The sequence below is a fragment of the Melospiza melodia genome, chromosome 19 (assembly GCF_035770615.1).
Source record: "Melospiza melodia melodia isolate bMelMel2 chromosome 19, bMelMel2.pri, whole genome shotgun sequence".
Classification (NCBI taxonomy): Eukaryota; Metazoa; Chordata; class Aves; order Passeriformes; family Passerellidae; genus Melospiza; species Melospiza melodia.
The window spans coordinates 1,792,849-1,862,108 of record NC_086212.1 but is presented as its reverse complement, the minus strand read 5'-3'; the positions used below and the strand labels follow the sequence as shown (position 1 = coordinate 1,862,108).

The 69,260-nt window shown below is 52.7% G+C and overlaps 1 protein-coding gene and 3 long non-coding RNA genes across 4 annotated transcripts in view; 3 read left to right on the top strand and 1 right to left on the bottom strand.

Moving 5' to 3' along the window:
• LOC134426829 (uncharacterized) overlaps window positions 1-5,204 on the top strand; it is a 6,931-nt gene extending 1,727 nt beyond the window's left edge. The window contains exon 2 of the long non-coding RNA XR_010030054.1: window positions 3,971-5,204. This is a non-coding gene — a long non-coding RNA (uncharacterized LOC134426829). The remainder of the gene's footprint in view (window positions 1-3,970) is intronic.
• A 20,668-nt stretch (window positions 5,205-25,872) lies between these two features.
• LOC134427132 (myosin-11-like) lies at window positions 25,873-55,726 on the bottom strand. The gene is made up of 17 exons (XM_063172716.1): window positions 55,712-55,726; window positions 54,741-54,788; window positions 54,361-54,593; window positions 53,674-53,827; window positions 52,931-53,121; window positions 51,325-51,627; window positions 49,980-50,139; window positions 49,101-49,404; window positions 48,532-48,686; window positions 47,239-47,580; window positions 46,387-46,577; window positions 44,866-45,085; window positions 44,121-44,401; window positions 42,772-42,931; window positions 41,952-42,195; window positions 41,373-41,527; window positions 25,873-26,181 (listed from the first exon to the last, which is right to left on the bottom strand). The coding sequence occupies exons 1-17, from the start codon at window positions 55,724-55,726 to the stop codon at window positions 25,873-25,875; spliced, it is 3,465 nt and encodes a 1,154-aa protein (XP_063028786.1).
• Window positions 55,727-62,999: 7,273 nt separating this feature from the next.
• On the top strand, window positions 63,000-66,068 carry LOC134426775 (uncharacterized). The gene is made up of 3 exons (XR_010030040.1): window positions 63,000-63,094; window positions 63,893-64,101; window positions 65,988-66,068. It is a non-coding gene; the product is annotated as an uncharacterized LOC134426775 (long non-coding RNA).
• Window positions 66,069-66,973: 905 nt separating this feature from the next.
• Window positions 66,974-69,260, top strand: part of LOC134426828 (uncharacterized) — a 7,578-nt gene continuing 5,291 nt past the window's right edge. Inside the window, exon 1 of the long non-coding RNA XR_010030053.1 lies at window positions 66,974-67,138. This is a non-coding gene — a long non-coding RNA (uncharacterized LOC134426828). The remainder of the gene's footprint in view (window positions 67,139-69,260) is intronic.

Genomic DNA, 69,260 nt, shown 5'->3' with positions numbered 1-69,260 from the left:
TGGCAATTTTAAACTTGGTCAGTGCAGCACTCAGAGTGCTCCCTCTTTCATTCAACGCAGCAGCACTGTGCTCCAAATCTTCCTGCATGGTTTCCTTTTCACTATCCAAGTGTTGAAATCTTTCCTGCTGACTTTGCATGTTGAGTGAATGCATTTCATTCTTCTTTTCCAGATCTCTCATCTGCTGCTGGTACAATTCCCGTTCATGCTGCCAAAACGGGGAGAAAAAGGGTCACTCATTCCCTCTCTCCCTTTGCTTTTCATACCAGATCTGGACTCCTGCTGCAGGGGCAGGCACAGGCTGCCCCTCTCTCTCTGCCCCTCGGGATGCTGCAGAGCTTTGCTGGGCCCCCCTTGATGCTGCATCTTTCCCAGCTCACTCAGCCCATCCCAGCTTCCCTTCTGCCCTTCCCTGACCTCCTGCAGCTCCACTCCAGTGCTCCTTTGGGCAGGAGCTGCCAGAACTGCAGCCAGGATTGCAAGTGCACGCTAAGCAGGATTCAGGCAGTGCCACGAGGGTGTGCTCTCCATCAGGGACAAAGGGAAGAGCAAACAGCCCCAGCCTTTCATTCCCTGCGCTTGGGCTGACAGCAGTGGCTTTCCACCTCTCCTGTGTAGAGTTCCCATGGCTCCATCTCCCAGAGCCCCACTGCCCTCTCTGGCAGCAGCAATGGCCACATCAGTCTGTCATTCTCTGCTGCCACTCAGGACGAGTTCTCCCCTTGCAGGCACACGTCCTGCTGGGGATCAGCACTTGCCTTTCCTCTTCTCTCTCCCCACTGGCTGCTCTCCAATGGCCAAGGACAAACACCTTTCTATTAACAGCAAACCTGGGACTCTCCCCCTCCTTCCAGATCCAGGTATTTAGAAATCTGAACATGGGATTGGACACCAGGAGTTCCCCAAACCATGCAATGTCAATGGGGACACTGAGGACATTGAGAACTAAAGGTCCTAGGGCAGAGAAGCCCAGCATGGAGGAAAACCAGCAGCAGCCTCAGCATTAACTGGCTTTGCCATGACTACAACATCTTCTCCTCCTTATTCAGAAGAATGCAATTACAAAAGTTAAACTGAGAAAAGGTGCTCTTTAGAACTATGAACACAAGGCCCAACCATAGGTAGGAAAAGGCACTTTGTGGCATCTGCCAATCTCACCAGCACATTCTTCCTTTCCTTCTCCAGCTTTTCCAGTTTCATCCTCAGAGATGCCACCTCCTGACGGAGAGCCACAGCCTCTTGCTGCCTTTCAGTGGCCTCTTTCTCCAGAGCAGTTTCTCGAGAGTTGTGCTTGGTTTCCTCCTTCCACCAATCTGCAGAAGGAAAGGGGAAAGGAGAAGGAGAAAGACACAAGCAAAGGAAAGGCAAACTGATGTGCACCCTGCAGAGACAACAGCACTGTCTTCTCTACCTGACTGTGTTTGCCAGGCCCTAAGCCCACAAAGACTCCAAAGCTGACAGAAATGAAGAAAATTTCCAAGCAGAGAAAAAGGCAGGAATGAAAGGGACAAGTTTCTGAGGGATAGGAAAATGTGTTTGCCCTTGGCCTTGTACACGGTGAGCAAGCCAAGAGAGACAAAGGAGAGGGCATGCCTGTGCAGCCCTGCTCCAGAGAGGCCAATAGCCTGGAGACTCTGGCAGGGCCTGGAGTTTGGGGGGAATGGGGCCTCCAGCTACAGCTCCTCAGCTGGTGAGACAGCATGGGGCAGTGAGTGGGAAAGGAGAAGCTGTACCTCGCTCAATTTCCTCCAACTCCTTCTGCAGCTCCAGGTTGCGGGCTCTGAGGTTTTCGCTCTGAACTTTTGTCTTCCTCAGCTCCAACTCCACAGCCTTAGACTGTATGGCCAAGGCAAGAGCTTTGTCATCAGATCTCTGGAGCTTCACACGCAGCTCAGACACCTCAGCCTCCAGCACGTGCACAGAGTCCCTCAAAGAGCGTTCTCCTGCCTGGGATTCCTCCAGCTCCTTCAGCAGCTGTTTCTGCCGAGCTGCCTGGGAAGCCTCCATCTGCAGCACTGCATCCTGCAGGGCCTGGATCTGGAAGATGGATGCACAGGGCCTCAGGGACAGGGCTGCTCCTGAGGCAGCAGAGTGGGCCGCAGGTAGAGCAACGGAGGAGAAGTGACTTCAAGACAAACCCAGAAGGCACAGAAGCAAGGATTGCAATGGAGACAAATGGAGAGAAAACAGGGAAAGGGAGGCAAGGGGCATCCTTGGGCTGCAGCTTTGAACAGCGGCTGAACTGGCTGTGCTGGAAGTGCCCTGCCCAGCCTGCCACAGCCACCTCTGTGTCCCCACATTGCTCAGAGCCTGGCACAGGCACCAACTCTGTCTGGGACAACACTGCTAACAGAGGGACAGAGAAGCTCCAGAGGAGTCTGCTGCTGCTTCTCCTCCCACATTTCCTGCTGGGACCCGGGAGAGGATGGGGAAAACTTCTGCAGCTGACACCAGATCCAGCCTCAGGCTCAGGGTGCAGCAGCAGCCCCGGGCAGAACACGGCAGCTGTGGATGCTGCTGGGAGGGGAAAGAGGTTGGGGCCTCCAAGGCAAAGGTGCTGTTGTGTGTCCCTGGGGAAGAGGATGCCACTGCACAGCTTACCTGTTTGTTGAGCTCCCGCAGTTGTCCAGCACGGTTTGAAGAGAGCTGTTCAGCATGCTGTAGAGCAGATTGACACTGAGATACCTGATTGTTCAGTGTCAGGTTCTGTTCTTCCAGTGTCCTGAGGCACACATTCTTTTCCTCCAGAGACAGAATCAGCCTGGAAGGGAAGCAAGCCACTCATTACTAAATGATATCACATTTTATCAACTCTTAGGACTTGCACCTCCACACCTCAGGGAAAAACTGCTCTGCCTGATGAGGTTTGTCTCAACAACTTGGCTCTTTGTTCCCCCTGCGGTCACAGCCCAGAATGTGCCTGCTCTGCTTTTGTCCCTGAAAGAACAGTGAGTTCCTGCCTCCATGCCCTACCTTCTTTTTGAGATGGGAATGTGAATACAAACCCAACAAAGTCTTGCAATGAAGACATTAGGGGAGAGGAACAATTTCCTTCTGACTAAACAGGCTCCAAAGCAGGGAGGTTTGGTCAGCATGGAAGAGACATTTCCTCCTCCATCTTACATATCCAGGTAGGAAGAGCAGCACCCTAGAGCCAGGGCATCTCTGGCAAGTTCCCTAACATTCACCAGCACCCATCCTACTTTCAGCTGGAGAAACAAAGGCCAAAGTGGCAACAGAGACTTGGAGCACAACCTCATGGAAGATGCAGAAGGCTCCAGGCAAGCAGGAGTGCCCTGCCTTTCCTTTGTCTTCTTCTTGGAAGAAGAATCCTGTGGCACTGAAGCCTGGCAGGACTTGATCGGCTGCAGGAGCCCCCCATACCTTGGTCCTGTTTCTTGCATTCTTTGCACAGTCAGAAATGCCTGTGACTGTGCAGGGTGGCAGGGACCCTGCTTGACCCCCTGCAGGCCCCGGGGGACATTTGATGAGGAACGATGCAACAGAGACATTCTTGTATCTGGGCTGCCTCTGAGGCCAGCCTGGCCCAGAGCAGCAATCAGGGCACTAAGATGGTTCTGCCCAGAAAAAGCATCAGATGCCAGGCTGATCCAGACCCCAAAGGCTTCAAGTTACAGGCCCCAAGGTGGAGCTGATGGATGGATCCAGCTCCTTACAGTGCAGCTGGGGCAGTGTCAACACCCCTACCTAACAACACAATATCCCCTAGAGGGAAAGGTCTACCCCAAAGCTTTTTTCTTCAGAAAAACTCTATCTGAAGGCTTAAAAGTAAAGAAAATGAAACTCAACATCCAGACAATTACATGTGTCTACATGCAGATTTCAGAATCCGCCACTTAGGAAATGCTGAGAGAGTCCCTGGCAGGTGCAAAGATGGCAAAGAGGGAATCCATTCACCACAATGCAGAGTCCCCCAGAATTTCATTTACCTGTTTTTTTCCCTCTCTAGGGCATTGACAGAAGCCTGCAATTCTGAATTTTGCTGAGCCACTTCTTCCCATTGAATCCATTCCCTCTCCAGGTACTCCAGATGCACTTGCAGCTCCTTGTTCTGATGTTCTGCCTCCTCCAGTATCTTCTGCATCTGCTCAGCCTCCAGCAGCTTCTGCCTGGACTCATCCTGGGTCTCCCTCCCATCTTGCTGGGCTCTCTGCACAGTCCTTTCCTGGCACTCTCGGGAGGCTGCCAGCTGAGATGTCAACTCTGCCACCTCCAATCAAACAGAACAAAGCAGTCAGAGGCTACAGCCACAGCTACAGCCACTGTCAGCCACAGCACAGGCTGTGAGCAAAGGTAAAGGACAGCTTTCCTCTCCTCCCTGTCCTGAGAGCACCAGATTCAGAAAGGATATGGACAACTTGTTTCAGGCTCTAAGTGGCCCAGCACCAAGGGCACCTGAGAAAGCACCTGCCAAAGCAAGGCTAGCAAGAAGAGGCCAGCAGGAATCCATGCTGCTGCTTGCTGGCCAACAGCACAGAGGACTAGCCCAGCTGTGCAGAGCAGCAGCTGACATTCAGCAGAGCACTGAGTGTCCTTCAGAGCAGCTGCCATGGAGCCCCCAGAGCACGAGACAGCCCCAGGGCTCAGCCCAGCAGCTGCTGCTCTGCCGTGGAAAAGCAAGAAGGCCACAGACCCCTCGCTGCATGACTGCAGTGCCACTGCTCTCTCACTCACCTGTTAGACTGTGTCTCGGACGGGCTGTTTGGGGTCTACTCTGGCTAACTATTGACCCCAGCCCACACGGTCTTACACAGACAAAAGCAAAAGATTGAGAAGCATTCTTCTGCATGTGGTAACATTCTCTCTTTATTCCAAGAGACACTTCAGATGGACAGATGGCAGAAGAGGGCGTTCCCTGGTTACAGGGGACGTTTATGCCCGGGGGAGTGAGTGGGGGCAGAGGAAGAGGTCCACAGCCCATGGGATACCAGTGAGGAGTGGGGAGGGGAGGGGTACCCCAGGAAGAGACCACCGGGGGGGTACTGGGGCGGTTGAAGGAGAGACCATTTGATGGGGGGAAAACAAACCATGTGATATAACATCAACTATTCAGTGCAATATGACAACCACTCAGTGCAAATACTCTAATCCCCCGGTGCAAAAACAGCAACTAAATGAACTATTTAGTGCAATACAACACCTCCCCCTTTTTCTGTTAAAATTAAAGGAAAAGCGTCAACCTATTTCTGACACAGATTATGAAGTGCAATACAACACTCACCTGCTTTTGTAGAGCCTCCCTCTGCTCAAGGAGGAGATTCATTTCCTCTTTGAGGCCTTGTAGCTCTTCCTTGTGCCTCCTCTGCGCTGCCTGGGCTTCACTGTGAGCTTCCTCCAGCTCAGCTTGCAGATTTGCCTTCATGGTCTGGCAACAAAATGCAGAGCCACTTCCTGGCACCTGCCCTCAGGCTCAGCTTTTTCCACTTGCTGCCTCAAAATCCCATTCCCTCGGCTGCTTCTTTTGGCTTCTGTACCCAGCTCTGCTTCCACTGCAAGCCTTCCTTCCTGGGGCTGAGCTCTGGAGCTTACCAGGCTCTGTGCTCCCCGGGCCTGAAGCAGCCCTTGCTTCCTCAGTCCCAGGAGCTGCCTTTTGTGCCCTTGTCACTGCCCTGCCCTCTGTTGCCTGCCTACTCACACTTACCTGCCCCTTCTCTTGCTGCTCTGTCACCTCCTGCCTGAGCTGCTGGACCTGCTGGCGGGCTCGGCTGAGCTCTCCCTGAGTTTGGAGCAGTGCCTCTGATAAAGCACTCTTCTCCTTCTGCTCTTCCAGCAGGACCTGCACAGGAGGAAAGAGCAGACGGCTTCACACTCTTCCTGACACATCCCCGTGGCAAGGGGCAAAGACTGATGGGCTCCTGTGCTCTCAGAGCCCTTGGCTGCTGCTGCCCTGGGCCACTGCCTGCCCTGGGGGAGACACAGCTACCCAGGAAGTGACTTAAAACACAGCCCAGAAGACATCTCTGCATTGCTGTTCAGAAATACTCCAGGCAAGCCTTTAAAGAGATTGTTCTCTGGTCAGCATTCTTGCTGCACCCTCTGCATGCCCACAAAAGAAAAGTCCTACAAACTCACCTTGGCCATGAACATCTACCAGTACACACCAAAAGGGCAGCAGAAGGAGAGCAGAGAAGATACCCTGAGGTACATCTTAGAACAACAGAGCACAAGAGCAGCACAAAACTCTCAGCTGACAGCTGATGTTTCTGCCTGGCTTCCTATGAGAGGGCTCATTCCTGGTGCCAAAGACAGCCCCGTTCAGCTTTCACCTCCCCTAATTCAGTGCAGATGACACGGAGGGCATGCTCCACACAGCCCCATATCCTGCCATCTTCCACAGCTCCAGCCTTGCAAAAACTCACACCAGTTCTCTCTCCTTTCACAATCATTACCTCTTGCTTGGCATTTTCAAATCTAGTTTGTTCCTCTTCTTGTTGTGCCAGCAGGGTGGCAACTTTCTGCCTCATCTCAGACAGCTCCTTCTTGTGCTCCTGCTCTCTCCCTGCCTTCTCTTTTTCCCATTGCTCCAGCGTCTCCTGCATCTCTGCACGGTGCCTTTCACGCTCACTTGCCTGAGGAGGGGAGGAAAAATTTGCAAGATGAAGTCCCAGGCAAGCTCGTGGCTGAAAGATGTGAAGCTCCATCCCTCCCACAACCCCCAACTGGAAAAGACAACAGCACTGGCTTTCTGCACATCAGAAACTGTGTCCTGTCAGGGAATTCAAAAGGAGGCTCAGCAGGTGCAGGAATCACAGACTTGTGGAATCCCTTCTGCTGGCAAAGACCTTCCCAAGCACCGAGTCCAAGCACTCAGAAGAGGAGGTGTCACCTTCCCCTCTCTGCTGCCCCAGTCACACGGACTGAAGGACCAGGGACAAGGGGCCTGTTCCATTTGCTTCCAGCCCAAAGCTAATCCCTCTGTCCACCATGGAAGCACAGCAAGAAAAGAAACAAGTTCCCAAGCCTGCAGCCAGCAGCACTGTTGGCATCTGCTCCACGTTGGCATCTGCTCTGTGGCAGGTGGGACTCAGGGATGATCCTGCCCTGGGCTGCCACGCTTTGGGTGGGCACAGCCCAACCTGTTCTGGATCTCCTCTTACACCCTCCCTGAAGCCATGGCTGCATTTACTGTCCCAGCACCATCCTGGGGGCCTTCATGCTCCTCCGAGTCTCAGCTGCTGGCTCTGCTGCCCAGCCCAGCAGCGGGAGGCCTCTGGCAGAGAATTGCTGCCATTTCACACCCTCAGCCTCTGCTTGTGCTACACCAGCCCACAGGGCTGGCTTGGACAATTCAGAAGCATATTGTCCCCTACCAGGTCTTGCAGGAGCTTCTTTATTTCCAGTTGCTGAGCAGTTCCCTGAAGCCTGAGGCTTTCCTGATGCTGCTGCTCTGCCTGCAGGAGCTGTTGAGCTGTGTCTTCCTGTTCCTGCCTCCTGAGAGCTCTCTCTGCTTCCATCTCACGTTGCAGGCCCTTCACTTCTCCTGCAAACATGGCCAAGAGCAAGAGTCACGCTCTTTACTGACTTTACTGACCTCAGGCCCTTTCAGTGTCTCTAGCCCCACCACTCCTCAGAAGCTCTCTGGACAGAGTCAGCTTTGCAGGGTGCTGAGCTTCTCTAGGCAGGGGCAGCACCACAAACAAAGCACACGAGGTTCTCACCTTCAATCACCTCCTTGGCCTGTGTGACTGTGAGCACTTGAGCCTCCAGATGGTTCCTGGTGATCTCCAGCTGTGATATCTGCTGCTGAGCAGCACACAGCCTGGATTGCAGCCTCTCCTTTGCTAACCTACAAGTTGCAAATATGGACAGACATGAGTTGCTTGCTCCAGACACCCACAGCCGCTTATTCCAGGACGACGTGGCTCAAGATCCCCACGCCTGAGGATGGAAAATGGGTCACCTGGAAACTTGTCCAGAGAAGGCACATCTGGGCCATTTCCAGAGCAGAGCAGGGCCTCTGAGGGACTGCCCAGGCCTTCCTTATGGCCTGGCCTAGCACAGACTGCCCAGCCCAACTTGGCCACAACAGCCAAACCTTCACTTGCTGTTCCTGACCTATGACTCTGGGTAGCTGTGCCCAAACAGGCTGGAGCAACAAGCAAAAGCCCAGGCCCTGCTCACAGCCCTTCTCTCATCAGCACTTCCAAGCTGCTCTGCAGGGGGACAGAACAGACTCTTGTCCTGGCTGACTCCTGACATTTAATGCTCTTGATAATGGACAGAAAGGTACATCATCTTCCAAACACCCCGTGTTTAATGAGGCTTCAGAAGTATTTTGCATATCCAGTAAAATCTCATGGTCATGGCAGCACTTGTGAAAAATCAGAACAGTTTTTTGTCCAAATTACAACTACCTGAATGCAGAGACTGGCAGATTAAACCCCTGCAAGGTCAAGCAGTAGACTTGCTGCCTTTATTTGAGTGTTGCTGAACAAGCAGGCAGGAGCTCAAGGGACTTGTCCTTCCTTACACAGTGAGAGGGACCATGCAAAAGGACCTTGGCAGGTTTGGCAGCTGGGTGCCCATCAACAATCAGCAAGAATGCCCAGAGGCTGTTGAGAATTCCAAAGAGCTTTCCCTGCTGCTCTCTAACCAGCACTACATCCTGTCCCTCACGGCTCAAGAGTGTGCTTGGAAGCAGAAATGCCTCAAGATTTTCAGCAGAAGCCTCTGGCTCCACCCTGAATGGCAGCGTGCTACTCCCAGTGTGCCAAGGTAAGAGCCTGGAATGCTGAAGATGAAGCTTCCTGGTCTGAAGATCAGGATCATATCAAGCTACTTGGAAAGGAACGAGGGATGTTCAGTGCCCAGAACAAGGAACCAAACCCAAGAGAAACTTGAGTATCACTCTGCATCTGCATGGTTGAAGTACTCCTCAGTTCATGTCTGGCTGGATTGCGTTTGACATCCCACAAGAGTGTGCTTGGCGGCACAACCAGGAGCCCAAGGCTCACAAGAACTTTGCTGCCTTTACATGCCGGAAAGATTACCTTCACATTGTGGCCTAATTTTTTTTTTTGAGACTCTTCCATATTTGGTCCATGCAATGTAAAAACATCTGAAACGGTTCAATTCCCTGCCTTTACCTGGTCTTTGCCAGCCGCCTGGCAAGGTTTTGTCTAAGTCCCTTGCTGGCTGCCAGTCGCCCCTCAAGATCAGCCTTCTGGGCCACCAGCTCCTCCTCTCTGCCCACCTGGGCCACTTCATGCCCTTGGCCAGAGGATTCCTGGCTCAGCTGCTCCACACACCGGCTCGATGACTCTTGCTCCTGGGAAACCTGCAAGTGGGACAAGGTACAGCTGGAGCCCTTCCTGGGGAGCCCTGTGCAGAGCCAGCCAGAGCCACCTGACAGGCAGCCAGAGGACAAGGAGCACCTGTGCTCTGGGCTCAAAGTTTCACAGCACCTGCCCCATGCAGCTCTGATAGCCTGGCCTGCCAGAAGCCTCTGGCACTGTTACCTTGGAAGTGCTGTGTCAGGCCCTGCTGCCTTGCCCGGGACCAGACAGCTCCTTCCCTACAACATCCCTACTCCAAACTCTGGGTTGTCCCCCAAAAACACTGCATCTTCCACAAGTGCCAATACAATTTCCTCTAAGCACCAGCTTTGCTGAACATTTTCAGCCATTGATCCAAAACTCAGCCGGCTTAAGTCCATCATTCTGCTCACCTGCTCCCTTCTTTCTCACACCAAATCCAGATCCCCATGTTTCCCCTTTTACAGGCACAGGAGAAGCAGCTCCCCATGCCCAGCTTTTGGCCTTGAGCTGGTTTGAGCAGCAAGCTCCAGAGCTGGATCAGTCATTCCAGGTGTGCCAGGAAACAATCTGGCAGTCAATGGCCTCTGGCTGGAGTCAGGCACACAGAGAAGGCTGCCTGCTGCTGCCCAGGCTGCTTTACCCAATGGGACTGACAGGGATAGAGACCCACCTCTTCATGGGAAACATCTCTGGAATAAGTCAGGGACACTGGAGTGGACTGAAGGTCAATGCCAGTGCCTGCCTGGATAGAAGTCTTTCCCTTCAGGATGTCTAAGTCTTTCTTCAGAGCCCCTTTGGCAAGTTCACACTTGTTGAGTGCAGAACTCAGTACTTGAGTTGTGTCCCTCAATTTCTTCAAAGCAGCAGCACCATGCTCCAAATCTTCCTGCAGGTCTTCCCACTCCACCTCCAATTCCTGAGTATTTCTCTTATGATTTCTCATCTCAGGTGCATGCGTTTCATTCTTCTTTTCCAGATCTCTCGTCTGCTGCTGGTACAATTCCCGTTCATACTGCCAAAACGGGGAGAAAAAGGGTCACTCATTCCCTCTCTCCCTTTGCTTTTCATACCAGATCTGGACTCCTGCTGCAGGGGCAGGCACAGGCTGCCCCTCTCTCTCTGCCCCTCGGGATGCTGCAGAGCTTTGCTGGGCCCCCCTTGATGCTGCATCTTTCCCAGCTCACTCAGCCCGTCCCAGCTTCCCTTCTGCCCTTCCCTGACCTCCTGCAGCTCCACTCCAGTGCTCCTTTGGGCAGGAGCTGCCAGAACTGCAGCCAGGATTGCAAGTGCACGCTAAGCAGGATTCAGGCAGTGCCACGAGGGTGTGCTCTCCATCAGGGAGGAAGGGAAGAGCAAACAGCCCCAGCCTTTCATTCCCTGCCCTTGGGCTGACAGCAGTGGTTTCCCACCTCTCCTGTGTAGAGTTTCCATGGCTCCATCCCCCAGAGCCCCACTGCCCTCTCTGGCAGCAGCAATGGCCACATCAGTCTGTCATTCTCTGCTGCCACTCAGGACGAGTTCTCCCCTTGCAGGCACACGTCCTGCTGGGGATCAGCACTTGCCTTTCCTCTTCTCTCTCCCCACTGGCTGCTCTCCAATGGCCAAGGACAAACACCTTTCTATTAACAGCAAACTTGGGATTCTCCCCCTCCTTCCAGATCCAGGTATTTAGAAATCTGAACATGGAATTGGATACCAGGAGTTCCCCAAGCCATGCAATGTCAGTGGGGACACTGAGGACATTGAGAACTAAAGGTCCTAGGGCAGAGAAGCCCAGCATGGAGGAAAATCAGCATTCTCAGCATTAACTGGCTTTGCCATGACTACAACATCTTCTCCTCCTTATTCAGAAAAATTCAATTACAAAAGGTAAATTGAGAAAAGGTGCTCTTTAGAACTATGAACACAAGGTCCAAACATAGCTAGGAAATGGCACTTTGTGGCATCTGCCAATCTCACCAGCATATCTTTCCTTTCCTTCTCCAGCTTTTCAGATTTCCTCTGCAGAGAGTGACCATGAGTCACATCCTCTTCATTCAGGGCAATGACGTCTTTCTTCTGGGTGCTTTCTAGAGAGATTTTCTGGTGTTCTGCCTTCAACATTGCTGCAGGAGGGAAGGGGAAGGAGGAGGGGAAAAGAAAAGTCGAGTTAAACTGATGTGCATCCTGCAGATTCAACAGCACTGTCTTCTCTACCTGCCTGAGTTTGCCAGGCTCTAAGCCCACAAAGGCTCCAAAGCTGACAGAAATGAAGGAAAATTCCAGGCACAGAAAAAGGCAGGAATGAAAGGGACAAGTTTCTGAGGGATAGGAAAGTGTGTTTGCTCTTGGCCTTGTGCAGAGTGAGCAAGCCAAGACAAAGGAGAGGGGATGCCTGTGCAGCACTGCTCCAGAGAGGCCGATAGCCTGGAGACTCTGGCAGGGCCTGGAGTTTGGGGCAATGGAGCTGAGGCATCCAGCTACAGCTCCTTAGCACAGACACGGCACCTGAGAGGCACCAGCTGTGCACGGGATCAGCCCTAGCACAGCCAGATGGCACTGCCAGCCACAGCATGTTTCTCAGGAGAATGCTTTCACTGGCACTTGGATGGAGAAATCTCCTGCTGGCTGTTTTTGCCCTCTGCCATCTCTGGGCACTTTTCCTCTGCGAGGCATCAGTGAGATCTCCGCTGATGAGAGAGAGCATGGGGCAGTGGATTGTAGAGGAGAAGCTGTACCTTGCACACTTTGCTCCAGCTGTTTCAGCAGCTCCCTATTGCGAGCCGTGAGATTGTCTCTCTGAGCCTGTCTTTTCCTCAGCTCCAGCTCCAAGGCGTTACACTGTGTGACAATGGCCTGTGCTCTTTGGTCAGAGCGCTGGAGCCTCATGCACAGCTCAGACACGTCAGTTTCCAGCTGCTTCTGTCGAGGTTCAAGGCAAGCTCCCTTCTCCTTCACTGCCTCCAGCAGGGCCCAGGCCTGGAAGATGGATGCACAGGGCCTCAGGGACAGGGCTGCTCCTGAGGCCACAGAGTGGGCCCCAGGGAGAGCAATGGAGGAGAAATGACTTCAAGCCAAAACCAGAATGCACAGAAGCAAGGATTGCAATGGAGACAAATGGAGAGAAAACAGGGAAAGGGAGGCAATGGGCATCCTTGGGCTGCAGCTCTGAACAGCGGCTGAACTGGCTGTGCTGGAAGTGCCCTGCCCAGCCTGCCACAGCCACCTCTGTGTCCCCACATTGCTCAGAGCCTGGCACAGGCACCAACTCTGTCTGGGACAACACTGCTAACAGAGGGACAGAGAAGCTCCAGAGGAGTCTGCTGCTGCTTCTCCTCCCACATTTCCTGCTGGGACCCGGGAGAGGATGGGGGAAAACTTCTGCAGCTGACACCAGATCCAGCCTCAGGCTCAGGGTGCAGCAGCAGCCCCGGGCAGAACACGGCAGCTGTGGATGCTGCTGGGAGGGGAAAGAGGTTGGGGCCTCCAAGGCAAAGGTGCTGCTGTGTGTCCCTGGGGAAGAGGATGCCACTGCACAGCATACCTGTGTGTTGAGCCCCAGCAGTTCTCTTCTATGCTCAGAATAGAGCTGCTCTGTCTCCTGAAGAGCAGATTGACACTGAGACACCTGATTTTTCAGCACCAAGTTCTGTACTTCCAGTGTTGTAAGGCACACATTCTTTTCCTCCAGAGACAGAATCAGCCTGGAAGGGAAGCAAGTGACTCATTACTAAATGATATCACATTTTATCAACTCTTAGGATTTGCACCTCCACACCTCAGGGAAAAACTGCTCTGCCTGATGAGGTTTGTCTCAACAACTTGGCTCTTTGTTCGCCCTGCAGTCCCAGTCCAGAATGTGCCTGCTCTGCTTTTGTCCCTGAAAGAACAGTGAGTTCCTGCCTCCATGCCCTACCTTCTTTTTGAGATGGGAATGTGAATACAAACCCAACAAAGTCTTGCAATGAAGACATTAGGGGAGAGGAACAATTTCCTTCTCACTAACCAGGCTCCAAAGCAGGGAGGTTTGGTCAGCATGAAAGAGAAATTTCCTCCCCCATCTTACATATCCAGGTAGGGAGAGCAGCACCCTAGAGCCAGGGCATCTCTGGCAAGTTCCCTAACATTCACCAGCACCCATCCTACTTTCAGCTGGAAAAACAAAGGCCAAAGTGGCAACAGAGACTTGGAGCACAACCTCATGGAAGATGCAGAAGGCTCCAGGCAAGCAGGAGTGCCCTGCGTTTCCTTTGTCTTCTTCTTGGAAGAAGAATCCTGTGGCACTGAAGCCTGGCAGGACTTGATTGGCTGCAGGAGCCCCCCATACCTTGGTCCTGTTTCTTGCATTCTTTGCACAGTCAGAAATGCCTGTGACTGTGCAGGGTGGCAGGGACCCTGCTTGACCCCCTGCAGGCACCGGGGGACATTTGATGAGGAACGATGCAACAGAGACATTCTTGTTTCTGGGCTGCCTCCGAGGCCAATCTGGCCCAGAGCAGCAATCAGGGCCCTAAGATGGTTCTGCCCAGAAAAAGCATCAGATGCCAGGCTGATCCAGACTCCAAAGGCTTCAAGTTACAGGCCCCAAGGTGGAGCTGATGGATGGATCCAGCTCCTTACAGTGCAGCTGGGGCAGTGTCAACACCCCCACCTAACAACACAATATCCCCTAGAGGGAAAGGTCTACCCCAAAGCTCTTTTCTTCAGAAAAACTCTATCTGAAGGCTTAAAAGTAAAGAAAATGAAACTCAACATCCAGACAATTACATGTGTCTACATGCAGATTTCAGAATCCGCCACTTAGGAAATGCTGAGAGAGGCCCTGGCAGGTGCAAAGATGGCAAAGAGGGAATCCATTCACCACAATGCAGAGTCCCCCAGAATTTCATTTACCTGTTTTTTTCCCTCTCTAGGGCATTGACAGAAGCCTGCAATTCTGAATTTTGCTGAGCCACTTCTTCCCATTGAATCCATTCCCTCTCCAGGTACTCCAGATGCACTTGCAGCTCCTTGTTCTGATGTTCTGCCTCCTCCAGCATCTTCTGCATCTGCTCAGCCTCCAGCAGCTTCTGCCTGGACTCTTCCTGGGCCTCCCTCACATCTTGCTGGGCTCTCTGCACAGTCCTTTTCTGGCACTCTCGGGAGGCTGCCAGCTGAGATGTCAACTCTGCCACCTCCAATCAAACAGAACAAAGCAGTCAGAGGCTACAGCCACAGCTACAGTCACTGTCAGCCACAGCACAGGCTGTGAGCAAAGGTAAAGGACAACTTTCCTCTCCTCCCTGTCCTGAGAGCACCAGATTCAGAAAGGATATGGACAACTTGTTTCAGGCTCTAAGTGGCCCAGCACCAAGGGCACCTGAGAAAGCACCTGCCAAAGCAAGGCGAGCAAGAAGAGGCCAGCAGGAATCCATGCTGCTGCTTGCTGGCCAACAGCACAGAGGACTAGCCCAGCTGTGCAGAGCAGCAGCTGACATTCAGCAGAGCACTGAGTGTCCTTCAGAGCAGCTGCCATGGAGCCCCCAGAGCACGAGACAGCCCCAGGGCTCAGCCCAGCAGCTGCTGCTCTGCCGTGGAAAAGCAAGAAGGCCACAGACCCCTCGCTGCATGACTGCAGTGCCACTGCTCTCTCACTCACCTGTTAGACTGTGTCTCGGACGGGCTGTTTGGGGTCTACTCTGGCTAACTATTGACCCCAGCCCACACGGTCTTACACAGACAAAAGCAAAAGATTGAGAAGCATTCTTCTGCATGTGGTAACATTCTCTCTTTATTCCAAGAGACACTTCAGATGGACAGATGGCAGAAGAGGGCGTTCCCTGGTTACAGGGGACGTTTATGCCCGGGGGAGTGAGTGGGGGCAGAGGAAGAGGTCCACAGCCCATGGGATACCAGTGAGGAGTGGGGAGGGGAGGGGTACCCCAGGAAGAGACCACCGGGGGGGTACTGGGGCGGTTGAAGGAGAGACCATTTGATGGGGGGAAAACAAACCATGTGATATAACATCAACTATTCAGTGCAATATGACAACCACTCAGTGCAAATACTCTAATCCCCCGGTGCAAAAACAGCAACTAAATGAACTATTTAGTGCAATACAACACCTCCCCCTTTTTCTGTTAAAATTAAAGGAAAAGCGTCAACCTATTTCTGACACAGATTATGAAGTGCAATACAACACTCACCTGCTTTTGTAGAGCCTCCCTCTGCTCAAGGAGGAGATTCATTTCCTCTTTGAGGCCTTGTAGCTCTTCCTTGTGCCTCCTCTGCGCTGCCTGGGCTTCACTGTGAGCTTCCTCCAGCTCAGCTTGCAGATTTGCCTTCATGGTCTGGCAACAAAATGCAGAGCCACTTCCTGGCACCTGCCCTCATGCTCAGCTTTTTCCACTTGCTGCCTCAAAATCCCATTCCCTCGGCTGCTTCTTTTGGCTTCTGTACCCAGCTCTGCTTCCACTGCAAGCCTTCCTTCCTGGGGCTGAGCTCTGGAGCTTACCAGGCTCTGTGCTCCCCGGGCCTGAAGCAGCCCTTGCTTCCTCAGTCCCAGGAGCTGCCTTTTGTGCCCTTGTCACTGCCCTGCCCTCTGTTGCCTGCCTACTCACACTTACCTGCCCCTTCTCTTGCTGCTCTGTCACCTCCTGCCTGAGCTGCTGGGCCTGCTGGCGGGCTCGGCTGAGCTCTCCCTGAGTTTGGAGCAGTGCCTCTGATAAAGCACTCTTCTCCTTCTGCTCTTCCAGCAGGACCTGCACAGGAGGAAAGAGCAGACGGCTTCACACTCCTCCTGCAACATCCCCGTGGCAAGGGGCAAAGACTGATGGGCTCCCGTGCTCTCAGAGCCCTTGGCTGCTGCTGCCCTGGGCCACTGCCTGCCCTGGGGGAGACACAGCTACCCAGGAAGTGACTTAAAACACAGCCCAGAAGACATCTCTGCATTGCTGTTCAGAAATACTCCAGGCAAGCCTTTAAAGAGATTGTTCTCTGGTCAGCATTCTTGCTGCACCCTCTGCATGCCCACAAAAGAAAAGTCCTACAAACTCACCTTGGCCATGAACATCTACCAGTACACACCAAAAGGGCAGCAGAAGGAGAGCAGAGAAGGTACCCTGAGGTACATCTTAGAACAACAGAGCACAAGAGCAGCACAAAACTCTCAGCTGACAGCTGATGTTTCTGCCTGGCTTCCTATGAGAGGGCTCATTCCTGGTGCCAAAGACAGCCCCGTTCAGCTTTCACCTCCCCTAATTCAGTGCAGATGACACGGAGGGCATGCTCCCCACAGCCCCATATCCTGCCATCTTCCACAGCTCCAGCCTTGCAAAAACTCACACCAGTTCTCTCTCCTTTCACAATCATTACCTCTTGCTTGGCATTTTCAAATCTAGTTTGTTCCTCTTCTTGTTGTGCCAGCAGGGTGGCAACTTTCTGCCTCATCTCAGACAGCTCCTTCTTGTGCTCCTGCTCTCTCCCTGCCTTCTCTTTTTCCCATTGCTCCAGCGTCTCCTGCATCTCTGCACGGTGCCTTTCACGCTCACTTGCCTGAGGAGGGGAGGAAAAATTTGCAAGATGAAGTCCCAGGCAAGCTCGTGGCTGAAAGATGTGAAGCTCCATCCCTCCCACAACCCCCAACTGGAAAAGACAACAGCACTGGCTTTCTGCACACCAGAAACTGTGTCCTGTCAGGGAATTCAAAAGGAGGCTCAGCAGGTGCAGGAATCACAGACTTGTGGAATCCCTTCTGCTGGCAAAGACCTTCCCAAGCACCGAGTCCAAGCACTCAGAAGAGAAGGTGTCACCTTCCCCTCTCTGCTGCCCCAGTCACAAGGACTGAAGGACCAGGGACAAAGGGGCCTGTTCCATTTGCTTCCAGCCCAAAGCTAATCCCTCTGTCCACCATGGAAGCAAGAAAAGAAACAAGTTCCCAAGGCTGCAGCCTGCAGCACTGTTGGCATCTGCTCCACGTTGGCATCTGCTCTGTGGCAGGTGGGACTCAGGGATGATCCTGCCCTGGGCTGCCACGCTTTGGGTGGGCACAGCCCAACCTGTTCTGGATCTCCTCTTACACCCTCCCTGAAGCCATGGCTGCATTTACTGTCCCAGCACCATCCTGGGGGCCTTCATGCTCCTCCGAGTCTCAGCTGCTGGCTCTGCTGCCCAGCCCAGCAGCGGGAGGCCTCTGGCAGAGAATTGCTGCCATTTCACACCCTCAGCCTCTGCTTGTGCTACACCAGCCCACAGGGCTGGCTTGGACAATTCAGAAGCATATTGTCCCCTACCAGGTCTTGCAGGAGCTTCTTTATTTCCAGTTGCTGAGCAGTTCCCTGAAGCCTGAGGCTTTCCTGATGCTGCTGCTCTGCCTGCAGGAGCTGTTGAGCTGTGTCTTCCTGTTCCTGCCTCCTGAGAGCTCTCTCTGCTTCCATCTCACGTTGCAGGCCCTTCACTTCTCCTGCAAACATGGCCAAGAGCAAGAGTCACGCTCTTTACTGACTTTACTGACCTCAGGCCCTTTCAGTGTCTCCAGCCCCACCACTCCTCAGAAGCTCTCTGGACAGAGTCAGCTTTGCAGGGTGCTCAGCTTCTCTAGGCAGGGGCAGCACCACAAACAAAGCACACGAGGTTCTCACCTTCAATCACCTCCTTGGCCTGTGTGACTGTGAGCACTTGAGTTTCCAGATGGTTCCTGGTGATCTCCAGCTGTGATATCTGCTGCTGAGCAGCAAACAGCCTGGATTGCAGGCTCTCCTTTGCTGACCTACAAGTTGCAAATATGGACAGACATGAGTTGCTTGCTCCAGACACCCACAGCCGCTTATTCCAGGACGACGTGGCTCAAGATCCCCACGCCTGAGGATGGAAAATGGGTCACCTGGAAACTTGTCCAGAGAAGGCACATCTGGGCCATTTCCAGAGCAGAGCAGGGCCTCTGAGGGACTGCCCAGGCCTTCCTTATGGCCTGGCCTAGCACAGCCTGCCCAGCCCAACTTGGCCTCAACAGCCAAACCTTCACTTGCTGTTCCTGACCTATGACTCTGGGTAGCTGTGCCCAAACAGGCTGGAGCAACAAGCAAAAGCCCAGGCCCTGCTCACAGCCCTTCTCTCATCAGCACTTCCAAGCTGCTCTGCAGGGGGACAGAACAGACTCTTGTCCTGGCTGACTCCTGACTTTTTAATGCTCTTGATAATGGACAGAAAGGTACATCATCTTCCAGACACCCTGTATTTAACAAGCCTTCAGAACTACTTTGCAGATCCAGTAAAATTTCATGGTCATGGCAGCACTTGCAAATAAACAGAACAGTTTTTTGTCCAAATTACAACTACCTGAATGCAGAGACTGGCAGATTAAACCCCTGCAAGGTCAAGCAGTAGACTTGCTGCCTTTATTTGAGTGTTGCTGAACAAGCAGGCAGGAGCCCAAGGGACTTGTCCTTCCTTACACAGTGAGAGGGACCATGCAAAGGGACCTTGGCAGGTTTGGCAGCTGGGTGCCCATCAACAATCAGCAAGAATGCCCAGAGGCTGTTGAGAATTCCAAAGAGCTTTCCCTGCTGCTCTCTAACCAGCACTACATCCTGTCCCTCACGGCTCAAGAGTGTGCTTGGAAGCAGAAATGCCTCAAGATTTTCAGCAGGAGCCTCTGGCTCCACCCTGAATGGCAGCGTGCTACTCCCAGCGTGGCAAGGTAAGAGCCTGGAATGCTGAAGATGAAGCTTCCTGGTCTGAAGATCAGGATCATGGCAAGCTACATGGAAAGGAACGAGGGATGTTCAATGCCCAGAACGAGGAACCAAACCCAAGAGAAACTTGAGGTTTCACTCAGCATCTGCATGGTTGAAGTACTCCTCAGTTCAGGGCTGGCTGGATTGCGTTTGACATCCCACAGGAGTGTGCTCGGTGGCACAAACAGGAGCCCAAGGCTCATGAAAGCTTTTCTGGCTCTACGTGCCAGAAAAATAAACTTCATATCATGTTTTTATTATGTTTTTTTGGGGGTTTTTTGGTTTTTTTTTTGTTTGTTTATTTTCATGTTTTGTTTTGTTTTGTTTGTTTTGTTTGTTTTGTTTGTTTTGTTTTGTTTTTGAGACTCTTCTGTATTCTGTCCATGCAATGTAAAAACATCTGAAAAGGCTCAGCTCCCTTCCTTTACCTGGTCTCTGCCAGCTGCCTGGAAAGGTCTTCTCGGAGCCCCTCACTGGCTGCCAGTCGGCCCTCAAGGTCAGCCCTCTGGGCCAGCAGCTCCTCCTCTCTGCCCACCTGGGCCACTTCATGGCCTTGGCCAGAGGATTCCTGGCTCAGCTGCTCCAGACACTGGCTCGATGACTCTTGCTCCTGGGAAACCTGCAAGTGGGACAAGGTACAGCTGGAGCCCTTCCTGGAGAGCCCTGTGCAGAGCCAGCCAGAGCCACCTGACAGGCAGCCAGAGGACAAGGAGCACCTGTGCTCTGGGCTCAAAGTTTCCCCAGCTCCCTTCCCTCTTTTAGAGGCTCTGTGGCTGCCCAAAGCAACACATTTTGCAGAAGCATGCAACACTTTGCTGATGAACATGCATATCCCTGGCTAAGAAATGCGTGTGCCATCTTGAGCCAGAGTGTGCACAGCAGTGTGCCTGTCTTCCAGTGCCAGAAAGAGCATCTGAGCTGATCTGGCTGCCACAACTCCCACTCCCACAGGTGCTGCCTAGCAATAAGGTGTTCAGAGCCCTGCTAACATCATCCCTCTCTTGCTCCAGCACATCCCTCTCAAGCTTCAAATCCTCCAGTGTCTGCCTCTTGACTTCCAGCTGCCTCTGCAAGGATGGCTCTTGTCCCTAGAGTGCAGCCAAGTCCTCCACTGTACAAGAAGGAGCAAGACAAGTTTTCAAGAGAAAACCAGTCTCATTTCCAAAACCAACCTCCATCCTGTCCTGCTGCTCTGCCTCTTCTGCCTGGGCTGATGCTTCCTTCTGCTGCATGGTGTTCTTCTGCTGCAGACAAAAGGCTCCTGTCTCCGGGATTCCAGTGCATTGCAGCAGCATTTCCTTGGACTTCTCAAAGTTTGCACAGTCACTGCAGAGACAAGGCTCAGTCAGAAGAAGCAAGAGGCCTGAAGAGTCAGCAATGCCATTTTCAGCACTCCAGGATGGATCTGGGGGCAGTGGGCTAAGGAAGACCTTGCTCTTTCCCTCCCAAGGAAATCCTCCAGAGGCAAAGGGAAAGGAAGGCAGGATTTTGCCTTCCTTCAGCCAGAAGCAGTGGCTGGGCAGGGGCACGCAAAGAACAGAATTCAGGGAAGCAGCAGCGACAAAAGGAAGGAGTCTTCTATTCCAACATGGCTCTGCATTTCCCAGACAGCCTTGGGAGTCACAGTAGAGCATGAAAAACCCAGACAGGACAATGCTCGAGAGCCACACTGAGGCCTACAGATGGTGGGAAGGTGATTTCTTCACCCAGGACACCTCTGACCTCCCAGACCTGGAAGCAGTTTGCCTCTGGAATGCAGAAGGAGGAGGAGGAGGAAATGCTCACCTTCTGATTTCTTCTAGCAGCGAGTCTATGATCTGGTATTGGCTTCTGATCCTCTGGGTTCTCGCTTCTACTTGATCAAACTGTTGCCACATGCGCTCACAATTCTCTGTAGCTTCCCGAGCCAATTCAAAGGGATGCTGCTCGTCAGTGGATGTCAGAGTTGAGAGGATGTTTCCAGGATTGTCGGTGCGGATGATGGAATTGTCCATGCTGTCACCGTTGTCTACCAGCACCTGAAAGCCCACATCCAGCTGTTAGTCAGATATTCTGTTCCTGTTCCAAAGTAGCACTGAGATGCCTCTTCTGATCCCACAAGAACCAGTGTCCATTCATGGAGAACCAGTTTCAAAAGGCCAGTGAGCTCAGCACAGTTTACTCACCTCAGGGGCTCTGGAGGAACGTCCCTGGTGAGAAAGCCCTCGAGCTCCCTGCAAGTGCACAGGGAAGAGCACACTCAGACTGCATGGCTGCCCCTGAGGCAGTTGCCTCTAAGTGCTTCCCAGCCTGTCCCAGAGCACAGCACTTCCAGCTGAGCTCTTCCTCCCCTCCTTGGCAATATTTTCAGCCCAGGACTTTGACAGCACCACAAACCAACATGCTGCAAGGTGTCTCATCACTTCTAAGAACACCAGAAGGGGAACTGCCCAGAGCCCAATTCAACCTGGCCATGAACACCCCCAGGGATCCAGGAACAGCCACAGCTTCTCTGGGCAAGCTGTGCCAGGGCCTCAGCACCCTCAGAGGGCAGAATTCCCTCCCATCCATCCTTGCCATGTCTCAGTGGGAAGCTTTGTCCTGTCCCTGCAGGCCCCTGGCTTAAGTCCCTCTCCAGCTCTCTTGAAGCCCTCTTATGCATTGGAAGGGACTCTAAGGTCACCCTGAAACCTTCTCGAGCCTGGAGAAGCCCAACTCTTGAATCCTTTCCCCTTGGCACAGGTGCTCCAGCCCTTGCAGCATCTTCCTATCATCCTTGTGACCTTCTCTAAGCCACTGGGGATCATTTTGGAGATGTCAGGGAGAAACTCATTCTTGACTCTGGGAAGCACTGAGGCTGTGCTGTAATTTGGGTGAGGGGAAGGCAATGTAAAGCTGCTCCCTTCTTTGTGCCCATGGCCTCCAGTGGGACAAGGACAGTGGAGGAGATGTGGCTGTGCTTGGGGATAGCCAGGAGCCCCCCATTCCCTGCCAGGCCTGTCCCCAGGGCAAGCACCACAGCTGCTGCCAGCTCTGCAACAGCCAACTGTCAATCCCTTGCTAATCCCAAAGGGAACTGTTCCCCGAGGCGCAGCCCAGGCCCTGCCAGGTCCCGGCTGGGCTTGGTGCAAGGAGAGCAGTGGCTTTGTCACTCACCCTCCGGGTCTCCATCCGCCCCTCGCACGAAGAGTGAGAAACTATCAGTGACCAAAGGCCCTTGGTCTATGCAGGTTCTAAACCCCAGTGCCCAAAGGCCCCTGGCCTTTGCAGGGTATGAACACCAATATCCAAAGGCCCTCGGCCTTTGCAAGGTGTAAACACCAATTTCTAAAGGTTCTTGGCCTTTGCAGGGTCAATAGCACAAAGTGCCCTTGGCCTTTGCAAGGTCCAAGCCCCAAAGTTCACGAGCTGTTGACAGCTCCAGGGTACAAACCCCAATAGCCAGGAGCTGTTGATTGTTGCCAGGATCCAACCCCCAGCATTCCATGGCCTTTGTGACAGTTGCCAGGGTCATACCCCCAACATTCCATGGCCTTTGTGATGGCTGCCAGGGCCCAAAGCCCAGCATTCCAGGGGCTGTTGGAGAGGCCCTACCTGGCTCTCCCCCCATCCCAGCTCCCTGCTGGTCCTGGCACGGGCCCTGCCTCCCTTGGGTCCCCAGAGGCCTCCTGGGCAGCTGGGCAGGGACCTGGCTCAGAAGTCAGTTTGAAGGCTCAGCATCCTCAAGACCTGCAGGCTCTTTAGGGATGCGCTTAATTCCTGAGTCACAGGAATTCTTCTGTCTTCCCTGACAAGGGGTACATGAAAGAAAAAGCCTAAAAAATTCTTGGTGCCTACAAATATTCATGGAAAGTAAAGCTTTGCCTTTAGAACAGCAATATGAGGAGGAAGCATGGTGTTTCTGTGGCTTTTCAAATTTCTACAGAGAAAACCCAAGAGGTGCAGTGTTTAAGGCTCACAAAATAGATTAAGAATTCTGAGACAGCCACGAGTGCATTTTTTCCCTGCTCTCTGTTTGGCAATAAATCACTAGGTCTTGTAGGTAGAAGAAAAGTCTTGCTGCTTCCATCAAAGATTCCTCACTAAAACAGACCTTCAAGAACCAAATGGGTTTCTTTGCAGAAGCTTTGGCAGGTATTTTTTGCCCTCATCTTTGACAGTGTTCATCTGTGTCCTAGGGAGGATTTTTGTGCCCCTGTTTACAGAAATTGGCTTCTGAGCAAGGCACACCTCCTGCATGGAATAGAAGAGCTGCACCTGCCTTCTGTAAGGCCTGTCTCTCCAGAGACACACGGCCCAAGGATGTCAGTGCCAAGTTAAGGTTCAGAGAGCGATGCAGCTTCAAGTCTCAGCTTCCACAAGAGCAGCTTTGGGCTCCTTGCACAGTTGCAAAGGAGCATCACAGCTCCTGGTGAAGGTCTGACAGCTCCTGCCTGGTCCTTGCACAGCTCTCAGTGCAGTTCTGCCGCTGCTGTCACTCTTGGGCCAGCTGTGACTGCAGCAGGGACACCTGAAAGAGGCACAAGGCCCCGCTCAGACAAGCCCACGCTGGCAGGAGCACCTGCAGCCCCACGGTACCGGCTCTCGGGGCACACACAGCCTCCAACTCCAGCCCTCACCAACACTCTGCCCTTGGGCAAGGGGAAAGGAACAGGCTCCCACACACAACAGAGCTCAGAGCATCAACAAGTCCAGCTCAAGGCTGCCAAACCCTTCCCACCTACATCCCTCAGCCACCACAGGTCTATTATAGAGACTTCCAATGGGATTTAGGAACCCAGCTCTGATTTCCGGAGCACACATTTGGGCCACTGACCCCTTTCTCCACAGGCTGTGCCTCAGCATGAGGGCTGCTGCTCCCCTGAGCTCCTGGAGGACTCTTCTGCTTGAGCTGCTGGACCACCAGCCCAGGCATGAGCGGAATGTGGTGCTTGGGTTTTTTGGTGCATTCTTGAGGCATTTGAGTACCTCAAGTCCCATTTTACACATCCCATTGTGAAAAATGAGATTCACTCTCCTGTAAAATTTAAAAGTTGAATAAAGGACAATAAGAGTCAAATAAAGCAAATTTTTTTTGTGGCCAGGTGCTTGGCATTCAGCCAAGAGCACACCTGCTCTTTCAGAGATGTCCTTTACATACCCTTTCTACTGCATTAGCCTACTGCACAGTCATAACCAGTTAAGCATATTTAAACTTTTCCCCAAAGTAGTTTACATGTTCCAAGAATTGTTTATCATGGCTCCTCCTCAGGTCCACCTTTTCAGAGCATGTGCATTTCATGGCTATGGTTTGAGCACACCCTTGTTATCACCTCCAGTTTGGGCTTTGGTCCATTCTTTCTACAGATGGTCAGTGCTGATAACTGGCATGTCAGCAAGAGGGGTCTCCATCATATGTTCATTGAATGTTATCCCAACCAAGCAGGCAGTTTAACACAGGCATATTATATCACCCATTTGACTACTATGTCAAGGTTTAGTGTAGAACTGAAAAAACTCTATATTTTTATAGAAAAGTTATTCTAATACACATATAGAATCCATTTAAATATTTGCAAAAAGTCCATATTATACTATGTATTTATAACAATGCTTTTCCTGAGAGCACCCATATCTGCACCCTTCATAGCTGAACAAAGGGGTGGGGGTTTGGTTCCACAGGGGTCTGGCAGAAATTTTGGACACAATGTATTACCAATCAGTGCCCGACATGCCAATGCAAAGTGACTCTGAAAGGCAAAGACATCGTCTGAACAGGACTCAGTGACACTGGTGCAAAGTGTGGCCGTGTGACAGAGGCAAGGAACGTGTGAGCCAGGGCACAAATGCTGCTCTGAGCCCTGGGGCTCAGGGAGCACTGACATCAGCAGGTGTGGCAGAGTCCCCGCCAAAGCAGAGTCCCCCCGAGCCCTGGCAGCGCTGCTGCCCATCTCCTGCCCCAGAGACCTGTGCCTCGAGAGGGCTTCTCTGCCAGAGGGCAGCCAAAGCCGACGTGCACTGGGGGCTGTGCTCCATCCTACAGGGGCTCTTGGGAGGAGCACCTGGAGCAACTGGTGGCAACACTTGGCACGTGTCAGCTGGTGTTGCTCCTTCCTGGAATGATTTTTTCAAGGAAGGGATTAGGAGTAGCACAGAAAGACCAGCAGCTTCTGAATTTCACAGGACAAAAAGACACCAGGAAAACACTGTCATGTTTCCTTGTGCTTTTCTGTCTGTCTTGCACTCGGAAGGAAAAATAATTGGACCAGCCTCTGCTATTCAACTGTCCACTTATTGCGTTTCTTCCTGTGGCAGCTTCCATGCAAACACAACTGGCTGCCTGCTGAGCACGGCAATGGACGGCCACAAACAGGGAGGTCCCCGGTGAACAACAAGACAGACACCTGGGGAAGTGCAGAGGATAGGGATAACTCTGGGAGGAGAAGCCGTTCTGTGTCTCTGATGGTGGTGCAAGCACCATGAAGGAGCAGCCAAGACAAGTGCTGGAAGCAGCCATGTCCTGCTCTTTTCTACTGTCAGATGCACACAGGACAGACTTGTTGCCCACAGGTCCAGCAGACTTGATTCAGGAACGATGGAAGCCCATGCATTGGTGGTAGGGAATGGGCTCCAGCAAGAGCAAAGCTGGATCTTCCAGCAGCCAAGCCTGAGCTCGTTAAGCGAGCCATGTCCTCAGCAGACAGCAAAGTGCTTCCCTCCAGCCCTGAATGGTGGCCACAAGTGCCTGCCTTTCTTCAGCGCCTCCTGCTGCTTCCTTTGTTCCAAGCCAGTCCAGGATTTAGGTTGGAAGTTCAGGCACATGTTTTTAAGGTGCCTGCATGGAGGAGAGGGATGGCAACTGCAGCTCAGGGCTCGTGCTGCCTCTCACAATCGCATCAATGTCGCTGCCTTGGGACACCCGCCAGTGGAAGGCGAGTCTGCCCTCAAGCACAGCCATTGTAGTCAGTCAGGGGCACAGGCTGCAGCAGCAGCTGCCAAGCATTGCTGTGAGGCTGGCAAGCCAAGAGAAAGCCATTGTGGCCGAGCGTGCTGAAGCCTTTTGCTAAACCACGTGCAATAGTGCCCACAGCATGGCCCCTTTGGAATGGCGGCTGGTGCAGACGCCTCCTGGAGCAGGTGCCAGCGTTCGGGGTGCTGCTGTTCCTGTGCACGCTCTGGTGCTGTTTCTGTGGCGTCCAGAGGCGCTTTGGCAGCAGCGACTCAGCAGCCCTGCTCGAGGAGACATCGCCGCCCTGGCCACGGAGACAGAAGCTCTTTGGGCCCAGAGCTCTGTGTCAGGAGGGCCTCATCCTCAGCACCATGGCCTGGGCAGCCGCGGGGGCCCGGGCTGGCCGCCAGCCCTGCTCTGCCCACTGCCCTGGCAGCACCCAGTGACCGTGCCCCGGCAGGGCCCCCTTGCCCTCCGTGTTCCCAGCCAGCCCAGTTTGGGCACCTTGGGGTGTCCCCACCCTCCTGCTGAGGCCCAGCCTCCAGGGCTTCTGCCCCAGGCGTGGGAGCCTCTCTGGGGAAGCGCCAGAGCAGCCGGCTGTCAGGAACAAGGATGACACCCAATTCCTCAGGGCTTCCCAGCAGCGCAGCCCCTCAGGGGCCTCCTGTCCCCTTGGAGCCTCCTGCCACCCACTCCCTCTCACAGGGCGCTCGTGCCTTCCCAGCGCCTTGTCCCGTCAGCGCCTCGGCAGCACCTCATGCCTTCACGGCCTCCCACTGTCCCGTCGTCCCCTCAGGGTCTCCCCCAGCCCGGCCCAGGTGCCTGGCAGTGGCGCAGCCCCAAGGGAGCTCCAAGGGAGCCGCATTGAGAGGCACCTCAGAGGCCTCAGCAATGCAGCCAGCAACACACGGGCAGGAGGACACAGATGGCCCTTCCTGGCTGGGCAGGAGGGCTTGTGGCCATCTCCAGGCACCATGCCGGCAGCGATCCCTGCAGCTCCGGCCCCTGCCCAGCCGCTCTGTGGCCAGCACAAAGGCTTCAGCAGAACCACCAAAGGCCAAGGGCCTTCTGGCCATTTTCCCTTCCCCACTGCACACCTGGGCAGCTCACTTGGCACAAGGAGCCGTTTTTCCCTCATTCCCCGTGCCCTGCGGATGCTGGGCACCAAGGAGAGCTCCTGGGAGTCTGAGTATTAGAACATATTCTATATTTATAGCCTAAAAAAGAATGAAAAAGAAGGAATAAAACCAATCCTCAAGAAAAATCCCCTCTGGCTCAGGGGGCCCCAGCAGACAGAGAGCCTCTCAAATCAGCTCTCCTCAGAGCGCCAGCAGCACAGCCAGCTGTGGCCCCAGAGACAAGGCCGTTTCTTGCGGGCCCTGCGAAACTGATCTTGCACCTTCTGCAAGATGGAGCCCGGAGCTCTCTCCACAGCCCGGAGGACAAAGGCTGTTTCGAGAGCCAGGCTGCTGGTGGCAGGGCTGATGTCCTCTGCCTTGTCTTCAAGGGCTGCAAGAGAGAGGAACAGAGGCACGGTCAGATCCCGGATCTTTGGGGAGCCGAGGAGACGCCGGAGGCAGGGCCATGCCAGCCGGCTCTGGCCATGGCCAGGAGGGAGCCGGGAGCAAGGGGATCAGCCCGAAGCTGCCGGACACTGTTGCCCCACATAGGCCTGAAATGGGAGTGTGTGTTCTGGCCAAGGCAGCCCTGCTGCGCACAGGGAGCAGAGCCCAGGGACTCCTGTGGCCTGTCCAGGTATGGAAGGGCTTGGTGCAAGTGCTCGTCCCTTTGGCTCCTCTCCTCTGCCAGCTGGAGAGAGCTCCAGGAGGGTGCATGTTGCATTGTGGGCAGATGGTTGGTTGTTGCAATCTACCTAAAGTGTCCCCACAAGGAGAGTGCACCACCAAGCACGCAGCAAACACCACACTCATGCGCAGCAGCTGATTATCGATGACGACAGTGGCAGGGAGTTTCATTGTATTGGTTTCCAGTGGTAGTTTATTTCACCGACCCTCTGGAGGGGTCAAGGAACAAAGACAGTGAGATATAGATATCTACTGCTATAAAGGGGCAGAGACAAGAGCAACAACCAATTAAACAATGATTTTAAAGCACTAAGATTTCAGCTCAGATTTAGAGGCAATTCACATTGAAGTTAGATACACCAGCGATAGGTTAATGAATTATAAGATGCTTAAGCTAAAGCTAACTGTTATATTATGAACTCATTTGTGGAAGAAAGTAGAGCAAGTGAACCATTGTAGGAACCATTATTGAAACCAGGACAATGCTCATCACCTGGACTCTATGTCAATCCATCATGAAGCAGAGGGGCTTGGATTGTGTCAGAGGGTCCCAGAGACCTGACGAAGACTTTCCTGACTTCATCCTTAGGATCACTGATCCAGTTTGAGATCACCCACCCAATTCAAGAGAAAAATTGCGCAGGCATGAGGGAATAATAAACTCATTTTAATACAAAGCGGGGATGGGAGGTGCTGGGGTTATGGTTATGCATATGTATTATTTTGGGAAATAAATAGAGGCCAAAAATCCTTGTGTGGCACAGTCACGCATTTTGGGGGATGACCCCTACAGTGCCGCCTGCTGCATAATAAGCATAACACTTTCTAAATTCGATGAGTTTAGAGAGTCTTTGTCCGTGATTTTCGGTTCTAACGATTCAGTTGGCGAGCCAAGTCAGGAGGAAACTCTGCTCGGCTGTGAGAGTAGCTCAGGACATGGATGTCCTCGGGATGACCCCAGGGATATTCCTGGAAAAGCCGCCTCTGCTGCCCAGACTGTTCATCCAGCAGCAGACAAGGACCCCTGACTCCTAAAACTCTGGACAAAATGGTATGTTTAAAAATTTAACAGTTGTACGCAGTGGTCTGTAAGGCATGCGCCTGGTCAGGAAAGGCCATTTGGTAAGTCGTGGGAGACGTTCCATGCACAACTTGTGCCTCTGTAGTGTGCTTGCAGACTGAAGTTGCAGTTGAAATCTGGTTGTCAGCAGAAAGATTTGTTGAACTGTTGTGCAGAGCTTGGGCTTCTGTTGCTGACAGAAGAGGATTTTGCCATTTGTTTCATTGTATAGGGCTCAGTCTGGTAGCAATTGGGGCTACCAGTCATAAGGGCAAATCTAAAGTGGTTGTGCTGTTGTGAATGTGTCCTGACAGTGAAAACAATTGTGAGAGCATTTGTTGAGACGTGCTGTTAGCATGATGCAAGTGGGAGCTTGGGCCCACGGTTCCCCTTTTGGGTGACTGAAACAAAGTGAGTGAGGTGCATGATCCTTAATAAAATCCCCTCCCCAGTGTGACTGTGTGTGTGTCTGTGTTTTAGTTATGGGGGATGGAATTTATGGTAACAGATGGTGTTCACAGTAAAAGGGTGTTTATGTTTGCGGAATTTGAAAAATAGAAGTTGAGTGCTTTAGTGTAATGTATTTGGATTGTTAGATTGTGTGAAATGTTTCCCTCGGGAATAAGAAGATTGTGTTGTTGTAGTCATGTTTGGAGCTGTGGTGTATTTTTGAGGCAACACTGTTATCTTGTGCCAAAAGTTGTAAGTGTAGCACACATTGAGTGTGAAGTCGTTGAACTGGTTTGTTTGGAGACTTTGCTAAGGGCTCACTTGTGGTTTTAAATACGGGGTTTGTGTTTGTAAACATAATAGGGGTAGTTTTGATCTGAAAATCCAATCTGGACAGACAGATAGGAGGAACTCCTTTGCTTCAGTGATTTGGGCTCGACTCGTGAGAGTTTGTGAATTCAGTAAACTAGTGGATAGACAGGGGAAATGAGAGAATATATTAAGAAGGTTTATATCAGATGTCTGCTGGGAGACTAGTGGCTTTGGACTGGGGGCACCCAGCTGTGGAGAATTTAGACAGTCGAGAAGGGGAGGATGGAATAGCTTGCATATGGAGGACCTTGACAGCTGACCTCCAGGCAAAGCTGAGTTAATAGAAGAAATAACAATAGATGATTTTTGAGTGCATCCACAGCAAGGAAGAAGACAATGCCGCCAGCATGGAAACCGATTAGAAAAGAAACATGAAACTTTTTGTAGCTAGACCACATGCCTAAGTAGATGTGTATACGTGCCTTATTAAATTTCTGTAAAACTTTTGCCAATGATATTGACGCTAATTGCTTTGCACCAATGAATATAATAGGTTATTGTGATGTAGTTAATGACTTAAGAGCACGTTTTGTTAAGAGTATATAAACTGGAGAACATGCAGAATAAAAAAACCTTTTTCCTTTTGGACCCTGATCACGTATGTATGTCACATCCAGCTTAACAGTGACATTTGGTGCCTACCTGGCATGATGGAACTGCCAGGCGAGGGGCAGTGAGGTCAGAGCCCAGTCAAGCTGAGAGCAGTGGGCTGCAGCTGTCAGTCCAGATCTGATTCTGACACCTGGAAAAGAGGTGAGCTGCTTGAAACAATGGGAAATCATTTAACAAGTGAAGAACAGATTGTTTTATCTACATGGAAAACTTTCTTCAAAAGAAAAGGAGTTAAAACAACAGACTATGCTCTGTGTAATATTTTAATATGGGCAAAGTCTCAAAAGTTTAAGACTGATGTAACTACTACTTTTAGTGTTAGATCTTGGAAAGAAGTTGGAGAAACACTCTGGGAAGTAATTCAGAATGGGGAAAAAGCAGCTGCAGATTTATCTTCTACTGGGAGGTTGCTTTATAACACCTTAAAGGAGTGGAAAGTGGAGCAGAATAAAAAAGACTTGGAGGAGGTAGAAAGGGAATCGGAGGAGGAACTTGAAGTTGCTGGGGAGCAGCAAAGGGGAGAAGCTCAGCCTGAGAGTTCTGCTGGGATTTTTTCTGCAGAGACTGTTGCTGGGTCTGTTGCTACGGGAAATGGACAACAAGTTGATAAGGCTTCTTCGTGTTTGTCTGCAAAAGGCTTTAAATCCATGTACCCCTCACTCACAGAGTAACTAGCTGAACTCAATGTTAAATCTAACTCTGAGTCCTTGGCACAGCGGCTGGCTAAGATGACCTTAAAAAAGAAACAAATTGAGCCATCTGCTCCTTTGCTTCTGCTTCTGATTCTGAACTGCACAAACATAAGGAAATATTAACTCTTTTTCCTCCTTTGACTTCTGATTCTGATAGTGACAATGAGGAAATTACAGGGATTAAAAGGTCTGAATTAATGCATACTTCTGATTGCTGTAAAACTGGTAATAGAGAGAAGCTTAGTAAAACTGGTAGTAGAAATAAGCTTGGTAAAACTGGTAATAGAAATAAGCTTGGTGTTTCAAAAACTCTGCCTTCTGATAGTGTTATTGTAACTGTTTGTCATTCTTTTCAGTGTTGGGAATATGTTAAAAGGAAAGCAGATGAGATAGGAGACTGGGATTTAGTGGAGAAAATAGGCCCACCAAAGGGCTCAGATGCTGTTGATATGGATGTTGCTAATGGTAAAATGGCTATTCCTGTGTTTAAAACAGTTCCTAATTCTGGACAAAATGATAGTTATGAGGTTTTTGCATGGAAGGTTGTGCACGATCTTCAGTCTAAAGTAGCTAAATTTGGTATTAATTCTGCTGAAGTAATGCAATTAATCAGTATTATTAATACAGATTTGCTGTCTCCCTATGATATTGTGCATTTGGCTGCAGTTTTGTTTCAACCAGTGCAGTATGGAATATTTCAAGACAATTGGAGGCAATTAGCCGAGCGAACAGCTTTAAATAATATGCAACTACCTCAGCAGGACCCTCGCCATGCTGTAGGAGTTGATGTTTTGCTTGGTCAAGGGCCTTTTTCTAATCCAGATTTACAGGCATGATGGGATCCCCTGGTTTTAACACAGGCTCAACAATTAGGTATGAGTCCTATCAGTAAAACAATGGAAATGGCAGCTCCAAAACCAAGAAATGTCACTATAAGACAAGGTCTTAAAGAGCCTTTTCTGCAATTTGGGGAAAAAATTGCTGCAGCAATTGAAAAACAGGTAAAGGATGAAAATTTAAGGCCCCTTTCTCTCTGGGAGCAGCTTATAACAAATGAAGGAGAGATTTTTGTTTACAGGGACAGCCTGTAGAAACAGCATCATAAAAAGCCCTTGAAGACCAGGAAGGAAAGGATCCAGTGTCTGAGTGTCTTGGTTTGAAAGACAGGGGTCTGCCAAGGAAGGCAGGAAGCTCCCTTAGAATGGAAAATATGACCCCTTTCCCTCTAAATTAGTATAACTTTGAAATGATGGGGCTTACAGGCAAAGACAGGAGAAGAGGAATAGCAGTTCCTTACTAGCGTGTGTGTGTATAACGTGGCAAACCAACCCCAAGCCCGGCAGCACCGACGAGCAGACGCAGAGCCCCAGGGCCGGCCTTGTCCCGGCTGCAGGCCCCTTCCCCTGCGCTGCAGTTCCGGGCACAGCCAGCAGGGGCGCTGGTGGCTCCTGGCCGGGCAGGGCGGGGCGATGATTCCCCCGGGGCTGCAGGGGGCGCTGTGGCGCGAGCTCGGCCGCCTCTCTGCGCACGGCAATGGCGGCCGGGCTGGCGGAAGGGATGCGCAAGGGGCTGCCTTGGGAACCCTCAGGGACGGCCGGGCCCGCTGCACCTCCGGCTGGAGAAATGGACTGCAGCAGGAACCTTGGCAGCAGCGAGCCATGGTAGGAGAAGCAGTGGCAGGACAAAAGCTCTATAGTGGCAGAGAATCCTCTGAAATAAACAGGGCAGGAGATCTTTTCTTCTTTTTAATGCCTTTATTAAAAGTGATCAGTTCAAGGTTGGGAGGCTTGACCGGTCGGTGGTTTCGCTGTCATCGCTCCCAGGAGTGCCTTGGAGGAGGAGGAATGCTCAGCTTAGTCCCCTAGGGGGCAGGGCTGTGGGGGTTCTATCCTCACCTGAGCAGTGTGGGTAAACCCCATGTTACAACGTTTGGGTTTGCCTCCCAGGGCCCTGCCTCTCGCCGGGGTCCTTCCTTAGCTAGGGCGAGGGGCAACAAAGGGTCTCAGCGTCTCTGCAGGCTCTTGTACTTTGTTCCTCACGTCCAGACATCACTTTGACCTCTTAATTCTGTGTTGGCTCATTGGTTTTGGGGTCTTTTGGTAAGTTTGGTGGGAGTCCTCTCTTGTTGAATTCTGGGTCTGAGGTTATCTGCATGTACTCTGATGTCTCTTCCTTGCACTTTCCGAGAAGGGCCATCAACCTGGCTTTAGGCAGGGCAGTACTGATACAAAAAGGGGAATTCTCAACAAAAGAGGGTTTATAACGACTGACACTTAACAGGTGGTTACAACATGCAGCTAACAAAGAACTCTCCTCGGCCAGCAATCAGCTCCCAACTCAACTTGTAACTCAGCAACATTTCTTCTAAAAAAAATGAGTAAGTCTTTTTTTACTCATAACATCCTCCAGGCAGCCCCTCCTCTGACCTCGAGAGAGTGATAGGGGCAGAGCCTAGCCCCTCACCCCCTGGCCACAATCTTGTTGTATCCCTGCCCTTCCCAAGAGAAAACCCCTACAGTAAGACACTCCCCTTCTGCCTCCTCCTCCTCTTAGCCACATCTTTCATTCTCTTAAGTATCAATCTCTTAGCAACAAACAGGAGAAAATATCCTAAGAGAAAGAAATAAAAGGAAAAATCCTAACCTCCAACTCTGAGACAAATGTCAGTAATGGAGAAACATTTTGCAAGGGATGGACAGCATAATGACCCTGACAAGGTCAGTTGCACAGTGCAAATGGGCTGGAGCCTTACACTGCCTGGGCCATCGGAATACTCCAGCTTCATGGGAACAATGCATTTAGTGGACAACCAAGAGACAGTGAGTTCTGTAGCAAGCAACCTCAGGAATGATGAGACCTTCGTCCATGGCCTGATACACACTCATGTCTCTGCTGTGGTTGAGTCTCAAGGATGAACAGGAAAAATTCAGAGAGAAATGAGAAAGGAGATAAGCAAGGGTAGTTCCCATATGACATCGGTGCAAACCTCTGAGAAACAACTGCTCGCTTTGAAAATTTAAAAAAGGTTTATGAAACCATGAAAAAATATAAAAAATGGACTATATATAGAAAAATTCGCAGCGCTGGGGACTGTTCTCGTGCATACCATGTGGCAGGTTCATCTTCAAGGTGGATGCTCAGTCTTTTATACCCCTGGGGGCTACATCAGCCAGCCCTGGCCCCTCCCAAGGTCTGTCAGTCAGCTCTTCTTTGCCATTTATCAGTGGAGATTGCTTTCTTGTAACTGGATTGGAGATCAGGTGTTGCCATGCCTCACCCCCTAAGCACCAAGCTTTTCTATTCCCAACTGCCCCATGCAAGGGGCACATGTGCAGCCTTCTTTGTACCTGTCCTAGACAACCCCAGCTGTCTGATGGTAACACTACAGGAGGGAGAAGGGAACTGTAGGCAGAACAGAGGACATCTAAACTACAATAACATAACGATACATCATTAAAGCTTTTCTTAATATTTACGCAATAGTTATCCCTGAATTGCCAGAGACAATCATGCCATTATCCATCTATAACAAAACCAGAGGCCTCAGTGTCAGTGCCCAACATCCCCAGCTGGGGAGAGGGAGTACACCTCATGAGTTGACCTGTGGTTCTTCCTGTATGAACATGGGGAAGACATGAGAGGGTGGAATGGAAAACCCGTGTCTGTCCTAGCAGCATGGGTATGCAAGCTAAAGGAGGAAACTACTAACAGAGGGATTTCCACCCAAATGAATGCAGCCCCAGCTTCCTGTGACCAAGCTGCCAGCTATAACAGAAGGGAGGATGATATGTCAGATCCCCTTGGAGGAACATCCAGAATATATGCCCAGGGAGGGAACGGTAGCCCGGACTAGAGAGGTCCTGTCTCTAGCCAGATAGAGGCCAGGTAAAATTGTGTCTTTTGGGCTGTGTGGATCCCTGGCACAGCAGAGCCATAGGTATACAAGGCTTTTGTTGACATTGGTGCACAGTGTACTCCAATCCCATCAGGACATGTGGGGGCAGAACCCATTTCTATTGCTGGTGTGACAGGGGATCGCAGCAGTTGTCCCTGCTGGAAGCTGAGGTGAGTTAGACTGGGAAAGAGTGGAAGAAACATCCTATGTGACTGACCCAGAGGCCCCGTCTATTCTGGGCATAGATTTCCTCTGGAGTGGTTATTTCAAAGACACAAAAGGACTCAGGTGGGCTGTTGGAACAGTTGCTGTGGAGGCAGAGGGTGTTAGGCAAATGAAAGTTCTTGCTTGGGATGTCTGAAAATCCTTCTGCTGTTGAACTCTTGAAGGCAGGAGAGTAACAAGGACCAATTGCCACCTCAGAGGTGCGTCACCCACAATATCAGACAAATTGAGATGCCATGATCCACATCCACAAAATGATCCGAGAGCTGGAGAGCCAAGGGGGGTCAGGAAGGCCCACTCCCCCTTCAACAGCCCCACTTGGCCTGTGAATGAGTCTGATGGAGAATGGAGATTGACTGTGGACAATTGTGCCTTGAATGAAGTGACTCCACCGCTGAGCGCTGCTGGGCCAGACATGCTGGAGCCCCAGTGCGAGCTGGAGTCCAAGGCAGCAAAGTGGTGTGCCTCTGTAGACATTGCCAATGCATTTTTCTCCATTCCTCTGGCACCTGAATGCAGGCCTCAGTTTGCCTTCTCCTGGAGGGTTGTGCAGTACACCTGGAACCAACTGCCCCAAGGGTGGAAACACAGCCCCACCATCTGCCATGGACTGATCCAGGCTGCACTGGAAAAGGGTGAAGCTCCAGAAAATCTGCAGTGCATTGGTGACATCATTGTATTTGAGAAAGGAGAAGGAATCATCCAGATTCTGCTGGAAGCCATCAAAAAGAGCAAAGTCAAGAGACCTGTCCAAGAGGTCCAGGTCCTGGGAGTGAAGTGGCAGGACAGACATTCCTTACTGTGCACCAGTGGCCAGGAAAGGTCAGCAGTGCAATGAACTCTTCAAAAACACATTGAAGGCAATGGGGGGATGGGACCCTCAAGCAGTGGGAGCTGCATTTAGCAAAGGCTACATGGTTAGCTAATAGCAGAGATTCCACCAACCAAGCTGGTGATGCCCAATGCAAACCCCTGTGCACAGCTGGTGGAGACAAAGTTCTGGTGGTGCACATGAGAGGGGTGCTAGGAAAGACTGTTGGGATTAATTCTGCCTTGAGCAAAGACAAATGCACGTGTGGGGTTGTCTTTGCTCAGGGACTGGACTGGGCTTGGTGGGTGATGCAGAAAGATGGATAAACACAATGCATATCTCCAGGGGGCCTTGTTTTTGGGGTGAATTACCCAAAACATTGTGCCTGTATCCATATCTGCATGTTACGTATGTACGTATATAATTAGGATAATACATCGATGTATATAGTTAAAAAGTCAGAGTTTAAAGTAACATGTTGGTATGGGAAAAAATTCAGGGTGGAAAATGGTGTGTGTTTGGGGTGGTTTTTTTGTGAATTTTCTCTCATGTGTTACTTGAAAAGGGGGATGTGGCGAGGAGAGAGCAGTTGATGCCTGTGGGGAATGAATTGCCTGTGGGGCAACTGTGATGCAAAAGAACTGGCCAATGATTCTCCCATTCCACTGGAAACCTCCAGGGAGGGAGGGCAGGGTTGGGCACTGGCTTGCTGAGGGAAGAACCAGCTGGCCATGCTAGGAGCAGGGCACTCTGGGCAGTTTTTGGTGCTTGATCCGGCACTGCTTCAGAATTCTTCTTGCCATCCATAGGTGAGCCCGTTGCTTGCTGCAGCTGCTGGTTGACGGGGACTTTTCAACACTCGCCATCACCAAGGAAGATCCTCACCATCTGTGTGGGTGCTTCATGGGAAATGGGACCACCCCAGCTATTCTCTCTCTCTCTGGAGAGAGGGAGCCCCAGGGGCTGCTTGACTGGAACCAGAGCAGAGCTGCCATCGCCAGGATCCTGCAAAAGGCAGGTGAGAAGCTGGGAAAAGCAGAGCCCCAGCTTGCCTGTGTCCCCGAGGCTGCCGTTAACCCCGGGGCTGGCTCAGGGCTCGCAGCCGTGGCCCCTGAGGCCGCCGGGGCCGACAGCGCCCCCTGGAGCCAGGGCAGAGTCACTGCCGCCCCTCTGCCCCGCCTCAGCTCACAGCGCCCTCTGCCGGGTGTGCTCAGAACTACAGCAAAGGCAGAACTGCCCAACGGGTGGGAAGAGTCTGGCTTTGCTTTGGGGGCGCTGCTGCTTGTTCTCTCCTCTTCACCTACATATACATATCTTTATATTCTAGTGAAGAACTGATATTTCTCTTCCCATATCTTTGCCTGGAGGCCCAGTATTTTCAAGCTATAATGATTTGGAGGGAGGGGCCTATCTCTCCATTCCAGGAAGATTCCCAGCTTCCTTGGAAGACATCTGTCTTTTCAACCAGGACAATCTGCTATCATTAATGGAGAAATTGACCTAGGAGGTAAAGGAACTCACAGATGTATGCAGCTTCAGCCCTTGCCTAGGAATTGTTCCTGATCTTCACAAAACTGGGACTTCTACGGCTTGAAGAAGAGTCTTGGAATGATCTCTACAGCCCAGCTTTTACCTCCCTCAGAGTGCTCCTTCCCACAGTATGTCACACCAGTCTGGCACAGTTCCTGTGCAGGTGACATCCACTGCCACCAACAATAGGACCACTTTACCCACCACCAGTGAGAGGGAGCGTGGATCATTCCATTTTTCCCACATAAGATATAAGGAGCCAAAATTCCTGTTGTAAATCCGGCCTATTCTTTCTGAATTTATACGTACAAGCAAAGATGCCTTGTACAGACTCTACCTTCTTGGAACCCTGGTGATCAGTGGCACAGAGTCTAGCGGAGGATGCTGGAAGGACAATGCTGAGCCCAGTCCTTCCTGACACCTTTGTTACTGAACTGGGTGAGGGGGACAGGCTGTGCCCTCCCACACACCAGGAGCAGTGGCTGATCTGCCAGAGAGAAGTGCTGCCATGCAGAGGGACAGTTCAACAAGGGGGACAGTTCAATGACAAGTGCTGAGTCCTGTCCTTGGCAAGGAACAACCACAGGCAGCGGTGACTGCTGGGGGCCACCCAGTTGGAAACCTGAAGATTGGCAGGGTTCTGCTGGACACCAGGATGCCCATGGGGCAGCAATGTGCTCCTGCAGCAATGCAGAACAGCGTCCTGGGCTGCACTGGGAGCTGTGTCAGAGCTGGCAGAGGGAGGGGATCCTTTCCCTCTGCTCCACTGCAGTGAGGCAGCCCTGGAGTGCTGGGCCCAGAGCTGGGCTGCCCAGGACGGGACACAGGGACAGACTGGACAGAGTCCAGCACAGGGCCATGAAGCTGATGGAGGGACTGCAGCGTCTCTGCCATGAGGAGAGGCTGAGAGAGCTGGCACTGCCCAGCCCGGAGCAGAGCAGGCTCAGGGCATCTCATGCCTGGGCATGAAAAGCCAGGGGGAGGCTGCAGAGGGGACAGGGCCAGGGACAGCCCCGGGGGCCTCGGGCACAGAGTGACCCACAGGAGGGGCCCTCCGAGCTCAGGAGACGCTGCTGCACTGGCAGGGTGGCCGAGCACTGCCACAGGTGCCCGGGGAGCTGGGGGAGTCTCCATCCCTGCAGAGACTCAAAAGCCACCTGGACACACCCTGGGCAGCCGGCTCTGGCTGGCCCTGATGGAGCAGGGGCTGGGCAAGGTGACCTCCAGAGGTGCCTCCAGCCTCCCCCAGCCTGAGATTCTGTCACTCTGAGAACAAACGGGCTGCAGCTTCCTAAGGACAAATGAAAAAGCTCCACACATGGCAGCTTTCTCCTGCCCCCACCAAAGTGCTTCATGGCACACGTCTCCCTTCTGCAGATTCCTCCCTGGAGTGAGGATGCTCCTCAAGGTCACGCCTTGAGGCTGAGAGGAATGTTTGCCCATGGTCATTGGTTTTGGGTGAGTAGCATCAATCTTTAATTAAGACTTGGTTTTGCTGGCTGGACTGGAATTGCTTCAATGTTGCTTCAGATATAATGCACTATAATGGAATTTATCGTTCTGCACTGGGTAGTAAATAGTCCTGATAAAGATCGTTTAGTTTATTCAAGATCATAATCAACTCTTTATTTTCCTATAAATATATATTCATCCTATGGAACACATTTGTATAAAGGTTCAAATACACCTATACTATCCTTTAAACATAAACTACTGACTAAGTCTAAATCTAAGACAGCATGACGGCATCCAGCTGCAGCCTGGCTCCTCTCTGAGACGTTCAGGAAGCAAGGAGGTCCCTTCTGCACCTTGTGTCTCCCGCCTGCTCCCTGCACAGCTCTCCAGGTGGTGCTGTCGCTCTTGGGCCAGCTGTGACTGCAGCAGGGACACCTGAAAGAGGCACAAGGCCCCGCTCAGTCAAGCCCACGCTGGCAGGAGCACCTGCAGCCCCACGGTACCGGCTCTCGGGGCACACACAGCCTCCAACTCCAGCCCTCACCAACACTCTGCCCTTGGGCAAGGGGAAAGGAACAGGCTCCCACACACAACAGAGCTCAGAGCATCAACAAGTCCAGCTCAAGGCTGCCAAACCCTTCCCATGTACATCCCTCAGCCACCACAGGTCTATTACAGAGACTTCCAAGGGGATTTAGGAATCCAGCTCTGATTTCCAGAGCACACATTTGGGCCACTGACCCCTTTCTCCACAGGCTGTGCCTCAGCACGAGGGCTACTGATCCCCTGAGCTACTGGAGGACTCTTCTATTTCAAAAGTTTACAGATTTTGATGGGCAGACTAGGGTACTCAGTCAAGGGAAAGTAATCTGGGGGGAACATTCTCCTAAAAGTTCTGATTCTTCTCCTTTCAGGGTCCACCTGCACATTGGATGGGAGAGAGGGTCACAGAAACCTGTCAGCAAACATGGAGCAAAAGCACCTCTGGACATCAAGGAAGGAGATCCCTGCTCTGAGACCCTGAACTGCACCAGACCACACTGGGGGCAGAAAGCTCTCGCTGGAGGCTGTGCAAGAGAGGCCAGTGTGTGTGTGCAGGGACACGGGGCCAGGGAGGGAGGCAGCGCAGTGAAAGCCCTTGTGAAAGCCATGGGCTGCCACAAGAGAGAGAGCAAACAAAGGGCTGGGCCACAGCAGGGACAGGGAGAGGCAAGGGAACAAGCAGAGGTCTCCAAGGCACTGCCTGGCCTAAGGTGCCAAGTTCCAGAGCAGCCTGAGGTTCTGCAGAGGCAGCAAAAGCCCAATTTACCTGCTCACCACTTCTCCTGGGCATAGTGGATAATTCAGGCCTCTCTCTCTTCTCCTCATGAAGATCAGTGCCAGTGCCTGCCTGGATACAAGTCTATCCCTTCAGGAAGCCCAAGCGTTTCTGCAGAGCCTCTTTGGAAATTTTACCCTTGGTCAGTGCAGCCAGGAGAGTTCTCTCTCTTCCATCCTTCAAAGCAGCAGCCCCAGGCTTCAGCTCTCCTGCATGGTTTCCTCTTTACTGGAATCATTGCTGCTGACTATGCATGTTGAGTGCATGCATTTCATTCTTCTTTTCCAGATCTCTCATCTGCTGCTGGTACAATTCCCGTTCATGCTGCCAAAACAAGAAGAAAAAGGCTCCCTGATTCCCTCTCTCCCTTTGCTTTTCATACCAGATCTGGACTCCTGCTGCAGGGGCAGGCACAGGCTGCCCCTCTCTCTCTGCCCCTCGGGATGCTGCAGAGCTTTGCTGGGCCCCCCTTGATGCTGCATCTTTCCCAGCTCACTCAGCCCGTCCCAGCTTCCCTTCTGCCCTTCCCTGACCTCCTGCAGCTCCACTCCAGTGCTCCTTTGGGCAGGAGCTGCCAGAACTGCAGCCAGGATTGCAAGTGCACGCTAAGCAGGATTCAGGCAGTGCCACGAGGGTGTGCTCTCCATCAGGGACAAAGGGAAGAGCAAACAGCCCCAGCCTTTCATTCCCTGCCCTTGGGCTGACAGCAGTGGCTTTCCACCTCTCCTGTGTAGAGTTTCCATGGCTCCATCCCCCAGAGCCCCACTGCCCTCTCTGCAGCAGCAATGGCCACATCAGTCTGTCATTCTCTGCTGCCACTCAGGACGAGTTCTCCCCTTGCAGGCACACGTCCTGCTGGGGATCAGCACTTGCCTTTCCTCTCCTCACTCCCCACTGGCTGCTCTCCGATGGCCAAGGACAAACACCTTTCTATTAACAGCAAACTTGGGACTCTCCCCATCCTTCCAGATCCAGATATTTAGAAATCTGAACATGGGATTCGACACCAGGAATTCCCCAAACCATGCAATGTCAGTGGGGACACTGAGGACATTGAGAACTAAAGGTTCTAGGGCACAGAAGCGCATCATGGAGGAAAATCATCAGCCTCAGCATTAACTGGCTTTGCCATGACTACAACATCTTCTCCTCCTTATTCAGAAGAATGCAATTACAAAAGTTCAACTGGGAAAAGGTGCTCTCTAGAACTATGAACACAAGGCCCAACCATAGCTAGGAAATGGCGCTTTGTGGCATCTGCCAATCTCACCAGCATATTCTTCCTTTCCTTCTCCAGGTTTTCCAATTTCGTCCTCAGAAATGCCACCTCCTGATGGAGAGCCACAGCCTCTTCCTGCCTTTCAGTGGCCTCTTTCTCCAGGGCAATTTGGTGAGAGATGTGCTCGGCTTCTACCTGCACCAACTCTGTAGAAGGAAAGGGGAAGGAGAAGTAGAAGGAGAAAAGTAAAGCAAAGGCAAACTGATGTGCATCCTGCAGAGACAACAGCACTGTCTTCTCTACCTGACTGTTTGCCAGGCCCTAAACCTGGCAAAGGCTCCAAAGCTGAGAGAAATGAAGGAAACTTCCAGGCACAGAAAAAGGCAGGAATGAAAGGGGTAAGGTTTCAGAGGGATAGGAAAGTTTGCTTGCTCTTGTGCTTGTGCAGAGTGAGCAAGCCAAGAGAGACAAAGGAGAGGAGATGCCTGTGCAGCCCTGCTCCAGAGAGGCCAATCGCCTGGACACTCTGGCAGGGCCTGGAGTTTGGGGGAATGGAGCTGAGGCCTCCAGCTACAGCTCCTCAGCTGGTGAGACAGCATGGGGCAGTGAGTGGGAAAGGAGAAGCTGTACCTTGCTCAATTTCCTCCAACTCCGTCCGCAGCTCCAGGTTGCAGGCTCTGAGGTTGTCTCTCTGAGCTTGTATTTTCCTCAGCTCCACCTCCACAGCCTCATACTTTATGGCCAAGGCAAGAGCTTTGTCATCAGAGCTCTGGAGCCTCACATGCAGCTCAGACACCTCAGCCTTCAGCAGCTGCTTCTCTTGATTTGTCTGGTGCTCTCTCTTCTCTAGCTCTGCCAGCAGCGTGGCCTGCATCTGGAAGATGGATGCACAGAGCCTCAGGGACAGGGCTGCTCCTGAGGCAGCAGAGTGGGCCGCAGGGAGAGCAACAAAGGAGAAATTATTTCAGGCCAAAAACATGCCAAACCCAGAAGGCACAGAAGCAAGGATTGCAATGGAGACAAATGGAGAGAAAACAGGGAAAGGGAGGCAAGGGGCATCCTTGGGCTGCAGCTCTGAACAGCGGCTGAACTGGCTGTGCTGGAAGTGCCCTGCCCAGCCTGCCACAGCCACCTCTGTGTCCCCACATTGCTCAGAGCCTGGCACAGGCACCAACTCTGTCTGGGACAACACTGCTAACAGAGGGACAGAGAAGCTCCAGACGAGTCTGCTGCTGCTTCTCCTCCCACATTTCCTGCTGGGACCTGGGAGAGGATGGGGGAAAACTTCTGCAGCTGACACCAGATCCAGCCTCAGGCTCAGGGTGCAGCAGCAGCCCCGGGCAGAACACGGCAGCTGTGGATGCTGCTGGGAGGGGAAAGAGGTTGGGGCCTCCAAGGCAAAGGTGCTGTTGTGTGTCCCTGAAGAAGAGGATGCCACTGCACAGCTTACCTGTTTGTTGAGCTCCAGCAGTTGTCCAGCGCGGTTTGAAAAGAGCTGTTCAGCATGCTGTAGAGCAGATTGACACTGAGACACCTGATTTTTCAGCACCAAGTTCTGTTCTTCCAGTGTCCTGAGGCACACATTCTTTTCCTCCAGAGACAGAATCAGCCTGGAAGGGAAGCAAGCCACTCATTACTAAATGATATCACATTTTATCAACTCATAGGTCTAGCACCACCTCAGGGGGAAACTGCTCTGTCTGATGAGGTTTCTCTAAACAACTTGGCTGTTTGTTCCCCCTGCAGTCCCAGCCCAGAATGTGCCTGCTCTGCCTTTGTTCCTGAAAGAACAGTGAGTTCCTGCCTCCATGCCCTGCCTTCTTTTTGAGATGGGAATGTGAATACAAACCTAACAAAGTCTTGCAATGAAGACATTAGGGGAGAGGAATAATTTCCTTCTGACTAATCAGGCTCCAAAGCAGGGAGGTTTGGTCAGCACAGAAGAGACATTTCCTCCTCCATCTTACATATCCAGGTAGGGAGAGCAGCACCCTAGAGCCAGGGCATCTCTGGCAAGTTCCCTAACATTCACCAGCACCCATCCTACTTTCAGCTGGAGAAACAAAGGCCAAAGTGGCAACTGAGGCTTGGAGCACAACCTCATGGAAGATGCAGAAGGCTCCAGGCAAGCAGGAGTGCCCTGCGTTTCCTTTGTCTTCTTCTTGGAGGAAGAATCCTGTGGCACTGAAGCCTGGCAGGACTTGATCGGCTGCAGGAGCCCCCCATACCTTGGTCCTGTTTCTTGCATTCTTTGCACAGTCAGAAATGCCTGTGACTGTGCAGGGTGGCAGGGACCCTGCTTGACCCCCTGCAGGCACCGGGGGACATTTGATGAGGAACGATGCAACAGAGACATTCTTGTATCTGGGCTGCCTCCGAGGCCAATCTGGCCTAGAGCAGCAATCAGGGCCCTAAGATGGTTCTGCCCAGAAAAAGCATCAGATGCCAGGCTGATCCAGACCCCAAAGGCTTCAAGTTACAGGCCCCAAGGTGGAGCTGATGGATGGATCCAGCTCCTTACAGTGCAGCTGGGGCAGCATCAACCCCCCCACCTAACAACACAATATCACCTAGAGGGAAAGGGCTACCCCAATAGACTTTGTGTACAGAAAAACTCTATCTGAAGGGTTAAAAAAAAAAAAAGAAAATGAAACTCAACATCCCAACAATGAGTCGTGTCTGCACGGAGAGTGCAGAATCTGCCAATTAGGGAATGCTGCCAGAGCCCCTGGCAGGTGCAAAGATGGCAAAGAGGGAATCCATTCACCACAATGCAGAGTCCCCCAGAATTTCATTTACCTGGCTTTTTCCCTCTCTAGGGCATTGACAGAGGCCTGCAATTCTGAATTTTGCTGAGCCACTTCTTCCCATTGACTCCATTCCCTCTCCAAATACTCCAGATGCACCTGAAGATCCTTTTTCTGATGTTCTGCCTCCTCCAGTATCTTCTGCATCTGCTCAACCTCCAGCAGCTTCTGCCTGGACTCTTCCTGGGCCTCCCTCACATCTTGCTGGGCTCTCTGCACAGTCCTTTCCTGGCACTCTCGGGAGGCTGCCAGCTGAGATGTCAACTCTGCCACCTCCAATCAAACAGAACAAAGCAGTCAGAGGCTACAGCCACAGCTACAGCCACTGTCAGCCACAGCACAGGCTGTGAGCAAAGGTAAAGGACAACTTTCCTCTCCTCCCTGTCCTGAGAGCACCAGATTCAGAAAGGATATGGACAACTTGTTTCAGGCTCTAAGTGGCCCACCAAGAAGTGCACATGAGAAAGCACCTGCCAAAGCAAGGCGAGCAAGAAGAGGCCAGCAGGAATCCATGCTGCTGCTTGCTGGCCAACAGCACAGAGGACTAGCCCAGCTGTGCAGAGCAGCAGCTGACATTCAGCAGAGCACTGAGTGTCCTTCAGAGCAGCTGCCATGGAGCCCCCAGAGCACGAGACAGCCCCAGGGCTCAGCCCAGCAGCTGCTGCTCTGCCATGGAAAAGCAAGAAGGCCACAGACCCCTCGCTGCATGACTGCAGTGCCACTGCCCTTTCACTCACCTGCTTTTGTAGAGCCTCCCTCTGCTCAAGGAGGAGATTCATTTCCTCTTTGAGGTCTTGTAGATCTTCATTGTGCCTCCTCTGAGCTGCCTGGACTTCTCTGCGAGCTGCCTGATGGTCCCCTTGCAGCTCTGCCTCCACACGCTTCCTGCTCATCTCCAGCGGTGGTATCTGCTGCTGAGCAGCACACAGCCTGGATTGCATGCTCTCCTTTGCTGACCTACAAGTTGCAAATATGGACAGACATGAGTTGCTTGCTCCAGACACCCACAGCCACTTATTCCAGGACGACGTGGCTCAAGATCCCCATGCCTGAAGATGGAAAATGGGTCACCTGGAAACTTGTCCAGAGAAGGCACATCTGGGCCATTTCCAGAGCAGAGCAGGGCCTCTGAGGGACTGCCCAGGCCTTCCTTATGGCCTGGCCTCGCACAGACTGCCCAGCCCAACTTGGCCTCAACAGCCAAACCTTCACTTGCTGTTCCTGACCTATGACTCTGGGTAGCTGTGCCCAAACAGGCTGGAGCAACAAGCAAAAGCCCAACCCTGCTCACAGCCCTTCTCTCATCAGCACTTCCAAGCTGCTCTGCAGGGGGACAGAACAGACTCTTGTCCTGGCTGACTCCTGACTTTTTAATGCTCTTGATAATGGACAGAAAGGTACATCATCTTCCAGACACCCAGTGTTTAATGAGGCTTCAGAAGTATTTTGCATATCCAGTAAAATCTCATGGTCATGGCAGCACTTGTAAAAAATCAGAACAGTTTTTTGTCCAAATTACAACTACCTGAATGCAGAGACTGGCAGATTAAACCCCTGCAAGGTCAAGCAATAGACTTGCTGCCTTTATTTGAGTGTTGCTGAACAAGCAGGCAGGAGCCCAAGGGACTTGTCCTTCCTTACACAGTGAGAGGGACCATGCAAAGGGACCTTGGCAGGTTTGGCAGCTGGGTGCCCATCAACAATCAGCAAGAATGCCCAGAGGCTGTTGAGAATTCCAAAGAGCTTTCCCTGCTGCTCTCTAACCAGACTACATCCTGTCCCACACTTCTAAAGAGTGTGCTTGGAAGCAGAAATGCCTCAAGATTTTCAGCAGGAGCCTCTGGCTTCACCCTGAATGGCAGCGTGCTACTCCCAGTGTGCCAAGGTAAGAGCCTGGAATGCTGAAGATGAAGCTTCCTGGTCTGAAGATCAGGATCATGTCAAGCTACTCAGAAAGGAACGAGGGATGTTCAATGCCCAGAAGGAGGAACAAAACCCAAGAGAAACTTAAGGTTTCACTCAGCATCTGCATGGTTTAATTAATGTTCAGTTCAGGGCTGGCTGGATTGCATTTGACATCCCACAGGAGTGTGCTTGGCAGCACAAACAGGAGCCCAAGGCTCACAAGAGCTTTGCTGGCTTTTCGTGCCAGAAAAATAACCTTCACATTGTGGCATTTATTTTTTTTCTCGATACTCTTCCATATTGTGTCCATGTAATGTAAAACCATCTGAAGAGGCTCAGCTCCCTGCCTTTACCTGGTCTCTGCCAGCTGCCTGGAAAGGTCTTCTCGGAGCCCCTCACTGGCTGCCAGTCGCCCCTCAAGATCAGCCTTCTGGGCCACCAGCTCCTCCTCTCTGCCCACCTGGGCCACTTCATGCCCTTGGCCAGAGGATTCCTGGCTCAGCTGCTCCAGACACCGGCTCGATGACTCTTGCTCCTGGGAAACCTGCAAGTGGGACAAGGTACAGCTGGAGCCCTTCCTGGAGAGCCCTGTGCAGAGCCAGCCAGTGCCACCTCGCAAGCAGCCAGAGGACAAGGAGCACCTGTGCTCTGGGCTCAAAGTTTCACAGCACCTGCCCCATGCAGCTCTGATAGCCTGGCCTGCCAGAAGCCTCTGGCACTGTTACCTTGGAAGTGCTGTGTAAGGCCCTGCTGCCTTGCCCGGGACCAGACAGCTCCTTCCCTACAACATCCCTACTCCAAACTCTGGGTTGTCCCCCAAAAACACTGCATCTTCCACAAGTGCCAATACAATTTACTCTAAACACCAGCACTGCTGGATGTTTTCAACCATTAAACCAAAACTCAGCTGGCTTTAGTCCATCACTCTGTTCACCTGCTCCATTCCTTCCCACACCAAATCTAGTATGCCATGCCTTGCCTCCTCTTTTGTGAGCACAAGAGAAGCAGCTCCCCATGCCCAGCTTTTGGCCAGGAGCTGGTTTGAACAGCAAGCTCCAGAGCTGGATCAGTCATTCTGGGTGTGCCAGGAAACAATCTGGCAGTCAATGGCCTCTGGCTGGAGTCAGGCACACAGAGAAGGCTGCCTGCTGCTGCCCAGGCTGCTTTACCCAAGCAGGCCTGCACTGACAGGGATAGAGACCCACCTCCTCATGGGAAATATCACAGGAATAATTCAGGGACACTGGAACAGAATGAAAGTCAATGCCAGTGCCTGCCTGGATACAAGTCTTTCGCTTCACGATGTTCAAGTGTTTCTTCAGAGCCCCTTTGGCAAGTTCACTGTTGCTCAGTGCAGCACTCAGAACCTGAGTGCTGTCCCTCAATTTCTTCAAAGTAGCAGCCCCATGCTCCAAATATTCCTGCATGCCGTCCCTCTCCAATTCCAATTCTTGAGTATTTTCCCTGTGATTTCTCATCTCAGGTGCATGCATTTCATTCTCCTTTTCCAGATTTCTCATCTGCTGCTGGTACAATTCCCGTTCATACTGCCAAAACGGGGAGAAAAAGGGTCACTCATTCCCTCTCTCCCTTTGCTTTTCATACCAGATCTGGACTCCTGCTGCAGGGGCAGGCACAGGCTGCCCCTCTCTCTCTGCCCCTCGGGATGCTGCAGAGCTTTGCTGGGCCCCCCTTGATGCTGCATCTTTCCCAGCTCACTCAGCCCATCCCAGCTTCCCTTCTGCCCTTCCCTGACCTCCTGCAGCTCCACTCCAGTGCTCCTTTGGGCAGGAGCTGCCAGAACTGCAGCCAGGATTGCAAGTGCACGCTAAGCAGGATTCAGGCAGTGCCACGAGGGTGTGCTCTCCATCAGGGAGGAAGGGAAGAGCAAACAGCCCCAGCCTTTCATTCCCTGCCCTTGGGCTGACAGCAGTGGCTTTCCACCTCTCCTGTGTAGAGTTTCCATGGCTCCATCTCCCAGAGCCCCACTGCCCTCTCTGCAGCAGCAATGGCCACATCAGTCTGTCATTCTCTGCTGCCACTCAGGACGAGTTCTCCCCTTGCAGGCACACGTCCTGCTGGGGATCAGCACTTGCCTTTCCTCTCCTCTCTCCCCACTGGCTGCTCTCCGATGGCCAAGGACAAACACCTTTCTCTTAACAGCAAACTTGGGACTCTCCCCCTCCTTCCAGATCCAGATATTTAGAAATCTGAACCTGAGATTGGACACCAGGAATTCCCCAAACCATGCAATGTCAGTAGGGACAGTGAGGACTTTGAGAACTAAAGGTTTAAGTTCGCAGAAGCCCAGAATGGAGGAAAATCATCAGTAGCCTCAGCATTAACTGGCTTTGCCATGACTACAACATCTTCTCCTCCTTATTCAGAAGAATGCAATTACAAAAGTTCAACTGGGAAAAGGTGCACCTTAGAACAGTTAACACAAGGTCAAAAAACATAGCTAGAAAATGGTTCTTTGTGGCATCTGCCAATCTCACCAGCACATCTTTCCTTTCCTTCTCCAGCTTTTCCAATTTCTTCTGCAGTGATGCCACCTCCTGATGGAGAGCCACAGCCTCTTCCTGCCTTTCAGTGGCCTCTTTCTCCAGGGCAATTTGGTGAGAGATGTGCTTGGCTTCTGCCTGCACCAACTCTGTAGAAGGAAAGGAGAAGGAGAAGTAGAAGGAGAAAAGCAAAGCAAAGGCAAACTGATGTGCATCCTGCAGAGACAACAGCACTGTCTTCTCTACCTGACTGTTTGCCAGGCCCTAAACCCACAAAGGCTCCAAAGCTGAGAGAAATGAAGGAAACTTCCAGGCAGAGAAAAAGACAGGAATGAAAGGTTCAGAGGGATAGGAAAGTGTGTTTGGTCCTGGCCTTGTACACGGTGAGCAAGCCAAGAGAGACAAAGGAGAGGAGATGCCTGTGCAGCCCTGCTCCAGAGAGGCCAATCGCCTGGACACTCTGGCAGGGCCTGGAGTTTGGGGGAATGGAGCTGAGGCCTCCAGCTACAGCTCCTCAGCTGGTGAGACAGCATGGGGCAGTGAGTGGAAAGGAGAAGCTGCACCTTGCTCAATTTCCTCCAACTCCTTCTGCAGCTCCAGGTTGAAGGCTCTGAGGTTGTCTCTCTGAGCTTGTGTTTTCCTCAGCTCCACCTCCACAGCCTCACACTGTATGGCCAAGGCAAGAGCTTTGTCATCAGATCTCTGGAGCTTCACACGCAGCTCAGACACCTCAGCCTCCAGCACGTGCACAGAGTCCCTCAAAGAGCGTTCTCCTGCATGGGATTCCTCCAGCTCCTTCAGCAGCTGCTTCTGCCGAGTTGCCTGGGAAGCCTCCATCTGCAGCACTGCATCCTGCAGGGCCTGGATCTGCAAGATGGATGCACAGAGCCTCAGGGACAGGGCTGCTCCTGAGGCAGCAGAGTGGGCCGCAGGGAGAGCAACAAAGGAGAAATTATTTCAGGCCAAAAACATGCCAAACCCAGAAGGCACAGAAGCAAGGATTGCAATGGAGACAAATGGAGAGAAAACAGGGAAAGGGAGGCAAGGGGCATCCTTGGGCTGCAGCTCTGAACAGCGGCTGAACTGGCTGTGCTGGAAGTGCCCTGCCCAGCCTGCCACAGCCACCTCTGTGTCCCCACATTGCTCAGAGCCTGGCACAGGCACCAACTCTGTCTGGGACAACACTGCTAACAGAGGGACAGAGAAGCTCCAGCGGAGTCTGCTGCTGCTTCTCCTCCCACATTTCCTGCTGGGACCCGGGAGAGGATGGGGAAAACTTCTGCAGCTGACACCAGATCCAGCCTCAGGCTCAGGGTGCAGCAGCAGCCCCGGGCAGAACACGGCAGCTGTGGATGCTGCTGGGAGGGGAAAGAGGTTGGGGCCTCCAAGGCAAAGGTGCTGTTGTGTGTCCCTGGGGAAGAGGATGCCACTGCACAGCTTACCTGTTTGTTGAGCTCCCGCAGTTGTCCAGCACGGTTTGAAGAGAGCTGTTCAGCATGCTGTAGAGCAGATTGACACTGAGATACCTGATTGTTCAGTGTCAGGTTCTGTTCTTCCAGTGTCCTGAGGCACACATTCTTTTCCTCCAGAGACAGAATCAGCCTGGAAGGGAAGCAAGTGACTCATTACTAAATTATATGACATTTTAGCAACTCTTAGGACTTGCACCACCTCAGGGAAAAACTGCTCTGCCTGATGAGGTTTCTCTAAACAACTTGGCTGTTTGTTCCCCCTGCAGTCCCAGCCCAGAATGTGCCTGCTCTGCCTTTGTCCCTGAAAGAACAGTGAGTTCCTGCCTCCCTGCCCTACCTTCTTTTTGAGATGGGAATGTGAATACAAACCTAAAAAAGTCTTGCAATGAAGACATTAGGGGAGAGGAACAATTTCCTTCTCACTAACCAGGCTCCAAAGCAGGGAGGCTTGGTCAGCACAGAAGAGACATTTCCTCCTCCATCTTACATATCCAGGTAGGGAGAGCAGCACCCTAGAGCCAGGGCATCTCTGGCAAGTTCCCTAACATTCACCAGCACCCATCCTACTTTCAGCTGGAGAAACAAAGGCCAAAGTGGCAACCGAGGCTTGGAGCACAACCTCATGGAAGATGCAGAAGGCTCCAGGCAAGCAGGAGTGCCCTGCGTTTCCTTTGTCTTCTTCTTGGAGGAAGAATCCTGTGGCACTGAAGCCTGGCAGGACTTGATCGGCTGCAGGAGCCCCCCATACCTTGGTCCTGTTTCTTGCATTCTTTGCACAGTCAGAAATGCCTGTGACTGTGCAGGGTGGCAGGGACCCTGCTTGACCCCCTGCAGGCCCCGGGGGACATTTGATGAGGAACGATGCAACAGAGACATTCTTGTTTCTGGGCTGCCTCCGAGGCCAGCCTGGCCTAGAGCAGCAATCAGGGCCCTAAGATGGTTCTGCCCAGAAAAAGCATCAGATGCCAGGCTGATCCAGACCCCAAAGGCTTCAAGTTACAGGCCCCAAGGTGGAGCTGATGGATGGATCCAGCTCCTTACAGTGCAGCTGGGGCAGTGTCAACACCCCCACCTAACAACACAATATCCCCTAGAGGGAAAGGGCTACCCTAAAAACCTTTGTCTACAGAAAAACTCTATCTGAAGGCTTAAAAGAAAAGAAAATGAAACTCAACATCCAAACAACAAATCGTGTCTGCACGGAGAGTTCAGAATTTGCCACTTAGGAAATGCTTCCAGAGCCCCTGGCAGGTGCAAAGATGGCAAAGAGGGAATCCATTCAGCATAATGCAGAATCCTCAAGGCTTTCATTTACCTGGCTTTTTCCCTCTCTAGGGCATTCACTGAAGCCTGCAATTTTGAATTTTGCTGAGCCACTTCTTCCCATTGAGTCCATTCCCTCTTTTGTAGAGCCTCCCTCTGCTCAAGGATGCGATTCATTTCCTCTTTGAGGCCTCGTAGTTCTTCCTCATGCCTCCTCTGAGCTGCCTGGGCTTCTCTGCGAGCTGCCTGCAGCTCCCCTTGCAGCTCTGCCTCCACACACTTCCTGCTTATCTCCAGCTGTGATATCTGCTGCTGAGCAGCAGCCAGCCTGGATTGCAGGCTCTCCTTTGCTGACCTACAAGTTGCAAATATGGACAGACATGAGTTGCTTGCTCCAGACACCCACAGCCGCTTATTCCAGGACGACGTGGCTCAAGATCCCCATGCCTGAAGATGGAAAATGGGTCACCTGGAAACTCATCCAGAGAAGGCACATCTGGGCCATTTCCAGAGCAGAGCAGGGCCTCTGAGGGACTGCCCAGGCCTTCCTTATGGCCTGGCCTAGCACAGCCTGCCCAGCCCAACTTGGCCTCAACAGCCAAACCTTCACTTGCTGTTCCTGACCTATGACTCTGGGTAGCTGTGCCCAAACAGGCTGGAGCAACAAGCAAAAGCCCAACCCTGCTCACAGCCCTTCTCTCATCAGCACTTCCAAGCTGCTCTGCAGGGGGACAGAACAGACTCTTGTCCTGGCTGACTCCTGACTTTTTAATGCTCTTGATAATGGACAGAAAGGTACATCATCTTCCAGACACCCTGTATTTAACAAGCCTTCAGAACTACTTTGCAGATCCAGTAAAATCTCATGGTCATGGCAGCACTTGTAGAAAATTGGAACACCCTTTTGTCTGAATACCAACTACCTGAATGCAGAGACTGGCAGATTAAACCCCTGCAAGGTCAAGCAGTAGACTTGCTGCCTTTATTTGAGTGTTGCTGAACAAGCAGGCAGGAGCTCAAGGGACTTGTCCTTCCTTACACAGTGAGAGGGACCATGCAAAGGGACCTTGGCAGGTTTGGCAGCTGGGTGCCCATCAACAATCAGCAAGAATGCCCAGAGGCTGTTGAGAATTCCAAAGAGCTTTCCCTGCTGCTCTCTAACCAGCACTACATCCTGTCCCTCACGGCTCAAGAGTGTGCTTGGAAGCAGAAATGCCTCAAGATTTTCAGCAGAAGCCTCTGGCTCCACCCTGAATGGCAGCGTGCTACTCCCAGCGTGGCAAGGTAAGAGCCTGGAATGCTGAAGATGAAGCTTCCTGGTCTGAAGATCAGGATCATGGCAAGCTACTTGGAAATGAATGAGAGATATTCAAAGCCCAGAATGAGGAACCAAACCCAAGAGAAACTTGAGGTTTCACTCAGCATCTGCATTGTTGAACTACTCCTCAGTTCAGGGCTGGCTGGATTGCGTTTGACATCCCACAGGAGTGTGCTTGGCGGCACAAACAGGAGCCCAAGGTTCACAAGAGCTTTGCTGGCTTCACGTGCCAGAACAATAACCCTCACATTGTGGCTTTTGTTTTCTTTTTTTGAGACTCTTCCATATTCTGCCCAGGGAATATAAAAACATCTGATAAATTTCAACTCCTTGCCTTTACCTTGTCTCTGCCAGCTGCCTGGAAAGGTCTTCTCGGAGCCCCTCACTGGCTGCCAGTCGCCCCTCAAGATCAGCCCTCTGGGCCAGCAGCTCCTCCTCTCTGCCCACCTGGGCCACTTCATGCCCTTGGCCAGAGGATTCCTGGCTCAGCTGCTCCACACACCGGCTCGATGACTCTTGCTCCTGGGAAACCTGCAAGTGGGACAAGGTACAGCTGGAGCCCTTCCTGGGGAGCCCCGTGCAGAGCCAGCCAGTGCCACCTCGCAAGCAGCCAGAGGACAAGGAGCACCTGTGCTCTGGGCTCAAAGTTTCCCCAGCTCCCTTCCCTCTTTTAGAGACTCTGTGGCTGCCCAAAGCAACACATTTTGCAGAAGCATGCAACACTTTGCTGATGAACATGCATATCCCTGGCAAAGAAATGCGTGTGCCATCTTGAGCCAGATGTGCACAGCAGTGTGCCTGTCTTCCAGTGCCAGAAAGAGCATCTGAGCTGATCTGGCTGCCACAACTCCCACTCCCACAGGTGCTGCCTAGCAATAAGGTGTTCAGAGCCCTGCTGACATCATCCCTCTCTTGCTCCAGCACATCCCTCTCAAGCTTCAAATCCTCCAATGTCTTCCTCTTGAATTCCAGTTGGATCTGCAAGGATGGCTCTTCTCCCTCGAGTGCAGCCAAGTTCTTCACTGTACAAGAAGGAGCAAGACAAGTTTTCAAGGGACACCGAGTCTCATTTCCAAAACCAACCTCCATCCTGTCCTGCTGCTCTGCCTCTCCCTCCTGGGATGATGCTTCCTTCTGCTGCATGGTGTTCTTCTGCTGCAGACAAAAGGCTCCTGTCTCCGGGATTCCAGTGCATTGCAGCAGCATTTCCTTGGACTTCTCAAAGTTTGCACAGTCACTGCAGAGACAAGGCTCAGTCAGAAGAAGCAAGAGGCCTGAAGAGTCAGCAATGCCATTTTCAGCACTCCAGGATGGATCTGGGGGCAGTGGGCTAAGGAAGACCTTGCTCTTTCCCTCCCAAGGAAATCCTCCAGAGGCAAAGGGAAAGGAAGGCAGGATTTTACCTTCCTTCAGCCAGAAGCAGTGGCTGGGCAAGGGCACACAAAGAACAGAATTCAGGGAAGCAGCACGACAAAAGGAAGGAGTCTTCTATTCCAACATGGCTCTGCATCTCCCAGACAGCCTTGGGAGTCACAGTAGAGCATGAAAAACCCAGACAGGACAATGCTCGAGAGCCACACTGAGGCCTACAGATGGTGGGAAGGTGATTTCTTCACCCAGGACACCTCTGACCTCCCAGACCTGGAAGCTGATTGCCTCTAGAATGCAGGAGCAGGTAGAGGAGGAGAAGGAGGAGGAGGAGGAGGAGGAGGAGGAGGAGGAGGAGGAGGAGGAGGAGGAGGAGGAGGTGGTGGAGGAGGAAATGCTCACCTACTAATTTCTTCTAGCAATGAGTCTATGATCTGGTATTGGCTTCTGATCCTCTGGGTTCTCTCCTCTACTTGGTCAAACTGTTGCCACATGCACTCACAGTTCTCTGTAGCTTCCCGAGCCAATTCAAAGGGATGCTGCTCGTCAGTGGGTGTCAGAGTTGAGAGGATGTTTCCAGGAATGTTGGTGCAGATGATGGAATTGTCCATGCTGTCACCGTTGTCTACCAGCACCTGAAAGCCCACATCCAGCTGTTAGTCAGATATTCTGTTCCTGTTCCAAAGTAGCACTGAGATGCCTCTTCTGATCCCACAAGAACCAGTGTCCATTCATGGAGAACCAGTTTCAAAAGGCCAGTGAGCTCAGCACAGTTTACTCACCTCAGGGGCTCTGGAGGAACGTCCCTGGTGAGAAAGCCCTCGAGCTCCCTGCAAGTGCACAGGGAAGAGCACACTCAGACTGCATGGCTGCCCCTGAGGCAGTTGCCTCTAAGCGCTTCCCAGCCTGTCCCAGAGCACAGCACTTCCAGCTGAGCTCTTCCTCCTCTTCTTGGCAATATTTTCAGCCCAGGACTTTGACAGCAGGGAAAACAAACATGCTGGAAGGTGTCTCATCACTTCTAAGAACACCAGAAGGGGAGCTGCCCAGAGCCCAATCCAACCTGGCCATGAACACCACCAGGGATCCAGGAGCAGCCACAGCTTCTCTAGGCAAGCTGTGCCAGGGCCTCAGCACCCTCAGAGGGCAGAATTCCCTCCCATCCATCCTTGCCATGTCTCGCTGGGAAGCCTTGTCCTGTCCCTGCAGGCCCCTGGCTTAAGTCCCTCTCCAGCTCTCTTGAAGCCCTTTCATGCATTGGAAGGGACTCTAAGGTCACCCTGGAACCTTCTCCAGCCTGGACAACCCCAACTCTTGAATCCTTTCCCCTTGGCACAGGTGCTCCAGCCCTTGCAGGATGCTTCCTATCATCCTTGTGACCTTCTCTAAGCCACTGGGGATCATTTTGGAGATGTCAGGGAGAAACTCATTCTTGACTCTGGGAAGCACTGAGGCTGTGCTGTAATTTGGGTGAGGGGAAGGCAATGTAAAGCTGCTCCCTTCTTTGTGCCCACGGCCTCCAGTGGGACAAGGACAGTGGAGGAGATGTGGCTGTGCTTGGGGATAGCCAGGAGCCCCCCATTCCCTGCCAGGCCTGTCCCCAGGGCAAGCACCACAGCTGCTGCCAGCTCTGCAACAGCCAACTGTCAATCCCTTGCTAATCCCAAAGGGAACTGTTCCCCGAGGCGCAGCCCAGGCCCTGCCAGGTCCCGGCTGGGCTTGGTGCAAGGAGAGCAGCGGCTTTGTCACTCACCCTCCGGGTCTCCATCCGCCCCTCGCACGAAGAGTGAGAAACTATCAGTGACCAAAGGCCCTTGGTCTATGCAGGGTCTAAACTCCGATTTCCAAAGGCTCTTGGTCTTTGCAAGGTGTAAACAACAATATCCAAAGGCCCTTGGACTTTGCCAGGTGTAAACACGAATTTCCAAAGGTTCTTGGCCTTTGCAGGGTCAATAGCACAAAGTGCCCTTGGCTTTTGCAAGGTCCAAGCCCCAAAGTTCACGAGCTGTTGACAGCTCCAGGGTACAAACCCCAATAGCCAGGAGCTGTTGATTGTTGCCAGGATCCAACCCCCAGCATTCCATGGCCTTTGTGACAGTTGCCAGGGTCATATCCCCAACATTCCATGGCCTTTGTGATGGCTGCCAGGGCCCAAAGCCCAGCATTCCAGGGGCTGTTGGAGAGGCCCTGCCTGGCTCTCCCCCCATCCCAGCTCCCTGCCGGTCCTGGCACGGGCCCTGCCTCCCTTGGGTCCCCAGAGCCCTCCTGGGCAGCTGGGCAGGGACCTGGCTCAGAAGTCAGTTTGAAGGCTCAGCATCCTCAAGACCTGCAGGCTCTTTAGGGATGCGCTTCATTCCTGAGTCACAGGAATTCTTCTGTCTACCCTGACAAAGGGCATATGTATGGAAAAGCCTAAAAAATTCTTGGTGCCTACAAATATTCATGGACAGCTTTGCTTTTAGAACAGCTACATGAGGAGGAAAAATGGTGTGTCATGGGCGTTTCAAACTTCTACAGAGAAAAGCCAAGAGGTGCAGTGTTTAAGGCTCACAAAATAGATTAAGAATTCAGAGACAGCCACGAGTGCATTTTTTCCCTGCTCTCTGTTTGGCAATAAATCACTAGGTCTTGTAGGCAGTAGAAAAGTCGTGCTGCTTCCATCAAAGATTCCTTGCTAAAACAGACCTTCAAGAACCAAATGGGTTTGTTTGCAGAAGCTTTGGCAGGTATTTTTTGCCCTCATCTTTGACAGTGTTCATCTGTGTCCTAGGGAGGATTTTTGTGCCCCTGTTTACAGAAATTGGCTTCTGAGCAGGGCACACCTCCTGCATGGAATAGAAGAGCTGCACCTGCCTTCTGTAAGGCCTGTCTCTCCAGAGACACACAGCCCAAGGATGTCAGTGCCAAGTTAAGGTTCAGAGAGCGATGCAGCTTCAAGTCTCAGCTTCCACAAGAGCAGCTTTGGGCTCCTTGCACAGCTGCAAAGGAGCAGCACAGCTCCTGGTGAAGGTCTGACAGCTCCTGCCTGGTCCTTGCACAGCTCTCAGTGCAGTTCTGCCGCTGCTGTCGCTCTTGGGCCAGCTGTGACTGCAGCAGGGACACCTGAAAGAGGCACAAGGCCCCGCTCAGACAAGCCCACGCTGGCAGGAGCACCTGCAGCCCCACGGTACCGGCTCTCGGGGCACACACAGCCTCCAACTCCAGCCCTCACCAACACTCTGCCCTTGGGCAAGGGGAAAGGAACAGGCTCCCACACACAACAGAGCTCAGAGCATCAACAAGTCCAGCTCAAGGCTGCCAAACCCTTCCCACCTACATCCCTCAGCCACCACAGGTCTATTATAGAGACTCCCAAAGGGATTTAGGAACCCAGCTCTGATTTCCAGAGCACACATTTGGGCCACTGACCCCTTTCTCCACCGGCTGAGGAGCACGAGGGCTGCTGCTCCCCAGAGCTCCTGGAGGACTCTTCTGCTTGAGCTGCTGGACCACCAGCCCAGGCATGAAGGGAATGTGGTGCTTGGGTTTTTTGGTGCTTTCTTGAGGCATTTGAGCACCCCAAACCTCATTTTACTCATCCCCACTGTGAAAAACAAGGTTCACTCTCCTGTAAAAATTTGAAAGTTGAATAAAGGACAATAAGAAACAAAGAGAATAAAGCAAAAGTTTTTGTGGCCAGGTGCTTGGCATTCAGCCAAGAGCACACCTGCTATTTCAGAGATGTCCTTTACATACCCTTTCTACTGCATCAGCCTACTGCATAGTAATAAACAATTATGCATATTTATACTTTTCCCCAAACTAGTTAATATTGTTTAGCATGGCTCCTCCTCGGGTCCACCTTTTCAGAGCATGTGCATTTCATGGCTATGGTTTCATTCTGCCCTTGTTATCACCTCCTGTTTGGGCTTTGGTCCATTTTTTCTACAGATGGTGGGTACTGATAATTGGCATGTCAGCAGCACGGGGTCTCCATCATGTGTTCTTATAATGTTATCCCAACCAAGCAGGCAGTTTAACAAAGGCATCCTATATCAGCTATTTAACTACTATGTCTAGGTTTCGTTAAGAAGAGAAAAAACTCTATACATTTATAGAAAAGTTAATCTAATACACATATAGAATCCATCTTAATATTTGTAAAAAGCCAATAATATAAAATGTATCTATAAAAATACTTTGCCCAACCGCACCCATATCTACACCACTGATAACTGAACAGAGGGGCGGGGGTTTGCTTCCACAGGTGTCCGGCAGAAATTTTGGACACAATGTATTACCAATCAGTGCCCCACATGCCAATGCAAAGTGACTCTGAAAGGCAAAGACATCGTCTGAACAGGACTCAGTGACACTGGTGCTAAGGGCGGCCGTGTGACAGAGGCAAGGAACGTGTGAGCCAGGGCACAAATGCTGCTCTGAGCCCTGGGGCTCAGGGAGCACTGACATCAGCAGGTGTGGCAGAGTCCCCGCCAAAGCAGAGTCCCCCCGAGCCCTGGCAGTGCTGCTGCCCATCTCCTGCCCCAGAGACCTGTGCCTCGAGAGGGCTTCTCTGCCAGAGGGCAGCCAAAGCCGACGTGCACTGGGGGCTGTGCTCCATCCTACAGGGGCTCTTGGGAGGAGCACCTGGAGCAACTGGTGGCAACACTTGGCACGTGTCAGCTGGTGTTGCTCCTTCCTGGAATGATTTTTTCAAGGAAGGGATTAGGAGTAGCACAGAAAGACCAGCAGCTTCTGAATTTCACAGGACAAAGAGACTCCACCAAAACACTGTCATGTTTCCTTGTGCTTTTCTGTCTGTCTTACACTCGGAAGGAAAAATAATTGGCCTGGCCTCTGCTCTTCAACTGTCCACTTATTGCGTTTCTTCCTGTGGCAGCTCCCGTGCAAACACAACTGGCTGCCTGCTGAGCACGGCAATGGACGGCCACAAACAGGGAGGTCCCCGGTGAACATCAAGGCAGATACCCGGGGAAGTGCAGAGGATAGGGATAACTCTGGGAGGAGAAGCCGTTCTGTGTCTCTGATGGTGGTGCAAGCACCATGAAGGAGCAGCCAAGACAAGTGCTGGAAGCAGCCATGTCCTGCTCTTTTCTACTGTCAGATGCACACAGGACAGACAGGTCCAGCAGACTTGATTCAGGAACGATGGAAGCCCATGCATTGGTAGGGAATGGGCTCCAGCAAGAGCAAAGCTGGATCTTCCAGCAGCCAAGCCTGAGCTCGTTAAGCGAGCCATGTCCTCAGCAGACAGCAAAGTGCTTCCCTCCAGCCCTGAATGGTGGCCACAAGTGCCTGCCTTTCTTCAGCGCCTCCTGCTGCTTCCTTTGTTCCAAACCAGTCCAGGATTTAGGTTGGAAGCTCAGGCACATGTTTTTAAGGTGCCTGCATGGAGGAGAGGGATGGCAACTGCAGCTCAGGGCTCGTGCTGCCTCTCACAATCGCATCAATGTCGCTGCCTTGGGACACCCGCCAGTGGAAGGCGAGTCTGCCCTCAAGCACAGCCATTGTAGTCAGTCAGGGGCACAGGCTGCAGCTGCAGCTGCCAAGCATTGCTGTGAGGCTGGCAAGCCAAGAGAAAGCCATTGTGGCCGAGCGTGCTGAAGCCTTTCGCAAAACCACGTGCAATAGTGCCCACAGCATGGCCCCTTTGGAATGGCGGCTGGTGCAGACGCCTCCTGGAGCAGGTGCCGGCGTTCGGGGTGCTGCTGTTCCTGTGCACGCTCTGGTGCTGTTTCTGTGGCGTCCAGAGCCGCTTTGGCAGCAGCGACTCAGCAGCCCTGCTCGAGGAGACATCGCCGCCCTGGCCACGGAGACAGAAGCTCTTCGGGCCCAGAGCTCTGTGTCAGGAGGGCCTCATCCTCAGCACCATGGCCTGGGCAGCCGCGGGGGCCTGGGCTGGCCGCCAGCCCTGCTCTGCCCACTGCCCTGGCAGCACCCAGTGACCGTGCCCCGGCAGGGCCCCCTTGCCCTCCGTGTTCCCAGCCAGCCCAGTTTGGGCACCTTGGGGTGTCCCCACCCTCCTGCTGAGGCCCAGCCTCCAGGGCTTCTGCCCCAGGCTTGGGAGCCTCTCTGGGGAAGCGCCAGAGCAGCCGGCTGTCAGGAACAAGGATGACAGCAAATTCCTCAGGGCTTCCCAACAGCGCAGCCCCTCAGGGGCCTCCTGTCCCCTTGGAGCCTCCTGTCACCCACTCCCTCTCACAGGGCGCTCGTGCCTTCCCAGCGCCTTGTCCCGTCAGCGCCTCCGCAGCACCTCATGCCTTCACGGCCTCCCACTGCCCCGTCGTCCCCTCAGGGTTTCCCCAGCCCGGCCCAGGTGCCCGGCAGTGGCGCAGCCCCAAGGGAGTTCTAGAGGAGCCGCATTGAGAGGCACCTCAGAGGCCTCAGCAATGCAGCCAGCAACACACGGGCAGGAGGACACAGATGGCCCTTCCTGGCTGGGCAGGAGGGCTTGTGGCCATCTCCAGGCACCAGGCCGGCAGCGATCCCTGCAGCTCCGGCCCCTGCCCAGCCGCTCTGTGGCCAGCACAAAGGCTTCAGCAGAACCACCAAAGGCCAAGGGCCTTCTGGCCATTTTCCCTTCCCCACTGCACACCTGGGCAGCTCACTTGGCACAATGAGCTGTTTTTCCCTCTTTCCCCGTGCCCTGCGGACGCTGGGCACCAAAGAGAGCTTTTGGGAGTCTGGGTATTAGAACACATTCTACATTTATATCCTAAAAAAAAAAAAAAACGAAAAAGAAGAAATAAAGCAATCATTAAGAAAAAAAAATCCCTCCTGGCTCAGGTGGCCCCAGCAGACAGTGAGCCTCTCAAATCAGCTCTCCTCAGAGCGCCAGCAGCACAGCCAGCTGTGGCCCCAGAGACAAGGCCGTTTCTTGCGGGCCCTGCAAAACTGATCTTGCACCTTCTGCAAGATGGAGCCCGGAGCTCTCTCCACCGCCCGGAGGACAAAGGCTGTTTCGAGAGCCAGGCTGCTGGTGGCAGGGCTGATGTCCTCTGCCTTGTCTTCAAGGGCTGCAAGAGAGAGGAACAGAGGCACGGTCAGATCCCGGATCTTTGGGGAGCCGAGGAGACGCCGGAGGCAGGGCCATGCCAGCCGGCTCTGGCCATGGCCAGGAGGGAGCCGGGAGCAAGGGGATCAGCCCGAAGCTGCCGGACACTGTTGCCCCACGTGGGCCTGAAATGGGAGTGTGTGTTCTGGCCAAGGCAGCCCTGCTGCGCACAGGGAGCAGAGCCCTGGGCAGCGGGGCAGGGATTGCAGCTGCCCCCGGCAGCCGGGGCTGGCAGCCCTCTGGCCTCACTCACCCTGACAGATGTGGCGGAGCTCTCGCTTGTGGCCTCTGAGGTGCTGCCCGGCCATCCCTGAGAAGACAGAGCCTGTCAGGGCGCCAGCGCCACAGCTGCCTGCCAGCCCAGCGGCGCTGCCAGCCCCGTGGCCACACGGGCTCCTGGCCCCGGCAGGGCTCGGGCCGGGCCCTTGCCGCTCGCTGCCGCCCAAGGGCACGGCTGCCAGAGGGCGGCAGCAGCGCCGAGGCCAGGCGGGGCTCCACGGCGCCGGGCACGGATGGCGCTGCCGGGGCAGCAGCCGGGGCCGAGGTTGCAGGGTGAGGAGGAACAGGGTTGGGTGGAGCAGGGCTGGCAGGGAAGGGTGGGAGAGGGTTTGGCAGGGCAGGGCCGGGCACGGCTGGGTGATGCAGAGTGGGCCGTGGTAGGGCCGGCCTGGGATGGGGTGGGGTGGGGCTGGGATGGAGTGGGACAAGGCGGGATAGAGAAGGGAGAAGCGGGGTTTGGTGTGGCAGGCCAGGGTTGGGTGGAGCTGGGTGTGGCAGGCCAGATTTGGGTGGAGCAGGGTGGAACAGGGTGGGGCAGGGTAATCCCAGGCTCGTGGCTCACCGATGAACCTGATGGCCACCTGTCACAGGGACTCCCGTTGGCTGTCCAGGTACAGCAACACATGGCACAGGTGCAAATGGATTGCCCTCATCACACAGCACTCCAGTATTGGATACACACACTGCTCTGGGGTCTTGGAGATAAGTATGAGTTGGCGTGAATGTGACAACTTTGATCTACTGGAAGAAGAGGGGCAGGAACAGGTGTCCTGTGCTGAGGAAGCTCCACCTTAGAACCAACTGCCACAAGCAGAAAAAGCTCTGCTCTTTTCACTGACAGTTCTTGTCCCATAGTTAGGACAAACAGTAAGTGCTAAGCGGCTGAATGGTGCCCCACAGGACAGGCTGCAGAAGGTATTGAAGGAGAGGGTGGATCGAGCCAACTTGCTGAACTCAGAGCCTTCCATTTGGCCCTGGACATTGCTGAGGGAGAGAAGACGCCAGAACTGTCTCTCTCCACTGACTCCTGGATGCCAGACAATGCTCTGTGGAGGCATTTCCTGGCTGGAAAGGTGGAAAAAGGACAATTGGCAGCACAGGGGAAAAGCAATCTGGGCTGCAGACGAATGGCAAGACATTGCCACTTGGGTAGAGATGCTACCTGTGAAAGTCTGTTATGTGGGTGCCCACGTGCCCAAGAGTTGAGCTAATGAGGAGCACGGAAAGAATGAAGAGGTGGATCAGGCTGCAAACATCAAGGTGTTACAGATTGGTTTGGATTGGCAACACAAGGGACAGTTGTTCACAGCTCGATGGGCCCATGGTGCCTCAGGCCATCAGGGCAAAGATGCCACCTCCAGGTGGGCACGAGAGCCAGGGATGCATGTAAGCATGGGCAGCATCTCCCAGGTGATCCATGACTGTGAGACAGGAGCTGCCACCAAGAAAGCTGAGCAGGTGAAGCCCCTGTGGTATGGCGGCCATGGTTCCAACAGAAGTATGGCCAGGCCTGGCAGATTGACTACATCAGGCTGCCTCCAACCCGCCAAGGCAAGTGCTACATGCTCCCAGTGGTAGAAGCCAGCACTGGATGGTTGGAGACCTACCCTGTGCCTCATGGCACTGCCCAGAACACCATGCTGGGCCTTGAAAAGCAGCTCCTTTGGAGGCATGGCACCTGTGAGAGAACTGAGTCCAACAAAGGGACTCATCTCAAGGACAGTCTTATCAACACCTGGGCTAGAGAACCTGGCATGGAGTGGGTGTATCACATTCCCGACCATGCACCAGCGGCCAGGAAAGGTCAGCAGTGCAATGAACTCTTCAAAAACACATTGAAGGCAATGGGGGGATGGGACCCTCAAGCAGTGGGAGCTGCATTTAGCAAAGGCTACATGGTTAGCTAATAGCAGAGATTCCGCCAACCAAGCTGGCCATGCCCAATGCAAACCCCTGTGCACAGCTGGTGGAGACAAAGTTCTGGTGGTGCACATGAGAGGGGTGCTAGGAAAGACTGTTGGGATTAATTCTGCCTTGAGCAAAGACAAATGCACGTGTGGGGTTGTCTTTGCTCAGGGACTGGACTGGACTTGGTGGGTGATGCAGAAAGATGGATAAACACAATGCATATCTCCAGGGGACCTTGTTTTTGGGGTGAATTACCCAAAACATTGTGCCAGTATCCATATCTGCATGTTACGTATGTACGTATATAATTAGGATAATACATCGATGTATATAGTTTAAAAGTCAAAGTTTGATGTAGCATGTTGGTATGGAAAGAATTCAGGGTGGAAAATGGTGTGTGTTTGGGGTGGTTTTTTTGGTGAATTTTCTCTCATGTGTTACTTGAAAAGGGGGATGTGGCGAGGAGAGAGCAGTTGATGCCTGTGGGGAATGAATTGCCTGTGGGGCAACTGAGATGCAAACGAACTGGCCAATGACTCTCCCATTCCACTGGAAAATTCCAGGAAGGGAGGGCAGGGTTGGGCACTGGCTTGCTGAGGGAAGAACCAGCTGGCCATGCTAGGAGCAGGGCACTCTGGGCAGCTTTTGGTGCTTGATCCGGCACTGCTTCAGAATTCTCCTTGCCCTCCATAGGTGAGCCCATTGCTTGCTGCAGCTGCTGGTTGACGGAGACTTTTACACACTCGCCATCACCAAGGAAGATCCTCACCATCTGTGTGGGTGCTTCATGGGAAATGGGACCACCCCAGCTATTCTCTCTCTCTCTGGAGAGAGGGAGCCCCAGGGGCTGCTTGACTGGAACCAGAGCAGAGCTGCCATCGCCAGGATCCTGCAAGAGGCAGGTGAGAAGCTGGGAAAAGCAGAGCCCCAGCTTGCCTGTGTCCCCGAGGCTGCCGTTAACCCCGGGGCTGGCTCAGGGCTCGCAGCCGTGGCCCCTGAGGCCGCCGGGGCCGACAGCGCCCCCTGGAGCCAGGGCAGAGTCACTGCCGCCCCTCTGCCCCGCCTCAGCTCACAGCGCCCTCTGCCGGGTGTGCTCAGAACTACAGCAAAGGCAGAACTGCCCAACGGGTGGGAAGAGTCTGGCTTTGCTTTGGGGGCGCTGCTGCTTGTTCTCTCCTCTTCACCTACATATACATATCTTTATATTCTAGTGAAGAACTGATATTTCTCTTCCCATATCTTTGCCTGGAGGCCCAGTATTTTCAAGCTATAATGATTTGGAGGGAGGGGCCTATCTCTCCATTCCAGGAAGATTCCCAGCTTCCTTGGAAGACATCTGTCTTTTCAACCAGGACAATCTGCTATCATTAATGGAGAAATTGACCTAGGAGGTAAAGGAACTCACAGATGTATGCAGCTTCAGCCCTTGCCTAGGAATTGTTCCTGATCTTCACAAAACTGGGACTTCTACGGCTTGAAGAAGAGTCTTGGAATGATCTCTACAGCTCAGCTTTTACCTCCCTCAGAGTGCTCCTTCCCACAGTATGTCACACCAGTCTGGCACAGTTCCTGTGCAGGTGACATCCACTGCCACCAACAATAGGACCACTTTACCCACCACCAGTGAGAGGGAGCGTGGATCATTCCATTTTTCCCACATAAGATATGGAGCCAAAATTCCTGTTGTAAATCCGGCCTATTCTTTCTGAATTTATACGTACAAGCAAAGATGCCTTGTACAGACTCTACCTTCTTGGAACCCTGGTGATCAGTGGCACAGAGTCTAGCGGAGGATGCTGGAAGGACAATGCTGAGCCCAGTCCTTCCTGACACCTTTGTTACTGAACTGGGTGAGGAGCCAGGCTGTGCCCTCCCACACACCAGGAGCAGTGGCTGATCTGCCAGAGAGAAGTGCTGCCATGCAGAGGGACAGTTCAACAAGGGGGACAGTTCAATGACAAGTGCTGAGTCCTGTCCTTGGCAAGGAACAACCACAGGCAGCGGTGACTGCTGGGGGCCACCCAGTTGGAAACCTGAAGATTGGCAGGGTTCTGCTGGACACCAGGATGCCCATGGGGCAGCAATGTGCTCCTGCAGCAATGCAGAACAGCGTCCTGGGCTGCACTGGGAGCTGTGTCAGAGCTGGCAGAGGGAGGGGATCCTTTCCCTCTGCTCCACTGCAGTGAGGCAGCCCTGGAGTGCTGGGCCCAGAGCTGGGCTGCCCAGGACGGGACACAGGGACAGACTGGACAGAGTCCAGCACAGGGCCATGAAGCTGATGGAGGGACTGCAGCGTCTCTGCCATGAGGAGAGGCTGAGAGAGCTGGCACTGCCCAGCCTGGAGCAGAGCAGGCTCAGGGCATCTCATCCCTGGGGATGAAAAGCCAGGGGGAGGCTGCAGAGGGGACAGGGCCAGGGACAGCCCCGGGGGCCTCGGGCACAGAGTGACCCACAGGAGGGGCCCTCCGAGCTCAGGAGACGCTGCTGCACTGGCAGGGTGGCCGAGCACTGCCGCAGGTGCCCGGGGAGCTGGGGGAGTCTCCATCCCTGCAGAGACTCAAAAGCCACCTGGACACACCCTGGGCAGCCGGCTCTGGCTGGCCCTGATGGAGCAGGGGCTGGGCAAGGTGACCTCCAGAGGTGCCTCCAGCCTCCCCCAGCCTGAGATTCTGTCACTCTGAGAACAAACGGGCTGCAGCTTCCTAAGGACAAATGAAAAAGCTCCACACATGGCAGCTTTCTCCTGCCCCCACCAAAGTGCTTCGTGGCACACGTCTCCCTTCTGCAGATTCCTCCCTGGAGTGAGGATGCTCATCAAGGTCACGCCTTGAGGCTGAGAGGAATGTTTTCCCATGGTCATTGGTTTTGGGTGAGTAGCATCAATCTTTAATTAAGACTTGATTTTGCGGGCTTGACTGGAATTGCTTCAATGTTGCTTCAGATATAATGCACTATAATGGAATTTATCGTTCTGCACTGGGTAGTAAATAGCCCTGACAAAGATCTTTTAGTTTATTCATGATCATAATAAACTCTTTATTTTCCTATAAATATGTCCTTAATCCTATGCAACAGAGTTGTATAAAGGTTCAATTACACCTATACTATCCTTTAAACATAAACTACTGACTAAGTCTAAGACGGCATCCAGCTGCAGCCTGGCTCCTCTCTGAGACGTTCAGGAAGCAAGGAGGTCCCTTCTGCACCTTGTGTCTCCCGCCTGCTCCCTGCACAGCTCTCCAGGTGGTGCTGTCGCTCTTGGGCCAGCTGTGACTGCAGCAGGGACACCTGAAAGAGGCACAAGGCCCCGCTCAGACAAGCCCACGCTGGCAGGAGCCCCTGCAGCCCCACGGTACCGGCTCTCGGGGCACACACAGCCTCCAACTCCAGCCCTCACCAACACTCTGCCCTTGGGCAAGGGGAAAGGAACAGGCTCCCACACACAACAGAGCTCAGAGCATCAACAAGTCCAGCTCAAGGCTGCCAAACCCTTCCCACCTACATCCCTCAGCCACCACAGGTCTATTATAGAGACTCCCAAAGGGATTTAGGAACCCAGCTCTGATTTCCAGAGCACACATTTGGGCCACTGACCCCTTTCTCCACAGGCTGTGCCTCAACACAGAGGCTGCTGCTCCTCTGAGCTACTGGAGGACTCTTCTATTTCAGAAGTCGACCAATTATTATCGGTAGAGTCATGGACAGGCAAGGTATAGTAGTCTGGAGGGAACACTCTCCTAAAAGTTCTGATTCTTCTCCTTTCAGGGTCCACCTGCACATTGGATGGGAGAGAGGGTCACAGAAACCTGTCAGCAAACATGGAGCAAAAGCACCTCTGGACATCAAGGAAGGAGATCCCTGCTCTGAGACCCTGAACTGCACCAGACCACACTGGGGGCAGAAAGCTCTCGCTGGAGGCTGTGCAAGAGAGGCCAGTGTGTGTGTGCAGGGACACGGGGCCAGGGAGGGAGGCAGCGCAGTGAAAGCCCTTGTGAAAGCCATGGGCTGCCACAAGAGAGAGAGCAAACAAAGGGCTGGGCCACAGCAGGGACAGGGAGAGGCAAGGGAACAAGCAGAGGTCTCCAAGGCACTGCCTGGCCTAAGGTGCCAAGTTCCAGAGGAGCCTGAGGCTCTGCAGAGGCAGTCAAAGCCCAATTTACCTGCTCACCACTTCTCCTGTGCACAGTGGATAATTCAGGCCTCTCTCTCTTCTCCTTCTCTGCTGATGCAAGTGGTTTCTTAGATTCCAGGCTGGTCCTTGAGCCAGGTAACAGCTGCTTCTCTTGTGCTCCAACAGCCTGCTGGGTGTTCAGAGAGGAGATGATTGCCATATTTCAAACACCACAGAAGCTGTCCCTCAGAAATCTCCATCTCATGAAGCATCCTCGAAGCACCAGCAGTGCAGCTGCTGTTGAGCCCCCTTGGTACAAAACTCAGCTGGGTTAGTTCATCACTCTGCTCACCTGCTCCATTCCTTCCCACACCAATTCCAAACCCCTACGTGTTGCCTCCCCTTTTGTGGGCACAGGAGAAGCAGCTCCCCATGCCCAGCTTTGGCCTGGAGATGTTTGAACAGCAAGCTCCTGCACAGGCAGCCCAGGGTCAGGGAGCAAATTCTCCCTCTCCCAAACATCAGAGCATTCCACATGGGAGCAGAGCACAATGTGGTCAACCAAGCCCAGGGGAAAAATGAGCCTTGAAGCAATGCCGAGGACTTGAAACTCCTCTAACTCTTCTTTCGTGACACCACAGGCTTCTGTTCCAGAGGAGCCTGAGGCTCTGCAGAGGCTGTCAAAGCCCAATTTACCTGCTCACCACTTCTCCTGTGCACAGTGGATAATTCAGGCCTCTCTCTCTTCTCCTTCTCTGCTGACGCAAGTGGTTTCTTAGATTCCAGGCTGGTCCTTGAGCCAGGTAACAGCTGCTTCTCTTGTGCTCCAACAGCCTGCTGGGTGTTCAGAGAGGAGATGATTGCCATATTTCAAACACCACAGAAGCTGTCCCTCAGAAATCTCCATCTCATGAAGCATCCTCAAAGCACCAGCAGTGCAGCTGCTGTTCAGCCCTCTCGGTACAAAACTCAGCTGGGTTTATTTCATCACTCTGCTCACCTGCTCCATTCCTTCCCACACCAATTCCAAACCCCTACGTGTTGCCTCCCCTTTTGTGGGCACAGGAGAAGCAGCTCCCCATGCCCAGCTTTGGCCTGGAGATGTTTGAACAGCAAGCTCCTGCACAGGCAGCCCAGGGTCAGGGAGCAAATTCTCCCTCTCCCAAACATCAGAGCATTCCACATGGGAGCAGAGCACAGTGTGGGCAACCAAGCCCAGGGGAAAAATGAGACTTGAAGCAATGCCGAGGACTTGAAATTCCTCTAACTCTTCTTTCGTGACACCACAGGCTTCTGTTCCAGAGGAGCCTGAGGCTCTGCAGAGGCTGTCAAAGCCCAATTTACCTGCTCACCACTTCTCCTGTGCACAGTGGATAATTCAGGCCTCTCTCTCTTCTCCTTCTCTGCTGATGCAAGCGGTTTCTTAGATTCCAGGCTGGTCCTTGAGCCAGGTAACAGCTGCTTCTCTTGTGCTCCAACAGCCTGCTGGGTGTTCAGAGAGGAGATGATTGCCATATTTCAAAAACCACAGAAGCTGTCCCTCAGAAATCTCCATCTCATGAAGCATCCTCAAAGCACCAGCAGTGCAGCTGCTGTTCAGCCCTCTCGGTACAAAACTCAGCTGGGTTTATTTCATCACTCTGCTCACCTGCTCCATTCCTTCCCACACCAATTCCAAACCCCTACGTGTTGCCTCCCCTTTTGTGGGCACAGGAGAAGCAGCTCCCCATGCCCAGCTTTTGGCCTGGAGATGTTTGAACAGCAAGCCCCAGAGCTGGATAAGTCATTCTGGGTGTGCCAGGAAACAATCTGGCAGTCAGTGGCCTCTGGCTGGAGTCAGGCACACAGAGAAGGCTGCCTGCTGCTGCCCAGGCTGCTTTACCCAATGGGACTGACAGGGATAGAGACCCACCTCTTCATGGGAAACATCTCTGGAATAAGTCAGGGACA

What these genes read in the sequence shown, in the direction of transcription:
- LOC134427132 (XM_063172716.1), bottom strand. An exon ending in AGGCAGCTGGCAGAGACAAG is followed by an intron (nt 51,628 to 52,930) that starts GTAAAGGCAAGG and finishes TGCAACTTGTAG; the next exon opens with GTCAGCAAAGGAGAGCCTGC. An exon ending in GTTGGAGGAAATTGAGCAAG is followed by an intron (nt 41,528 to 41,951) that starts GTACAGCTTCTC and finishes TTCCTTCTACAG; the next exon opens with AGTTGGTGCAGGTAGAAGCC.